At 39.9% G+C, this 60,948-nt stretch overlaps 2 protein-coding genes across 3 annotated transcripts; both read right to left on the minus strand.

Moving 5' to 3' along the window:
• Positions 1-37,508: 37,508 nt before the first annotated feature.
• OTOR (otoraplin) lies at positions 37,509-41,536 on the minus strand. Its single transcript, XM_007960670.3, has 4 exons — positions 41,166-41,536; positions 40,677-40,816; positions 39,668-39,775; positions 37,509-38,587 (listed from the first exon to the last, which is right to left on the minus strand). Exons 1-4 carry the CDS (start codon positions 41,278-41,280, stop codon positions 38,564-38,566), a joined length of 387 nt encoding a protein of 128 aa, XP_007958861.1. The 5' UTR covers positions 41,281-41,536; the 3' UTR covers positions 37,509-38,563.
• A 7,391-nt stretch (positions 41,537-48,927) lies between these two features.
• On the minus strand, positions 48,928-60,731 carry SNRPB2 (small nuclear ribonucleoprotein polypeptide B2). 2 transcript variants are annotated; one of them, XM_007960644.3, is made up of 7 exons: positions 60,625-60,731; positions 58,914-59,015; positions 58,346-58,518; positions 52,417-52,557; positions 51,269-51,319; positions 49,731-49,819; positions 48,928-49,297 (listed from the first exon to the last, which is right to left on the minus strand). In XM_007960644.3, exons 2-7 carry the CDS (start codon positions 58,975-58,977, stop codon positions 49,138-49,140), a joined length of 678 nt encoding a protein of 225 aa, XP_007958835.1. In that variant the 5' UTR covers positions 58,978-59,015; positions 60,625-60,731; the 3' UTR covers positions 48,928-49,137. The 2 variants fall into 2 exon arrangements, with proteins under 2 accessions (XP_007958835.1, XP_007958839.1); XM_007960648.3 differs by having other exon boundaries at positions 60,482-60,680.
• Positions 60,732-60,948: the final 217 nt, after the last annotated feature.

Here is a 60,948-nt window from a genome sequence, read left to right on the forward strand (position 1 = left end):
AAGGAGAATAAAATACCTAGGAATCCAACTTACAAGGGATGTGATGGACCTCTTCAAAGAGAACTACAAACCAATGCTCAACAAAATAAAAGAGGACACAAACAAATGGAAGAACATTCCATGCTCATGGATAGGAAGAATCAATATCATGAAAATGGCCACACTGCCCAAGGTAATTTAAAGATTCAATGCCATTCCCATCAAGCTACCAATGACTTTCTTCACAGAATTGGAAAGAACTACTTTAAAGTTCATATGGAACCAATAAAAAGCCTGCATTGCCAAGTCAATCCTAAGCAAAAAGAACAAAGCTGGAGGCATTACACTACCTGACTTCAAACTATACTACAAGGTTACAGTAACCAAAACAGCATAGTACTGGTACCAAAACAGATATATAGACCATATGCATATATATATATATATATATATGGAACAGAGCAGAGGCCTCAGAAATAACACCACACATCTACAACTATCTCATCTTTAACAAACCTGACAAAAACATGAAATGGGGAAAGGTTCCCTATTTAATAAATGGTGCTGGGAAAACTGACTAGCCATATGTAGAAAGCTGAAACTGCATTCCTTCTTTACACCTTATATAAAAATTATACAAAAATTATTTCAAGATAGAATAAAGACTTAAATGTTAGACCTACAACCATAAAAATCCTAAAAGAAAACCTAGGCAATTCCATTCAGGACATAGGTATGGGCAAGGACTTCATAACTAAAACACCAAAAACAATGGCAACAAAAGCCAAAATAGACAAATAGGATCTAATTAAACTAAAGAGCGTCTGCACGGGAAAATAAACTACCATCAGAGTGAACAGGCAGCCTACAGAACGGAAGAAAATTTTTGCAATCTACCCATCGGACAAAGGGCTGATATCCAGAATCTACAAAGAACTAGAACAAATTTACAAGAAAAAAACAACCGCATCAAAAAGTGGGCAAAGGATATGAACAGACACTTCTCCAAAGAAGACATCTATGTAGCCAACAGACACATGAAAAAATGCTCATCACCACTGGTCATCAGAGAAATGCAAATCGAAACTACAGTGAGATACCATCTCATGCCAGTTAGAATGGCGATAATTAAAAAGTCAGGAAACAACAGATCCTGGAGAGGATGTGGAGAAATAGGAACACTTTTACACTGTTGGTGGGGGTGTAAACTAGTTCCACACTGTGGAAGACAGTGTGGCAATTCCTCAAGGATCTAGAAATAGAAATACCATTTGACCCAGCAATCCCATTACTGAGTATATGTACCCAAAGGATGATAAATCATGCTATTATAAAGACACATGCACACATATATTTATTGTGGCACTCTTCACAACAGCAAAGACTTGGAACCAACCCATATATCCATTAATGGTAGACTGGATTAAGAAAATGTGGCACATATACACCATGGAATACTATATAGCCACAAAAAAGGATGGGTTCATATCCTTTGCAGGGACATGGATGAAGCTGGAAACCATCATTCTCAGCAAACTATCACAAAGACAGAAAACCATACACCACATTTTCTCACCCATAGGTGGGAATTGAACAATGAGAACACTTGGACACAGGGTGGGAAACGTTGCACATGGGGCCTGTCATGGGGTGGGGGGCTGGGGGAGAGATAGCATTAGGAGAAACACCTAATGCAAATGATGAGTTAATGGGTGAAGCAAAGCAACATGGCACATGTGTACCTATGTATCAAACCTGCACATTGTGCACATGTACCCTAGAACTTCAAGTATAATAATAAAAAAAAGGGAAAAAAAAGAGAAGAAAAACAATGTAGAGATTCCTTAAAGAACTAAAAGTAGATCTATCATTTGATCCAGAATCCTACTACTAGGTATCTACCCAGAGGAAAAGAAGTCATTATATGAAAAAGGTATTTGCACATGCATGTTTATAGCAGCACAATTCGTAATTACAAAAATATGGAACCAGTCCAAATGCCCATCAGTCAACAAGTGGGTAAAGAAAATGTGGTAGTTATATACCATTGAACACTACTCAGGCATAAAAAGGAATGAAATAATGGTATTCACAGCAACCTGGATGGAATTTGAGACTATTATTATAAGCAAAGTAACTCAGGAATGGAAAACCATCATATGTTCTCCCTCATAATTGGGAGCTATGCTATGAGGACGCAAAGGCATAAGAATGATACAACGGACCTTAGGGACTCTGAAGAAAGGTGGGAAGGTGGTGAGAGATAAAAGACTACACACTGGGTACAGTGTACACTGCTTGGGTGATGCATGCACCAAAATCTCGGAAATCACCACTAAAGAACTTATTCATGTAACCAAACAACACCTGTTCTCCAAAAACCTATTGAAATAAAAAATAAATTTAAAAATAAATGAATAAAATAAAATAAATCTTCTCTGCCTGTATCAAAACATCTCATGTACCCCATAAATATATACACCTACTATGTACCCACAAAAATTAAGAATTAAAAAATTGTTAATAAAAAATAAATTGGCTGGGTGCAGTGGCTCACTCCTGTAATCCCAGCACTTTGTGAGGCAGAGGGAGGTAGATTGCTTGAAGTCAGGAGTTCAAGACCAGTGTAGCCAACTTCATGAACCCCCATCTCTACTAAAATACAAAAACTAGCCGGACAAGGTGGCAGACACCTGTAATCCCAGCTACTCGGGATGTTGAGGCTGGAAAATCGCTTGAACCCAGGAAGCGGAGGATGCAGTGAGCCAAGATGGTACCACTGCACTCCAGCCTGGGCGACAGAGTGGAACTCCATTTCAAATATAAATAAATAAATATAATTAATTAATTAGATCAACTTACTGTTGTTATAAATAATTTCTATTTACATAAAAAATTGGGTTTTTGTTTCACTGATATGAAGATTATAAAAAATGTGTTTAAGTAATAAGTTATTTCAAACAAAAGAAAATTTAAGTAAATAAAATACAGACTGTGTAAGATATAGTAAAACTCATGTGAGTAAAATTTGGCAAACATATTTGTATTTTAAAAGACATTTTCTTGTTTTATAAACTTTCAAAAGTTCTTAGTTCTTGTTAGAAGATGAAGATATTAGGCCCACTTTAATTCATTCCATCTTACTTTCTTCTACCTTCCCAATCCCCCTAGCTATAGATTTGCACTACCAAGATTGGTAATATTAACATTTTGGTATTACCCTATTTTTATTCTTTTTGCATATTTTATTCTAAGAGTGTAAAACTGTAAGCATCTGTATAATTGAAACTGTTTTTCTTTCATCACAGGCCATGTAGTATACCATCTCTATTTTTTCCTATTTCATGACTCTTGTAAGTAGAGAACACAACTATCAATGCTTAATGGAGTCTCTTATTACATTCTACTATTTCTTAAAAATCATGCCAAATTTCAGCTTCCTCCATACTTGGACCTCAACTTTCTGATCTGGTTATTTATATTATTTTCCAAAAGTTTTTTTAATGCTGTTCTGATTTTAAATTATGTATACATTTATTTAATAAGTATTTATTGAGTATATACCAAGTATCAGGTGAGAAACAAATAGTCAAATATTCCTGCCTTTATGGGTATTATATTTTAAAAAGGAAGAAGAAAATTACCAATAAACATAATAAATAGATAAATATTTGCTACCCTCTGCCTGCACACACATGCAGGACCCCCCTGCAGAGATTCCTCCTGCCTCGCTATCACCCACTGACGTGATATTGCTGTCACCACTTATCAGAGTGTTGTTGTCAACAAACTGGAAACACCTTAGCCCCTCCAGCACAGAAGGTGCTTAACCTTGAGAAGCCAGAGAAACAAACCAAGGGTCTGGTCTCAGCCACCCAGGGTTAGCACACACAGCTCAGGAGTGCTATGGCTCCCTGAGGTCATGCAGAAATGAAGCCAGTCAACTAAATCCAACTTATATAACAGTCAAACCCTAAAGGGTATCATAGAATGTAAGAGCAAAAAGCTGCATCCAACGGATAGCAACTTCAAACATTAAAGGAATATCAGCCCACACAATTGATAAAGAACCAGCACAAGAACTCTGGCAACTCTGAAATCCAGAGTGACTTCTGACCTTCAAATAACTGCACTAGCTCCCCAGCAATGGTTCTTAGCCAGACTAAAATGGTTGCAACGACACACATAGAATTCAGAATCTGGATGGCAACAAAGATTATTGAGATTCAGGGGAAAGTTGAAACCAATCCAAGGAATCTAAGAAATCCAATAAAACAACACAAGAGCTGAAAGGCAAAATAGCCATTTTAAGAAAGAACAAAACATCCTCTAGAGTTTAAAAAATTCATTACAAGAATTTTATAATACAATTAGAGGTATTAACAGCAAAATAGACCAAGCTGAGGAAAAAAGTCTCTGAGCTAGAAGACCAGTTCTTAAAAAAATTTAAAAAAAAAAAAAAAACTCAGTCAAAAAAACATAAAGAAAACAGAATGTAAAACATAGACAAAAGCTCCAAGAAATATGAGACTATGTAAAGAGACCAAACGTACAACGCACTGCATCCCAGAAAGAGAGGAAAAGAGGGCAAGCATTTTGAAAATCATATTTGAGGATATTATCCATGAAAAATGTCCCAATCTTACTAGGGAGGTTGATATGCAAATTTGGAAAATTCGGAGAATCCCTGCAAGATACTATACAAAATGTCTATCCCCAAGACATACAGTCATCGGATTCTCTAAGGCCAACATGAAAGAAAAATATTAAAGGCAGCTAAAGTGAAGGGGAAGATCACGTAAAAAAGGAATTCCATCAGATGAACAGCAGATCTTTCAGCAGAAAGTTTACAAGCCAGGAGAGATTAGAAGCCTACATTTACCATACTTAAAAAAATTCCAACCAAGAGTTTCCTATCCAGCCAAACTAAGCTTCATATGCAAAGAAGAAATAAAATCCTTTCTAGACAAGTAAATTTAGGGAATTTCTTACCACCAGACCTGGTTTACAAGAGGTAAGGGAACTTAAGGAGTAATCTGGGTGTGTTGGGTGTGTATATACTTACAATAGTTAGGTCTTCGTGTTGAATCAAATCCTTTATCATTATGTAATGCCCTTATTTGTCCTTTATGATCATTGTTGGCTTAAAGTCTGTTTGTCTGAAATAAAAATACCAACCCCTGCACTCCTTAAGGAGCTGCTAAATATGGAAATGAAACACTATTACCTGCCATTACAAAAACACACTTAGGTACATAGCCCACTGACACTAAAAGGCAACTATACAATCAAGCCTACGTAACAACCAGTTGACAACAAAATGATAAGATCTGCCTCACATATCAATATTAACCTTGAATGTAAATGGACTGAATGCCCCCACTTAAAAGGTACAAAGTGGCAAGTTGGATATAAAAGCAAGAACTGCGTAACAATAGTAGGAGACTTAAACATCCCACTGACAATGTTAGATCATCAGGCACAAAACAAAGACGTTTGGGACCTAAACTCAACACTTGACCAAATGGACCTAACAAACATTTACAATACACTCCACCCAACAACAGAACATAATTCTTCTCATCTTCACATGGCACATACTCTAACATAGACCACATGCTCAGCCATAGAGCAAATCTCAACAAATTAAAAAAGAAATTATCATACCAGTCACACTCTCAGGCCACAACACAACAAAAATAGAAATGTATACCAAAAAGACCTCTCAAAACCATACAATTTCATGAAAATTAAACAACTTGTTTCTGAGTGACTTTTGGGTAAAGGATGAAATTAAGGCAGAAATCAAGAAATTATTTGAAACTAATTAAAACAAAGATACAATATACCAGAATCTCTAAGACAAAGTTAACATGGTGTTAAGAGGAAAGTTCATAGCACTAAATGCCTACACTGAAAAGTTAGAAAGATCTTGAATTAACAACCTAACATCACACCTGGAGGAACTGGAAAAAACAAGAGCAAATGAACCCTGAAGCTAGTAGAAGAAAAGAAATAACCAAAATCAGAGCTGAACTGAACAAAACTGAGACGTGAAAATTCACACAAAAGATCAATGAAACCAAAAGTTGGTTCATTAAAAGAATAGATAAGACTGTTAGACCACTAATAAAGAAAAACGAGAAAATTCAAGTAAACACAATCAAAATTGATGAAGATTACATTACCACCGACCCCACAGAAATATATAAAAACTCTCAGAGACTAACTCAAACACTTCTATGCACAAACTAGAAAACCTAGAAGAAATGAATCAATTCCTAGAAACATACAACCTCCCAAGATTGAGCTAAGAAGAAATTGAAACCCTGAGAAGACCAATAACTGGTTCTAAAACCAAATCAGTAATAAAAATCCTACCAACCAGAAAGAGCCCTGGAACAGACCAATTCACAGCCAACTTCAACCACACATACATAAAACAGCTGATATCAATTCTCCTGAAACAATTACAAAAAATTGAGGAGGGACTCCTCCCTAATTCATTCTATGAGGCCAGCATCATTCTGATATCAAAACCTGGTAGAGACCACAAATAAATAAAACTTCAAGCTAATACCCCTGAAGAACATAGATGCAGTGAAACACTAGCAAATTGAATCCAGCAGCACATCAAAAAGCTAATCCAGTGCAATCAAGTAGGCTTTATTCCTGGCATGCAAGGTCGGTTCAACATTTGCAACTCAATAAACTCAATAAGTGTGATTCATCCTATAAACAGAACTTAAAACAAAACCACATCTCAATAGACACAGAAGGGTTTTCAACATCTGTTCATGTTAAAAACCCTCAACAAACTAGGCATTGAAGAAACGTACCTCAAAATAATAAGAGCTATCTATGACAAACCCACAGCCAACATCATACTGAATGGGCAAAAGCTGGAAGCATTTCCCTTGTGAAACAGAACAGAATGAGGATGCCCACTCTCACCACTCCTATTAACATAGTACTAGTAGTCCTAACCAGAGCAATCAAGCAAGAGAAAGAAAAGGCATCCAAATATAAAGAGAGAAAGTCAGACTATCTCTCTTCACAGACAATATGATTCTATACCTAGAAAACACCACAGTCTCTGCCCCGTGGCTTCTAGATCTGATAAACAACTTCAGTAAAGTTTCAGGTTACAAAATCAGTGTACAAAAGCCAGAACATTTCTATACACCAATAACATTCAAGCCCAGAGTCAAATCAATAACACAATCCCATTTACAATAGCCAGAAAAGAATAAAATATTCAGGAATACAGCTAACCAGGGAGGTGAAAGATCTCTTCAACGAACTCTGCTGAAAAAAATCAAATAATACATACAAATGGAAAAAGCTTCTATGCTCATGGATAGTAAGAATCAATATTGTTAAAATGGCCACACTGCCCAAAGCAATTTACAAATTCAATGCTATTCCTATCAAACTACCAGCATCATTTTTCACAGAAAAAAGACTATTTTAAAATTAATATGGAACTAAAAACGACCTTAAATAACCGAGACAACACTAAACAAAAATAACAAAGCCAGAGGCATCCCACTGTCGAACTTCAAACTATACTAATCAAAACAGCTTGGTACTGGTACAAAAACAGTCACATAGACCAATGAAACAGGTTAGAGAACCCAGAAATAAAGCACCACACCTCCAACCATCTGATCTTCGACAAAGCAACAATAACAAGCAATGGGGAAAGAAATCCCTATTCAATAAATGGCACTGGGATAACTGACTAGCCATAGGCAGAAGACTGAAACTGGATCCCTTTCTTTTACCACATACAAAAATAAACTCAAGATGGATTAAAGACTTAAATGTAAAACCCAAAACTATAAAACCCAAAAAGAAAACCTAGGAAATACCATTCTGGGCATATGCCTTGGCAAAGGTTTCATGAAAAAGACCCCAAAAGCAATTGCAACAAGAATGAGAATTGACAAGTGGGACCTAATGAAACAAAACAGCTTTTGCACAGCAAAGGAAACTATCAGCAGAGTAAAGAGACAACCTCCAGAATGGGAGAAAATATTTGTAAACTATACATCCAAGAAAGGTGTAATATCCAGCATCTGTAAGAAACTTAAATCAACAAACAAAAACCAAACAACTTCATTAAAAAATAAGCAAAAGACATGAACAGATACTTCTCAAAAGAAGTCACAAATGCAGCCAACAGCATATGTAAAAATGCTTAATGTCATCAGAAATACAAATCAAAACTACAATGAGATATTGTCTCACACCAGTCAGAATGGGTATTTACTTATTTATTTTTTATTTATTTTAGATGGAGTCTTGCTCTGTCACAGAGGCTGGAGTGCAGTAGCATGACCTCAGCTCACTGCAACCTCCACCTCCCAGGTTCAAGCAATTCTCCTGCCTCAGCCTCCCAAGTAAATGGGACTATATGTGTGCACCACCATGCCCAGCCACTTTTTGTATTTTGGTAGAAACAGGGTTTCACCATGTTGACCAGGCTGGTCTCGAACTCCTGACCTCAGGCAATTCACCTGTCTCAGCTTCCCAAAGTGCTGGGATCACAAGCATGAGCCACTGTGCCAGGTCAGAATGGGCATTTTTAAAAAGTCAAGAAAGAACATATGTCAGTGAGGTCCCTCCAGAGCAAAGGGGGCACTTACACACTACTGGTGGGAGTATAAAGTAGTTCGACCACTATGGAAATCAGCTTGGCAATTTCTCGAAGAACTTAAAATGGAGTTATCATTCAACCCAGCAATCCCATTACCAGGTGTATACCCAAAGGAATATAAATTGTTCTACCATAAAGACACACACATGCATATATTCATCATAGCACTTTTCACAATAGCAAAGACATGGAATCAACCTAGAGGCCCATCGATGGTGGACTGCATTAAAAAAAATGTGGTACATACATACCATGGAATACTACACAGCCATAAAAAAGAATGACATCATGAGATGATGCTCAAATTAGTTTTTTGTGTAAGATAAATGACAATAAATATAAGGAATAAGAAAAAGCTTTAAAATTTAATTTTTTAGAATGTGTTTACGTGTTTACTCATGTAATGAAAAGAAATTACAAGCTGAAAGAGAATCAACACATACCAATACATCTATGAAGTTTGCACTAATCCATATTTGAGGGGTGGTTGGAAGAGAAGGACTCTGCAGTGTAGTCTTACTGCTATTTCCTTGTTCTCTCACCACCTACCATCTCTCTAGCTTCTTTTTCTGCTCAGATCAGCCCAGGACAGGGAAACATATCTAAACCATGCCTAAATATACAGTCGGGGGGAAATTGATGCAGCAGAGTAGGGGAAAATGATAGCACTTTACACATAGATGGGGGACCGCCTACTATAGCAATTCTCCACCAATGCTTCTAGACCATAGAAAACAAGCATAATCATATATTATTCTCATGCCAAAGTTGAGTAGACAATGTCTCATCCATATTCATCAAGTTGCCATTTTCCCACTTTTTATTTCAAAATGCTAATGAAATCCAAATGTAAATAGACATTGAAAGAAAACCTGTGCCATGAAAGAAGAACTGACATTGTTAGAGAAGCTATTAACAGGAGATTAATCTTCTGTTCTTTCCAACAGAACTTCATGGGATGCTGAAAATAATGCTATGTTTGTACTGTCCAGTGCAATAGCACTAACATCATATGGCTATTGAGCACTTCAAATATAGTTAGAATGACTGAGGAACTAAAAATTTCAGTTGTATTTAATTTTAATTAATTTGTATTTAAATAGCTGTATCTGGCTGGTAGCTACCATATCACACAGCACAGTCCCCAAGTAGGGGTGAGATGACAGCCACCATGTAGAGCTGCTTTAGCCACTTTTTAGTAAATTCTGTGGGGTATGTCTGGTGGCTCTTCATAAATTACCTTCAGGTTTAGATTTGTTGTTATTGTTTGTTGTTTTTTTAATTCAGAGAGAAGTAGAGAATTCCCAGTGAACAGATGAATTTTCCATTCTTTGACCTCAGGTAATTCTCCACGTGAGCTGCACATGCTTCCCTCTCACCTATTCGTGATCTTCCCTCTCACCTATTCATGATCTTCCCTCTCACAGTCATTCCCTCCCTACTGTTGCTATTCTATCAATTTATCTCTAGCATACTAAATGCTGAATTATCTTTCATCTTTTAAAATGTTTTCCCTTGACTTCATGTTTTCCACTAGCTAAATCCTCATTTCTCTGTTCCCTTTTCTAGTAAAGCTACTCCCAAACAATGGCCTAGTTCTCTGTGCTTCCTCAGTTTCCATTTGCCCTTGAGCCCACTCTAATTGAGCTTTTGCCCCCAGAATTCCACTAAAGCCTCCATGTTTCCAAATCGGTGATCAATTCTTAATTCTCATCGTTCCTGCCCTCTCCGCAGAATTTGACACAGTTGATCACACTTTTCTTCTTGAAATATGCTCTTCCTTTGTTTCTGGTTTACTATTTATTCATTGACCAAATATTCACCGAGTGTTACTTGAGAAAACCATGTCATGCTTTGAAATAGGAGAAATACAGATTCCTGAGTGTCCTTTCAGAGCCTGCTTCTGGAATTTTCTGCCTTTCATTGACTTTGAAGTAGTTTATAACTCTGTAAGTTGTAGAAAACTGATAACAAAACAAATGATTTTTGTCCATAGAAATGCAAATGATTTATGTTCTGTGGAATGCAATTAGCTGTTCTCTATAGACAGATCAATTTTGCATCCATCTGAAAATTCTTTTCAGTATTCCTTACTACTTATATACATGAGGTTCTTGTAATTCTCTTTTGAATCAGTTGTAGTATCTTATTGGTTCTCTCATTAATAAATCAGTTAAATAAAATCTTGGACCCAGTCTTATTTTATATTTCTTAGAGAGTCATAATTTTACCTTCAATAAGTTTGCCCTTTAACAATTTGAACTGTTTTCTACCATCATATTTTTAAGGCCTAGAAGAGTACGTGGCACACAGTGTATGTACTCATTCAATATTTGTTGAATAAACATTTGTTGGAAAAAACGTTGGAGCCACTGTGGGTGCACCCACTACCATTTTCTATGCATAGCCTTCTCTGATCTCAAATAGAGTTGAATAAATTCTACCCAGTTCCTAATAGTAAAATAGTAAAATAAAAGAAGAAAGAAGCATATTTTAAAAAGAACTATAAATTTAGTCTTTGTTCTGCTTCTAGGGATAAAAATTATAACATCAAAAACTGTCATCCCCTCCTTTCTCTTTATCTCCTCTTCCATTTTTTCAGGAGGATCATCAGTCGGTTTCCTAACCAGCTATTTGCTATCTGGAGACCCGGGGCAGCACCTTTACCACTTGCTGGCTGATGCCTGTGGCAGTGCCATCCTAAAGGGCTGCCTATCTCTTTTATGTCTCACCTGCTTTCTCTTCTACCTGGGAAGCCAATTTACCAAAATAGTAGGACTTCATTATATTATTTTGAAGGTTTTCCATGTACTCTGAGATCCGAAATAAAAGCTTTCCTTAGTTCTTCTGGCATCCATTCATCAAAACAGAAAAAGAAAAAAGAAAAAGAATCGTGCACTTTTGAAGACGTTTCTAACTCACAAAAACAAATGGAGAAGGTGATTTGACAGTTGCTTGACACAAACACTTGACCTTTACAAGAGTTCCTGTACAACTAATACTGCCACAATAACAATGATACTCAGAGTATTTCACTGGCCTGGAAATTGAAAGTATTTTAAAACTATTTTTTGTATAAATAAATGCTTCTCCCATTAGGAAAATTTCTCATCTGTGGTATACAGCTGAAAACTTGGGGGCTCATAAGAAGAGAGAAAACATTTTAAAAGAGGCAAAAAGTGAACTGGAAAAATAAAGACATTTCAGGATCCCCATTATCTCTTTCCTAAATAAATTTTCTAAAATGGAATGACAGATGTCCTTCCTATGTCTATGCAGCATTCCCAATTATTGGGACACATTTTCCTGCAGAGCCTGGGCCAAGTTTCAGTATCCTTTTCAACAATGTGTCCGTACAGACTCTGCCAGTTGATCAGAGTTTTCACATGAGATAAATTCCATATGTTGTCCTTGGCACAGGACCAGTGTTGTGCCGGGAAAGCCAGCTGTGTTCACATCTTCCTAACTCTTCACTCAGTAACATCTAGTTGGTAGCTTGAAATCAGCAAGGGTGGGAGTATTTGCACCATGAAAATTGACAAATGCTACAAATCAGGGTTTCTTTTTTCTTTAGAAGAGCTTGTCGTTAAACATTTGCCAACACACTATTGCCTAGAACATTGACCCAAAAAATGAGAAGAACGTCTCAGACCTTCTTCTAAGTATTAAGGTTACATACAGTGAGCAAAACAGATAGAAATCCCTGCCCTGGTGGAACTTAAATTCTACTGGAGGAAATAGAGAGTGGACAATATGCATAATAAACAAATAAATTGTGCAGCACATAGAAGATAGCAATTATTAATAAAGCTGGATAGAATATGAGGGTTTAAGAATGTTGTGAAGATGATCAAACTTACATTGAGGGGTCAGGGAAGACCTCAATGAGGTGGTGAAAATTGGGCAAAGAGTTCAGGAAGGAGAGGGACTTAGCCAACAGGGTATCTGGGGATGAAGGTTTCAAGCAAAAATAATGCAGCATAGGGAAAGACACTTTCCCAGAATGTTTGAAAAACAATGAGAAGACCACTGTAAATGGAAAGGAGAGAGCATGGACAAGAGAAAAATGAGAAGATATCAGAGGGGTAAGAAGACCAAACTTTTAGTTCTTCGTAAACAATGGTGAGGACATTGGTTTTAATCTAAGAAAGACTGGATATCACTACACAAGAGTAGCGTGGTCTGCTTTATATTTTAACAGGAGCACTTGACCAGTGTGTTAAAAAAGATACAGAAAAAGTACAATACCCTTTAACTATATAATACCCTTTTACTATAAAAATACATAACAAACTCAACAAGCTAGGAATAGAAGGAGCCTTCTTCAATTTAATAAAGGACATCAATGAAAAACCCACAGCTAATGTCATACTTCATGATGACAAAATTGAATGCTTTCCTCCTAAGATCAGGAAAAAGATAAAATCTACTCCCCTTACTTCTATTCAACATTGTCTTTGAAGCTCTAGCCAGGGCCATTAGGCAAGAAAAAGAAATGAAAGACACACAGAGATTGGGAAGAAAGAAGTAAAACAATGTATTTTCTACATATAGGATGACATCACCTTGTATAGAAATAATACTTTTATAAAAATTCATGAAAAGATGATTAGAGCTAATAAGTAAGTGCATTAGTCCACTTGTATTACTATAAAGGAACACCTGAGACTGGGTAATTTATAAAGAAAAGAAGTGTAATGAGCTCTCAAGTCTGCAGGTTGTTCAGGAAGCATGGTGGCAGCATCTACTTCTGCTGGGGCCTGAGGAAGTTTACAATCATGGTGGAAGGTGAAGGGGGAGCAGGCACATCACATGGCAAGAGCAGAGGCAAGAGAGAGTGAGGGGGGGAGGTTTCACACACTTTTAAACAACTAGATCTCACATGAGTAAGAACTAACATATCATCAAGGGAATGGTGCCAAACCATTCATGAGGGACCCACTCCATGATCCAATTACCTCCCACAAGGCCCCACCTCCATCACTGGGGATTACATTTCAATATGAAATTTGGAGGGGACAAATAACTAAACCATATCATTCTGCCCCCAGTCCCCAAAATCTCATGTCCTTCTCATATTGGAAAATACAATCACCTCTTCCAAACAGACCCCCAAAGTCTTAACTCTTTCCAGCATCAAATCCAAAGTCCTAAGTTTCATCTGAGACTCATCTCCTTCCACCTATGAACCGGTAAAATCAAAACAAGTTATTTACTTCCAAGTTACAATAATGATACAGGCATTAGTAAACATTCCTGTTCCAAAAGGGGAGACATTGTCCAAAAGAAAGGAATAATAGACCCCACAGAAGTCTGAAACCCAGCAGAGCAGGCATTAAATTCTAAAGTTCCAACATAATCCTTGACTCCATATCCCACATCCTGGTGTGAAGAGTGGGCTCCCAAGGCCTTGGGCAGCCCCACCCCTGTGGCTTTGCAGGGTGCAGCCCATGTAGCTACTCTTACAAGTTGGAATCGAGTCCTTGAAGCCTTTCCAGGCTTCAGATGAAAGCTACCAATGGCTCTACTGTTCTGGGGTCTGCAGGGCAGTGGCCTTCTTCCCATTGCTCCACTAGGTAGTGCCCCAATGGGGACTCCGTGTGGGAGATCCAGCCCACATTTTCCATTAGCGTTGCTCTAGCTGAGTTTCTCTGTGGGACCTCTACCCCTGTGGTAGTCTTCTGCTTAGGCAACAGGCTTTTTCTTTCTTTTCTTTTTCTTTCTTTCTTTCTTTCTTTCTTTCTTTCTTTCTTTCTTTCTTTCTTTCTTTCTTTCTTTCTTTCTTTCTTTTTCTTTCTCTTTCTTTCTCTCTTTCTCTCTCTCTCTCTCTCTTTCTCTCTCTCTCTTTCCTTTCCTTCCTTCCTTCCCTCCCTCCCTCCCTCCTTCCCTCTCTCTCTCTTTCTTTCTTTCTTTGGTTCTTTCTTTCTGACAGAGTTTTGCTCTGTCACCTAGGCTGGAGTTGCAATGCTGCAATCTTGGCTCACTGCAACCTCCGCCTCCCGGGTCCAAGCCACTCTTCTGCCTCAGCCTCCAAAGTATCTGGGACTACAGACAAGCACCATCACATCCCGCTAAATTTTGTGTGTGTGTGTGTGTTTTTAGTAGAGACAGGGTTTCACCGTGTTGGTCAGGCTGGTATCAAACTCCTGATCACAAATAATCCACCCACCTCAGCCTCCCAGAGTACTGGGATTACAGGCATGAGCCTCTGTGCCCAGCCCAGGCTTTCTGATACATTCTCTGAAATCTAGGTGGAAGCCACCAAGCCTTCATCACTCCTAAATTATGTGGGCCCACAGGCTTACAACCATATGTAAGCCACTAAGGCTTATAACTTGTGCCCTCTGAAGCAATATCCCAAGCTGTATCTGGGGACCTTTGATCTGAGGCTGGGGCTGGGGCAGCCTGAATACAGGGAGCACTGTCCTGAGGCTGCAGAGGGTGGCAGAACCCTAGGAAACCAGGGTTCCTAAGAGATTATTCTTTCCTCTTAGGCCTATTGGCCTCTGATGAAAAAAGCTACCTCATTGATCTCTGAAAAGTCTTCCAGGCTTTTTTCCAATTGTCTTGGCTATCAGCATCTGGCTCCCTTTTAGTCATGCTAATCTCTCTAGCAGGTGAATACTCCACAACTCACTTGGATTGTTCCCCAGAAAATGGGCTTTTCTTTTCTATCACATAACTAGGCTTCAAATTTTCCAAACTTTTATGCTCTGCTTCCCTTTTAAATGTAAGTTCCAATTTTAAGTCATTTCTTTGCTCCCACATATGAATATAGCATTTTAGAAGCAGCCAGTCCAAACCTTGAATGCCTTTGAATGCTTTGCTGCTTAGAAATTTCTTCAACCATATATCCTAAGTTATCACTGTTAAGTTCAAACTTCTAAAGATCCCTAGGACATAAACACAATGCAGCCAAGTTCTTTGCTAAGGCCTAACACAGGTGATCTTTACTATAGTTCCCAGTAAGTTTCTAATTTTTATCTGAGATCTCATCAGCCTGGCCTTCACTGTTCACATCCCTATCAGCATGTTGGTCACAACTACTTAACAAGTCTCTAAAAAGTTCCAAACTTTCTCTCATCCTCCTGTCTTCTTCTGAGCCCTCCAAACTCTATGAACCTCTGTCCATTACCCAGTTCCACAGCTGCTTCCACATTTTCAGGTATCTGTATAGCAATGTCGCACTCCTCAATACTAGTTTTCTGTATTAGGCCATTGACTTTACTATAAAGGAATACCTGAGACTGGGTAATTTATAAAGAAGAGAAGTGTAGTTAGCTCACAGTTTTGCAGGGTGTACAGTAAGCATGGTGCCAGCATCTGTTTCTACTGAGGGCCTGAGGAAGCTTACAATCGTGTCAGAAGGCAAAGGAAGAAGAGGTGCATCACATGGTAAGACCTGGAGAAAGAGAGAGGGAGGGAGGAGGTGCCACACACTTTTTAATCAGATCTCACATGAACTAACTGAGCAAGAACTAGCTTATCACCAAGGGATGGGAATTCATTAGGGATCTGCCTCAATGATCCAATTACCTCCCACCAGGCTCCATTTCTAACACTGAGAATTACATTTTAACCTGAGAATTAGAGGGGACAAATATCCAAACCATATCAGTGAGTTTGGCAAAGTTGCAAGATACAACATCAATATACAAATATTTATTTCTATACATTTGCAGTGAACAAACAAAATAAAATTAAACTCTATTTGCAATATCATCAAAAGAAGTAGAGTACTTGTGAATAAATGTAACAAAGTAATTGCAAAACTTTAGATCGAAACAACAATATATTGTCTGAAGAAATTAAAGAGGACCTAAATAACTTGGGGAAAAACCTCATAATCATGGATTGAAAGACTTAACATTCTTAAAATGGCAATACTTCCCGAGCTTATCTATATATTCAATTCAATTCCTATCAAAATTCCAGGTTTCTTTTGTACAGAAATGGATGAGCTAATCCTAAATACTGTATGAAATCATAGGGTAATACAAATAGCTAAAATAATCTTTAAAAATAAGAATACAGTTGGAGGGGCTGGGCGTGGTTGCTCACACCTGTAATCCCAGAACTTTGGGAGGCCGAGGCGGGTGGATCACAAGGTCGGGAGATTGAGACTATCCTGACTAACACGACGAAACCCCATCTCTACTAATATTGTAAAAAATTAGCCGGGTGTGGTGATATGCGTCTGTAGTCCCAGCTACTTGGGAGGCTGAGGCAGGAGAGTCACTTGAACCCAGGAGGTGGAAGTTGCAGTGAGCCAAGATCATGCCACTGCACTCCAGCCTAGGCGACAGAGCGAGAATCCATCTCAAAAAAAACCAAAAAAGAATAAAGTTGGAGGACTCATACTTCCTGGCTTCAAAACTTACTACAAAGATACAGTAAACGAAAATGTGTTACTGGCATAAAGATAAATATATGTATCAATGGGATAAAATTCAGAATCCAGAAATAAACCCATACATCATTTGATTTTCCAACAAGGATACAAAAGTCATTTCATGAGGAAAGGCTACTGTTTTCAACAATGGTTCTAGGACAACTAAATATCCACATGCAAAAGAATGAATTTGAGCCCCTACCTCAACATCATATAAAAAAATTAACTAAAATGAATCAAAGACCTCAATGTAAGTGATAAAACTCTTGGAAGGAAAAATAGATGCAAATCTTTATGACCTTGGATTAGGCCATGGTTTCTTAACTACAAAACCAAAGCATAAACAATAACAAAGAAAAGAGATAAATTTGACTCATTAAAACTAAAATGTCTTGTGCATCAAAGAACACTACTAAGAGGTCTAAAGACAATCCACATAATGGGAGAAAATATTTGCAAACCATGTATCTCATAAGGGTCTAGTAACCAGAATATATAAAGAACTCTTACAAAAAGACAAACAACTTCATTAAGACATGAGCATGGGACTTGAATAAACATTTGTCCAAAGAAAATATACAAATGAGCAACAAGCACATGAAAAGATGCTGAACATTGTTAGTCAGTAGGGAAATGCAAATCAAAGTCATGATGAAATGCCTCTTACATCCACTAGAATGGCTATAAGACAAAATAATAAGTATTGGAAAGGATCTGGGGAAACTGGAACCCTTGTACATTGCTGATGAGGGTGTAAAATAGTACATTCACTAGAAAACATTCTGGCAGCTTCTCAAAAAGTTAAACATAGTATTATCATATAACTCAGCAATTTCACTCCTATGTATATATCCAAAAGAAGTGAAAACATGTCTACATAAAAATTGTACATAAATGTTTACATAGGTATTACTCATAATAGCCAAAAAGTAGAAACAGCCAATGCCCAATAACTTATCAATGGATAAACAAAATGTGTCATATCCATACAATGGAATATTATAAAGCCATAAGAAGAAATGAAGTACTAATATATACTAAAACATAAACTTTAAAATATGATGCAAAGTTAAAAAAAAGTCAGGCTAAGAAGGTCACATGTTATATAATTCCATTATCAGAAAATGTACAGAATACGCAAATCCATAGAGACATAAAGTATACTAAGTTTACCAGAGGCTAAGGGAAAGGTAGAATGGGGAGTTACTATTTAATGGGCACAGCGTTTTCTTTTGGGTGATATTCTTTGGAATTAGATGTTAGCAATGATTGAAAAATATTACAAATTTTAAGAGTATAACCATTGAGTTATACTCTTAAAATGGTTAAAATGGTGAATTTTCAGTTATAAGAATTTTATTTCTAATTTCAATGAGAAAAAGAGAGAGTAAAAATGAATATAACATAGAGGAGAAACAGTTAGAAGACCATCAGTGTCTGTTAGGAATAAAAGTTTTTTAAGTCCCAAATTCCAAATTTCAGATTTTTCAGGAAATAACATAAAAGAATTTAAACTTTGAGCCACAGTTGTCTCAAAATATGATTGTTATGATAGTGAGCTTCCAGCCAGATTATCCAAAGTCAAATCCTAGTTTGACGTTGTTGTTAAGTTACTTAACCTCTCTATGCCTCAATACTCTCATCTGTAAAATGGAAATAATAAAATTGCTCATCTCATCAGATCAATCTGAGATTCAATGAAGCAAGGCAGTACTGACACTTAGCAAGTATGCTGTGTTTTTAATTATCATTTAAAAAGGATTAAAAATGAATCCATTATTTTCACATGACAAAAACAATAGAACCCCATTCAACTAATTAGCTTTTTCCAACTCCTTATTGAAAAGGAACCACTCTTGGGCCAGACATGGTGTCTCACGCCTCTAATTCCAGGACTTTGGGAGGCCGAGATGGGCAGATCACAAGGTCAGGAGATCGAGACCATCCTGGCTAACATGGTGAAACCCCGTCTCTAGTAAAAATATAAAAAATTAGCTGGGCGTGGTGGTGGGCGCCTGTAGTCCCAGCTACTCGGGAGGCTGAGGCAGGAGAAAGGTATGAACCCAGGAGGTGGAGCTTGCAGTGAATGGAGATCACGCCACTGCACTCCAGCCTGGGTGATAGAGCGAGACTCCATCTCAAAAAAATAAAAAAAAAAAAGAAAGAAAGAAAGGAAAGGAACCACTTTTGAGATGGAAATTTCTGAGCAATCCAAACTAGGAACACAGAGTGAATATCATCTTTTGATATTTAAGTCTTGGTTCATGTCTTGTGGCCCTGTCTGCAACATTTTCCAAACATATTCCACCTTTAAAAAAAAAGCTTTTCTTTCCCCAAACTTGTTTCCAAGATTAAAAGATCTATCCAATGACAGTTTCATTTTCAGTGTAGGGATCCTAAGCTGAGATTCTTGATGGATTTAATACAGACACAAAATAAGCCTTCTTGAAATTAAGCTGAATGAGTGTGTCTCTGTGCCTATGGACAAGGTAAGCATTTCATGAAAAGCAAGAAACCATCTTTATTTTCTGTTTGGCTTGTCTCTTCTCACATTACGCAGACATTACAAACCACACAAACATTAGAGCAAGCAGAGTCAAGCAAGAGGCTCCTAATTACATGACCGATTAGCAAGTCCCTGAGGTGCCACATGGCCCTATCATCACGTGCTCCTCATCCCTAACCTTGGGCCCTCCACCTGTGTCTGTTTCTGGAGGAACTGCAAGAAGTTCAAGTCTTCAGAAAGTTACTTCACCAACAGTGAGTTGTCAAACTGTCTTCTCAACAATAGCAGCACAGTTGCAATTAAGGCATTCTTCTGATTTGATTCCAGAGCCCGAGTTCTTGCCTTGGTCTCCAAATCGTTCACACTTTGGTGCACCTAGGCTCAAGTGTGGGAATTAACTATTTTTATTTATCACGAAGTGCTTAGATATTTTATTAAGAGTATATATAACATTATTTTTATGATTTAACATTATGCTATGGTTTAGATGTGGCTTGTCCCCAACAAAACTCATGTTGAAATTTGATTCCAATGTGGCAGTGTTGGAAGGTGGGACCTAGTGGGAGGTGGATCCCTCATGAATACAGTAATGCCCTCCTGCAAGGGTAAGTGAGTTCTGGTTCTCATAAGAACGAATTAGATCCTGAAAGAGCAGATTGTTAAAAAGGGTCTGGCTTCCTTGGTTTGTCTCTCTTGCTTCCTGTCTCACTGTGTGATCTCTTTGCACATGCCCACTCCCCTTCCACTTTCTTCCATGAGTGGAAGCAGCCTGAGGCCCTCAGCAGATGCAGCTGCCCAATCTTGAACTTCCCAGTCTACAGAATCATAAACTAAATAAATATCTTATCTTTATAAATTACCCAAGCTTAAGTATTCTATTGCAGTAACACAAAGCAGACTATTACAATCTATCAGGCACTTTTCCCATTACTTTACATATGTTTCCTTACTTAGCATCCACAACAAGATTACTATTATCATCATTATGTGCGTGTGTGTGTGTGTGTGTGTGTGTATATATATATATATAAAACAAATGAAGAAACTGAGACACAGCAAGATTAAGCTGCCATCCAAAGATCGTACAGCTGACAAGTGGCTGAGCCAGGATTTGAACCCTAGAAGTCTGGCTCTAGGGTTCTGAAGTTCAAAATCTTAACTGCTACACTAAGCAAGTTGAGACAACAGGCCATATTCTAGCACTGCTGACTAAGAGGAACAAAAGATTCAACACAATTTATAGAGTAACAGCACAGGGAAGCAGAAGAGCGTTTCATGGTGACATCTGGCTGCAAGAAAAGCTGGGAAACATAATTGTGTTAGTTGGGGTTTCCTCAAAAGTAGACCCTGAAATAAGAACTCGGGCACAAGTACTTTACTTAGGAGGTGCTTCCAGAATATAGAAGTGGCTGAGTAATAAAAGTGAGTCAAGGGAAGAAGAAAAGTCAGTAGACGGAGTGTCATTGAGCTTCTTGCTGCTCTGGGTATCTGGGGTTCAATCCCACAGGAAGCCTTTGGGGAACCTTGTAGAGCACAGCTCAGAATTAGTCCATCCAAGGAAGGGGAGGTGGCAGCCTCCATCACCCACTTCCATCCCTCATTGACTGAGGGCAGTTGTCCCTGCAGGTCCAGATCGTGCCCATACTTGTCCTTTCACAGCTTCAGAGAAGAAAGAATAGAAAGACTCCATGTGTACTTGATGCCTGAACCTGTCGTCCAGGGCTGCCATGAGGTTACCCGGACTGCAGGGCAGCAGCATGAAGCATCACAAGCACCTGAAATAGGAATCTTGATTCTGAGTGGTCTGTGCACTGCTAAAATTCAGGAACTTACTACTACTAAAGGAAGAAGGAGAAAATGAATTTGGGAATTCAATTGGTGGTCTCTGTCAAATACCCTTTGACTTTTATCTTTAATTTTTTTCTCAAAAAAAGTCATGCCCAGGGACCTTAAAACCAGTACCATTTAAGGATTGGGGCCAGAACTGCATTTATATTTCTGTCAATTATCTCCACAAGGAAAGATCTCATGCCACATCTAAAAAAAGGCTTTATTAAGCCAGAGCTTTGCCTTTAATATTTGTTGGAGCAGCTAATGTTCCTGATACACTGTATGTCTCTCCAGTTTCTTTCTCTGTCTTAAGCGATATCTGAGCAACTCTCATAAGCATTACACTCAGATATAGGGAAGAGGAGTTAGCTGTTGCTGCATGAAAAACCACTCCTAAACTAAGTTTAAGTGGTTTAAAGCATGTATTTTCCCTATGAATCTGAAAAAGGAGTTTCTCATTGGGGACAGCTCATCCCAGCTCCATGTGGCATGCTCAAAGAATGGGGCAGGAATCTTCTGAAGTCTCACTTACAGGGCTGCTGCAGATGATACAGATGATGAGTGGCCAATGTGGGCTGTCATCTAGGATCTCAGATAAGGCCTATGGCCAGAACAGCCTACAGTGGCCTTTCCACGTGGTTGGGGGCAGGATCCAAGGTCAAGAGTTCCAAGAGGGCCACTAAAAGGTGTATGACTCCTGGGACTTATCTTTAGAAGTCACACAGCATCCTGTTCACCTAGTCACAGGTCCACCCAGTGCCAAGAAAAGGAACATGGGGGATGGGGCATGCTGATGGGGCCATATCTGGAAAATTCAATGTGTCACAGAAGGCATGAGATTTCGACAGGCTATTCCTACCAACTACTTGTGTGTGTGCGCGTGCATGAGCATTTTAACTGTGTGTCTCCTTTAATCCACTTATACCCATGCCTAACATCTGACCTTGGAAAAAGCCCTTTCTCTCTCCATATCGCAGGCTGTGGGACACCTTGGGAGGTGTCAGGTTTTATTTAATACTTTTTAATAAAATCTGCAGAGCTCTGAGTGTTATAAATCATGTGCCAAGAAGTTTCAGCTTTGTGCTTAATGGCAAAGCTAAAACAAAATGACTTCCTCTTGAGTTTCAGTAATTTATTAACCTAGAAATATTACCATTCAGCAGTTTCCAAACCTTTCTCTCTAATAACCGTTTTATCCTGTTAGTATACTTTATGAATCTCTTCGCCTTTTGTTTCTGAATGAAGAAATCCAAATTATCTTTCTCTGATTACCCTAAGTATTTACTTTGTTCTGGAGTCTGCTTGTTATAGTTCTCTTCTCTGATCAAGGCAGCTTGCCCAGTCTCCTTCCTTTAGACCACACACCCAAGTATAGCAGAGATCCATATCAACATAGCATAGATCCACACCTAGCACAGTCCTGGCCATAACAAGCTTATCAGTTAAGAATTCATTTGGCTGCAAGTAATCAAACTCTTAACCCAAGGGACACATCTGTTTCACATAATACGCTGATGGTTCCTGCTGCTAGTGGTGATAGACTGGCTTATGACTTACCAACTCTCTCACTAAGAGAAAACAGAGAAGCTGCACAAAATATATGAATATGTTTGTGCTTTCAGAGAGCTACCAAACCAGTGAGGTCTAAAAGAACCAGATCCCAGAGAGAAGGAAGTACAGTCTCATTGAATGAGTACAATAGAGAGAGAGCAGGCACCAGCCCATCAGAATGGAGCAGAGTCCTGGAGGACAGATGGTCTTCCGGACATTCACCCTGTAACTGTTTGAGGTCCTGGTGATACCAGGGGAGGGGCTTATGAGGCAGGTGTGGCAGTGAAGGAACACTCTTGGGGGCTTCAGGGAATTAACTGTGTACCAACTAGTAAAGAAGTGTTTCCAAATATATGGGTACAACTGGAACCCATGTATCTAGACGAATTGATCTACCCTCCATACATCTCACAGAGGCAACAACACCTATCAAATCCAGGTATTCAAAGTGCCGCTTCTACACAATATAACAAGTCCAAAGAAGTTTCTGAGAGGGTTTGATTAAGTCAGATTTGGATGAGAAAATTCGCTGGAATTTAGAGAGCATGGTTAAGAGCTTGGGGAAAAAAAAGAGCATCCCCAAGTCTTCATCTGGCCATGAAACAAGTATGTATTGCCTGGTGCTTGCTCGAATTCTTGGTGGCCTCCTACATGTGTGGCTCCCAGAAAATTGAGAAGCTTCCCAGACCTGGGTGTTGTACCCAGCTCCCTGCCAGCCCCACAATTCCTCCCTGTGGCAGAAAGGCACTGGGCTAGCTGCACCTGTGAAGTGTAATGTTTCTGACCCCAGAACAAGTTCAAGAGTTGCTGCTGTATTTCCCAACCCAGATGTGCCCTTGGGAAATGGGATCTGATGGAAAGGGTGAAATGGCAGCAAGCAGGACACAGTCTGGCAATCTGGAACATGGAGCTGCCTGGAGAAGTCAGGTGCTGCGAAGGAGCTGGTTAGGTCTGGCTGGGAAAGAGGGTGGCTGGCACCTCCAAATGCTTGAGAACTTGCCTCCTGTTTAAATTGGAGGCTGTGCTGAGGGCCAATTTAGAGGCACTGCTTCAATTATACATTTGTTTTTGAGAATAATTGTGTTTCAAAACTGACATATGAATTTTTGAAACTTTGAAAGAAGAAGCAGCAAATCTCCTCTTAGAACCACCAGTCTCCCTTTAAAAAAAAAAAAAAAACAAAAACAAAAACTATTTTAAACTATTTTTCTTTCCCCTTATATTTTGGCTTGACCTTTAAGTAAAGACCTTTCTCAACCTAGCAGCCATTTTATTCAGCTGCCTGACTTGAGAAAATGTTCCCTCTTTGTCGAGTTCTAAGGCATTAAGCAAATGTTTGCCTAACCTTTGCTTCTAGCATAATCTTACCTTTTAATAAAATGTACCCAAAAGGCTGTACGACAAGGTTTTCGTAGCTCTGAGTCATGTTCCTACCAGAAAGTGGAGGAATTAAAGAACTGTCTTGTTTGAATAGTCAGTCCTAGCTTGATGAATTTGAAAGCGACAGGTGGCTGGGAATGGTAAAAAGCTTTGAATATGAAGTAGAGACAAATAGTATTTCTTCTTCCTGCAGGGATGTGAGCTTTCAGAGAGTTCTGACCGAGGGCGGTTTGAAACGTCTGCTACTCTGAAGTCGAAGTAGCCTGGGATAAACCTGAACTATAGTGAGGAGAAATATTTGTTTCAGCTTTGTTCTTTTATTTGGAGGGTGGAGTGTGAAATGGGAACCTGAAAATAAATTTTTCAATTATTTTGCTACTGTGTTTTCCACTGTCACTTCCCCAGTGAAGAAAGAACTGGAAACCGTGTTGGTCAGAATCTGAGAAACTCATGGGCCACGTTCTACTAGTGGGTAGTGTCTCACTCTGTTTAGTGTTCCTATAAAGGAATACTTGAGGCTAGGTTATAAAGAAAAAGGGTTTGTTTGGCTCACGATTCTGATGACTAGAAAGTTCAAGGTTGGGCATCTGCATCTGGTGAGAGCCTCAGGCTGCTTCCACTTATGGGAGAAGGTGAAGGGGAGTCACTACGTGCAGAGAAATCACATGGTGAGAGAGAAAGAAAGAGGAAGAGGGGAGGTGCCAGGCTCTTTTCATCAACCAACTCTTTCAGAAACTAATAGAATAAAACCTCAGTTTCTCCCCCAGCCAAAGGAGGGGATTAGTCTATTCATGTACGACCTGCCCCCATGACCAAAACACCTCCCTTTAAGCCCCACCTCCAACACTGGGGATCAAATTTCAACTTGAGGTTTTGTGAGAACATCTAAATCATAGCAGGTGGACACTACAGGGCCAAGAGGGCATGCAGCTATGTCGACACCTTTTCTTTCACCTCCTGTGCTTTTGAGTGCGAGGTGTTCTTCCCAGGTCCTTCCCATGCTCCATGCTTTCACCAGCTTTGGACAGGATCTGCCTATTAAGGACAGAATCAGTCATACATTTGGTCTTCGTGCTGGCTTCCCCAAGAAGCAGACACTGAACTAAGGATCTGAGTACAAATAATTTATTTGGGAGATGACTCCAAGAAACATCAGTAAGAGAGTGGCAAAGTGAGGCAGGGAAGAGATAAAAGCCACAAAGGGTGGGTGTGTTATCAGCAAAGCCATTTCTGTGGGTCCCCGAAGCTCATTCACTCCAGACCTCTGGGAGACAGTGGAGACTGCACACCTAAGAGGTATGCCCTCACAGGGTGGAGCGTACTGATATATTATTATCCATCAACCCCTATCAGTCATTGCTTAACGGCCCTCCCAGCTGGGTGTTCATTGCCTGCACTTCCAAACTGCCATGAAAGTATAGAGCAAACTCTGGTGACCATAAATGCCATCCGACAAAGAGAGGTGGGAAGTGTGGACCAGGTGTCAGTAGCACCTAATCTTCTTCCTCTCTATTGCTTTAGTTTCTCCATCTGTAGTTGACAGCATCAGCCATTGGTCTAAATGGCTAAGTGAATCCTGTTTCACAGACCAGGTGACGTAGATTCAAGGAAGCAGGAAGCAGAAAATCTCATGTTATTTCCCAGGCTCAGCCCCATCATCGAGTCCACCCTGTGCCACAGAAGCCCTTTTTTGGGAGATGCTGGCATCTTTGGATGCTTATCTAATGGTTAATTAAGGTGACAGTTTGCAGCCCACTGGATTCTTTCACCTTGTGGGTGCCCCTCCCTGGGCAGGTCTCAGGAGCAGAGAAGGCACAGAGTGCAGGGTTTGGGGTGATCAAACCGACTTCCAATCCCCAGTATGTATTTTAGCCATCTTTTACTTTCTTAGTTCCGATCGTCTATTTTGAAAAATGCAGGGCAGGAGGTTTTGGGGAGAAGAGTGTGGAATGTTTTATTTATTGTAAACTTAAATTTGATAGCAACATCAAAAAAGGTCATGCAAGCCCTATTCAAACTCAGAACCAATAACGGGCTGGCCTAGAACAGGGATTAAGTTTAGGATTCATTCAAAAGCTATGTTCACAGATGCTTGGAATATGAGATAAAGTAACACGTTTCAAATGAGGCTTTGGGTCTCCAATTACACATATATTTCAAACAAACTCACAATTCTAATAGATGAGAACTGCATGATCTCTTTCTCCCTGTCTTAAAATTGATGCACTGAAAAGTACTTCGCACATCTAGTTATTAATGTTCAAATAATTTTTTCTCTACAAAATGAAGAATGTCAACATTAGACTAAATGTGCAGTGTTTAAATTTTAATTGTATCCACAGATGCATAGAGACTCTGCAAATATAATTGTGTGCCGAGGAAGCTCTTCTGAGAAAGGTTAAACAGGATGACAATAGCAAAGGAGGGAAAATAAAGGAAAAAGGAGATCCATGTTGGGAAGAGACAGCTGATGCTATTGAAACCGACACTGCACACATTACAGAGGGGTAAGGAAGCACCATTTTTACTTGAAAAATGATAAGATGCTGTAATCATCTTTGGGAAGAAGCTGTAAAGCTAGGAGGACATGATAGCTGTTTGAAAAGCAATTAAGCAATCTCCTAGAGGAGACGGAAAACAGACCCAAGAAGAAATGCCAATAAGCCTTCAGACCCCATCATGTGTCAACCCTTCACACCGGGAGGCTTGCTGGAGCACATGAAGGGCATTTGGTGAAATACTAAATCAGGAGCCAGGATGTGCACAACTCGAGCATGAAGCAAGAGGAACGTGCTTAAAATCATGGAGAAGGGGAATCGCCAGTGCTCATTTGCAACAAGCAGAATGAAGGTTCTGTCTTGACAGCTCTGGCCAATGTGATGAGATGTGTGCCAGGATAAGCCTGCACAAATCTATTTTTCAGGTACCCAATGGCTTGTTACTGAGCAAATATGCCCCGGAATGAACTTAGAAAACAAATGCACACCCAGATAATTGCTTAGGCCTTTCAGCATTTATCATTCTTTCAAAATTCACTGATTGATTAATATCATCTCTTAGAGTAGGGTTTCTTAACCTTGGCACATTGTCATTTGGGTCCTGCTTATTCTTTGTGAGGACCTGTATTGTGCTTGTAGGATGTTTAGCAGCATCCCTCGCCTTTACCCACTAGATACTCCCTTCAGTTGGAACAAGCAAAAATGTCTTTGGACATCACCAAATGTCCCTGGGGGAAGGGGAAGAGGGGAGGAATGAGAGGTCAAAATAGCCCTGAGTTGAGAACCACCCTGTTAGAGGAAGTAGAAATCCAGATTTACGTTTGTTTAATCATATTCTGGCAGGGTGTTGTGGACAGCTTGTGGGTCTTGAAGCCAGGTTATCTGGCTTCAAATCCCTGCTTCCAGAGTGAATGACTTGAGACACCAGGTTCTGTGCCTTCCAACCACCCCATGGTGCCCCTGGAGGGAACTACAGGTTGTGTTAATTGTTTTCTAGGAAGTTTCTACTCTCTGAGCTCAAGGTGCTATTGCTGCTTTTCTATAAATGGAATAAATCAACTAAAACTATCTAAGAACTCTGCAGGGCTCCATATCAAAACAAACATACAAATAGGTTTGAAAGTGAAATGTCAGCTTTCCCCTAATATGTGAATTTTCAAAATCAATCAAATTTACTATAAGGTTAGCAAGAAAGGCATGTTAATACCCATATCTATGCCATGTGTCAAGCAGATTTTAAATTCATGTGTGCTAAGAGTGAGGGGAAGTCTGGAGAGTACCTGAGAAGGCAGCCCTGACAGTGAGAATTCCAAATGCTGTTGAGAACTGCTCACACCCTGGGTTGTTGATTCTGATCCAGAAATGTCTCTCTAGATGCCAGATCTCAAACTAACCACTGGAGGTCATCCTTGTCCCAACAAAGCTTCTCACTTAAGGCTAATGTGCACAGCAGAAAGTTTCAGCAGAAGCAAATCAAGGAGGAAATGTGAGGCTGTATTAGCGACTCGACCCACAGAGGATGTGGCAGGGACTAGACTGTGAAAGGATGAAATGGAATGAAATGGAATGAAAAGCCACCTTGGATGGAGCCAATAAAGTCAATGCAACACCCAAATGTCCTTGAATGTCATTGTAGTGTGTTTTCACACACCTCCTGGCTTCGGTGGTTTTTATTGCCAATGCCAGAACTTCCAGCTGCCTTGAGACCTCTTTATCTATATGCAAAACTGCCTACAAATTTTGCTTTCTCGCCAAAACCCTGAATCCATAACTGACAGGCCACAAGAAAGCTCAGCTTCCTCTCCTTAGGTCCAGGCAACTCTGAGATGTAACTTTCCAGCTCCCAGAGGTCCCTGTGGGATAAGGGACAAACCAGCCACTATAGGACCTTGCCTGAGATTGCAGCTTTTCTGAGATTCCTCCCCTTCTGTGCCCTGCAGTCCCTCTCTGCCTTACCTATTTTCCCTGGGAGTCATTATTTGATAAATCATTGTATGTAAATCCTCAATCCAGGGTCTGCTTCTGGGGAATCTGACCCAAGACCCTGGTTTAAAACTTGATGCTCAAAACTTTTGATTTCTTCCCCCATGATTGTCTACCTGGCTGCTTCAGGTAACCGTGGGATTTGGGAACACATATTACCTAGAGTAAGCTCTGTGCCCCTTGGCCTTTTCCTGCAGGACAGACCAGCATTGCAAGTCTACTCCCGGGCCTCAGCAGGCTCAGTTGACCTCTCTGTGTCTACTGTCCATCACCGCATTGGCTAAAGTGGTTCCCAGAAACCAATGTGTCTGCTTGCGGTTCCTGGGAACCCAGGCTTGAACTTTGTCTGCTAATCCATTTGTGGCAGCACTAAGAGTAGTAATTTGAAGCCCAGGGAAAGATCTAAGAGCAGATAAAAAAGATCCTTAAGTTAGTTCAGAGTCATGAGGGGCAAGGCAGGTGAAGGAGCTGGAAGAGATCTGACAAGCCATGAATGGATCCAGTGAAAGGGGAGAGTGCACACCTGGGTGGGTGTTTCAACTGCGTAAAAACCTGGCTGTGACTCGGGATTTCTGCCTTTGGTTTGTAGAAACCTAAACACCAGCATTGCCTTTTTTTTTTTTTTTTCCCCCCAGTTCAACATAGCATTGCTCAAACAAATCAGTGTTCTCGTCTCAACTGATTCATTTGGCCAGAATAAATTCACAAGCTGAAGTGAATAGAGAAAAGGGAGGGAGAGCTGGAAGAGATGGAAGGAGGCAGAAGTGGTGACATATCAGCAGCACCACCTATTTTATTACCCCGACAACATGCTGACTTTAGCATAGCGTGCACTTGAGAAAAATGATTAAAACAATTGCTCATGTGTGACAGAAAAGTAATTTCCATTTAGAAAAATATTTAAATCAAAAGATGGGGAGCATTCTCTTTGTTAATGATGGGCTAGTTTACACAAAGGGTAGATTATACAAAGTATGTGGATCAATATATCATTCATCTGATTAAGTTACTGATATACTATGATATTTGCAGGGGATGCAGCCGAGAAGATCTTTACGTGGTGAAATTGTGTTTCAATGGTATAACAAGGAATATTATTAGCTTTTTTCTTATTGTTTTCACCATTTTCAGATAGATGAGGGTGAGTGTTGAAGAAATGAGATTTTTTTTTCCTAGTGCATTTGATGTTATTTCTTCTCTTCACTCATAGCAAAAATACCCACCTCCTCCAGAGATTAGTTTAAATACTACATGAATAAGCTGAATATTTCCCTGTACTAAACCTGATCCCTGAGGATATTCACATCCCCTCAGCCAATAAACATGAGAAGCAGTGATGGGCCCCATTTATCTGAGGTCAGAAGTGGGTGATGCTAGAGAGAATGACACTCTCATCTTCTAAGCTTAGGAAATATACTATGGTTTTCTAAAACTTTACTGCACAAAAACTGCTGCTGAATTTAGTCACAATGTTCATTGTGAACAAAGAACTAAGTCATCTGTGACTCAGATATTTTTCACACAGACTATGTCTTCACAAAAGCAGTTCAGGAGTGGGAAGGAGGGATTGTAGGGCGGTGGTGACTACAATAACCCACATGTTTCTTCTGGTAAAACTCTACTGACAATTCCGACAATTACTTCAGTTATTCCATTTCACTTTGCCATTTCACACAGCAATTCTAAAAAAAAGCCCTTGCTAGGCCTGCTTCAGAAAGGGTCTTATGAATTCCTGGCCAGGCATTTAAAGGACTGATTTCTAATCTGAACATCTGATGGGAATTCTGATTCCCGACTTACCTCTTACAGTTTTGCAGAAAGCAAAAGTAGCAGTTTCAACCACATGCTCCTTGAAAAAGAGGCATAACTTTTAACAAAAGGAGTCTATTACAACAGCAATATGCCACCCAGTCTTCAGGGAGGAGCTTATGGTGCTTTCAGCAGATAATTGAAGCCCTGCCTTAAATTGCTCTTTCTTGCTATTTCCTGAATGTTTGTTCCCATGAAGTAGCCAAGAAAGGGAACTCAAAAGCCCATCCACTGAAAATGAGGTGTCCTGCAGATGTAAAAACCCATTAACTAGGTCATTATTAACAGTTTCTACAGCACTATAAATGTTTTATTCAAAAGGATCACTAGCCACTTATGTATTAGTCATCCCAAAGACAAGTGCTCACAGAATTGGCTACAGTTGAGTGAAGTCACCATTGGCTGAGTGTCGGACAGCAGGGAGAGTAGAATGGCCTCCTGCCATTTACAACGTTATTCATTCCAGGATCCAAGAGACTGAGGGAGAGAAGGACTGAAGGTAGGAACATGGGAACGTATAAGAGAACAAGACCTTCCTGGTTTGTTCTCTTTTCCTAGTACCCATCCAGACATTAAGAATAACGTTTCTCAAGAGACAGAGAGAGAGAGAAAGACAGTTTTCATCATTATGTAAAGTATTAATAACATGCCTTGCAGACCGTTTGAGAAAAAAGTGTGGAGAAAAACAAGAGTGTTCTAGAAAGAAAAGATGCTGAAGATATACTTTTAATTCACTAGAAAGTCTAGTTCTTCAAACGTTTCAAAATGTTTTAAAACCCTCTCATTTTAAAATTTAATTTTACTACTATTTATTACATAAAACCGTGTACTGTGTACACGGTTATTTTACATGCAGTATCTAACTTAATCCTCACAATTATCCCAAAGTTGGTTACCCCCAAAGGCATTGCCCACTTTTTAGATAAGTGAATTGGGAAGTAAGTGGTTAGATGAACACGGTCCCACAAACAAAAGAAGCCTGAGCCATCATTCCTCACAATGTGGAATAATTCCTGAGGTTCTGAGACCTATGATGAACCCCACTTCATGTCTTCCACTGACATTTGCATAATATGAGGAAACCAGTCAAACATAGCCTATTCAAATCACTCGTATTTATTATAGGATTACTTTAAAAAGTTATATTCAAAATAAAATCATGCAATCCCATAATCTATCCAGAATAAACTTCTCATTGGCATGCATCCCACACCCATTCATACATTTTTGGAGGATGATATGGTTCGGCTGTGTCCCCACCCAAAATCTCACCTTGAATTGTAATAATCCCCATGTATCAAGGGCGGGACTAGGTGGAGATAATTGAATCACGGAGGCAGTTTCCCCCATACTGTTCTTGTGATAGTGAGTGAGTTCTCACTATCTCACTAGATCTGATGGTTTTAAAATAAGGCTTTTATAAGGGACTTCCCCCTTTGTTTGGCTCTCATTCTCTCTCCTGCTGCCATGTGAAAAAGGACGTGTTCGCTTCCCCTTCCATCATGATTGTAGATTTCCTGAGGCCTCCCCAGTCACGTGAAACTGTGAGTCAATTAAACTTATTTTCTTTATATATTACCGAGCCTCAGGTATGCCTTTATTAACAGCATGAGAACAGACTAATACAAAGGAGTAAAAGCCACAGTACCTCAGTCTCCAGATGGGCACCTGTTGTGGCCTATGGAGGCATTCTGTCTTCATTTTGCTTTGGATCTTGCACAAGACTCTTTTCAGAGTGAGGTTCAAAATTTCTAACCAGAGACTTGGACTTGTAGCATCAAGAAAACAGAGGGACAGAATACACTTCTATCCTCATAGCAAGTGTCATCAAGCTATGGAAACTCAAGGTGCTTACACTGTGGTGAGAAACTCTCTTTTTGAGATTGGTTCCCCCAGAAGTATTGTTACATGAGCTGTGGAGAAGACAAACATCCAAACCATATCACCATCCTTGCTAAGATGGTGATCCTTGCTAAGATGGTGATCCTTGCTAAGATGGTGATCCTTGCTAAGATGGTGATATGGTTTGGCTGTTTGCCCCCTCCAAATCTCATATTTAAATGTAATCCACAATGTTGGAGGTGGGGCCTGGTGGGAGGTGTTTGGGTCATGGGGGTGGATTATTCACGAATGGTTTGGTGCCCTCCCCAAGGTAATGAGTGAGTTCTGGCTGTATTCGTTTGTGTGAGAGCTGGTTGTTTTAGAAAGCCTGGCACCTCCTCCCCTCTCTTGCTCCCTCTCTGGCTGTATGACATGCTTGCCCTCCTTCACTTTCCACCTGAGTACCAGCTTCTTGAGGCCTCACCAGAAGCCAAGCAGATGCCAATGCTCTGCTTCCTATACAGCGTGCAGAGCCAGGAGCCAAATCAACCTCTTGTCTTTATACATTATCCAGTCCCAGATATTTCTTTACAACAATGCAAAATGGACTAACACAGAAAATTGGTACCAAGGAGTCTGGCATTGCTATAAAGATACCTGAAAATGTGGAAGTGGCTTTGGAACTGGGTAACAGGCAGAGGTTGGTAGAGTTTGGAGGGCTCAGATAAAGACAAGAAGATGAGAGAAAGTTTAGAACTTCTTAGCTACTGTTTAAATAGTTGTGACCAAAATGCAGATAGAAATATGGACAGAGAATGCCAAACTGACAAGGTCTTAGATGGAAATTAGGAACTTAGTGGGAACTGGAGCAAAGGTCATCTCTGTTACATCCCAGCAAAGAGGTTGGCTGCATTGTCTCCATGTCCTAGGGATTTGTGGAAGACTAAACTTAAAAATGATGACCTAGGGTATACCTGGCAGAAGATATTTCTAAGCAGCAAAGCATTCAAGATATGGTATGGCTGCCATAACTACCAACCTACAATCAGGGATGGAAGCAAAATAATTACTTAAAATTGGAGCTTATAACTAAAAGGAAAGTAGAACATAGAAATTTGGAAAAATTTGCAGCCTGGCCATGTCTTAAAGAAGGAACAAGCATTTTCAGGAAAGGAATACAAGCAGGCTGGGAAGCAACACTTGCTAGAGTGAATTGCATGACTAAAACGGAGTCAGATGCTAATAGTCAAGACAATGGGCAAAAAGACTTGAAGGCATTTCAGGAACCTTTGAGGTAGCCCTTCCCATCACAGGCCCAGAGGCCTAGGAGGAAAAAAGAATGGTTTCAGAGGCCAGGCCCAGGGCACTGCTGCCTTGTGCCACCTCAGGATGCTACTGCCTGCACCTTGGCAATTCCAGTTCCAGCTGCAGCTCAGAAGGCTCCAGACACAGCTTGGGCTGTTGCTCCAGAAGGCAAAAGCTGTAAGCCATGGTGGCTTCTATGTGGTGTTAAGCTTACAGGTTCACAGAGCAAAAGAGTGAAGGAAGCTTGGCAGCTTCTACCTGGATTTTAAAGGATTTACTAGAAAGCCTGGGTGGTCAGGTAGAAGCCTGCTGCAGGAGTACCAGAGCCCCACAGAGAAACTCTACTAGGGCAGTGCTGATGGGAAATATGGGGTTGGAGCTCCCATACAGAGTCCTTACTGGACCACTGCCTAGTGGAGCTGTGGGAATAGAGCCACCACCCTCCAGACCCCAGAGTGATACAGCCAACAGCAGCTTGCACCCTGAGCCTGAAAAACCACAGGCACTCACCTTCATCCATGAAAGCACCCATGGGGGCTCACCTGCAAAACCACAGGGGTGGAGCTGCCAAGGCCCTGAGAGCCCACCCCTTGCACCAGTGTGCCTTGGATACAGGACGTGGAGTCAAGGATTATTTTGGAGCTTTAAGGTTTAATGCCTGCCCTACTGAGTTTTAAAGTTATGTAAGGTCTGCTGCCCTCTTCTTTTGGCCTATTTCTCCCTCTTAGAATGGAAATTTTTACCAAATGGCTGTACCACCATTGTATCTTGGGAGTAAATAATTTTTTTTATGTTACAGGCTCATAGATGGGAGGTATGTGGCCTGAGTCTCAGACGAGAGTTTAGGCTTTGGACTTTGAGTTAATATTGGGATGAGTTAAAATTTGGGGAGACTATTGAGAAGGGATTATCGTATTTTGCAATGTGAGAAGAACATGAGATTCTGGGGGCCAGTGGGTATATTAGTCAGGGTTCTCTAAAACGACAGAACTAATAGGGTATATGTGTATATGAAGGGAAGTTTACTAGGAGAATTGGCACACGTGATCACAAAGCAAAGTCCCACAATAGGCCATCTACAAGCTGAGAAGCGAGAAAGTCAGTTTGAGTCCCAAAACCTCAAAAGTAGAGAAGCCAACAGTGCAGTCTTCAGTCTGTGGCCAAAGGCCCGAGAGCCCCTGGCAAACCATTGGTGTAAGTCCAAGAGTTCAAAAGCTGACAATCTTGGAGCCCAACATTCGAGGGCAGGAAGCATCCAGCACAGGAGAAAGATGAAAGCCGGAAGATTCAGCCAGTCTAGTCCTTCCATGTTCCTCTGCCTGCTTTTATCCTAGCCACACTGGCAGCTGATTAGATGGTGCCCACCCCTATTGAAGGTGAGTCTGCCTCTCCCAGTCCACTGACTCAAGTGTTAATCTCCTTTGGCAACACCCTCACAGACACACCCAGGAACAATACTTTGCACTCTTCAATCCGATCGAGTTGACACTCAATATTAACCATCACCGTGGGCAAGAGAAAGGATTTGGGAATGTTGGCTTGGCAGGGTCTGATTGGAGGGCTTTAAATTTGACCATTTACAGAAAGGTATGTTAAGGAGGATTTTAGCCCCAGATCTTTAGGGCCAACAGACCCCTCACTTCTGAAAGTGTTCTTGCATTCAGGTTCCAGTCCTGTCCTGGTCTTCTCGGTTCCAAAGGGAGGATTTGTTGGTTTTGGGTATCTTTAGGGGTCAAAGCTTTTTGTATTGTGCATGCCTGGGCAATAGGACTTGCAGGTTTGGGCTCTGTTATACTTAAAAGGCAACTCAACATTATGTTATCGACAGAGTAGGTCTGGTTTGGGCTGGCCCTGCAGTTACAGTCAGAACCTTATCTAAGTATGCACAGCTAGAAAATGGCAGCCCAGTTATTTCAAAGCTCCAAGGTACCCTGGGATCTTTTATCACCACCTAACTTTTCGGAGCAACGAGTGCCACCCAACGCACTTCCTTTCAACATGATTTCATTTTGTTGCCAACTATCATGTGCCATGCCCTGACTCCTCTCACCTCTGATCAGTTTCTTTACTTGCCTCATCCTGCCCTGGTAATTCCTTGCAAGGGCTCTGCTCTAGGCAAAGTCTACCACTTGCCCTAAGCTGACTCATGAAACCTACCTGCCTTCCCTCCCCACATCCACTGCCCTGCATTGGTTCTTTATTCTTCCGTAGGTAGGAGTCTTACTTCTCGTACTCTGTGAGGTCAGAGATGGAGGATTAAACATCTTCTTTTTCTCTCACAAGGAGGCAGTACAAGCTGCATAGTAAAACTTAAAGCCCTTCCTAAATGAAATTAACTATCTTCAGACTAAAAGACAAACAGTAGCAGCGCCCTTGTTCTGTTTAATCTTGGCTAAAACAGAATGCGTCTGGGTAGCCGGGGACTCTCTAGAATGGAGCTGGGTCACAGGTACTCAAGCTGCCAGGCCTAACTACCTGGTACATGATTAATAAACTAGAGCAAAGACTTGGGCTGCCTAAAATATATATGTATTTAATATAGATATGTAGAGAGATATATAGATATACATCGTTTAGCTTGGGTATCAAGGAAGCCTACAAGTTAGGGTTCCCTCAAGGATCGTTAGACTAAAATTCTTATGTTAACAGTTGACAACCTTTTAGAGGTGCTAAGATGCCCTTTCTCTTAGTGGGAAGGGGAGAGAAACAATTCATCAACTGGAAAGGGGTCCCAAAAGGCCTCATTGCCCACAAACTCTCACCCTGGTACCATTCTGCCTCCTTTTCTCTGGGTAGACATCAGTGGAGAATCAAGACAGTGCTGTGGTAGGGTTGGGAAAGTACTGATAAGAATGTTCAATCCTGTTGTTTAACTTGGAGAGAGTTGCTCTATCTCCTATGTACTCTAGCCTTTTGTTTATTTATTTTTCTGTAAGATGAGTAGAGGGAACTAAAATCAGTGTTTCTCAATCTTTAATGTGCACAGGAATCCCCTGAGTTATTGTTAAAAATGCATATTTTGACACAGAAGGCATGCAGTGGGCAGAGATTCTGCCTCCTAACCAGCTCCCAGGTGAGGCCCAGCTGCTGCTGCTGCTGGTCCACGGTTGGCCATTTGCATTTTTAGAGGACAGATGTGTGTTTAAAGTCCTGCAAGTGCTTGCTTTCATTTAATGCAGATAGGCCCCAGGAGATATAAATCAGTCAATGGCCTTCCAACTCCTGGAAGAGCTCAGTTTTCATGGGTTGGAGCTGACTGGGTTAAGCAGGGAGTTCTGCCTTGGAAGCCCCATGCATGGGGAGTGAAGCTGCATAGCTAAGGCCCGGTAGGAGCAATGGGGTGCTGGGCATCTCAGGGGTTCTTGGTGTTTCCAGAATGGAAAGGCCAAGAAGCGAGAGGCAAATAGAAGCAGAAATAGGATAAATACCTCTTACTCTAAAATTGTATCGAGAGCCCTAGATGCTACTTGAAACCTCTTTGGAATAAAGTAAAATAGAAATAAATAAACATTGGTATTTTGTTTTATTGTGTTTTGTATTTTGGTACCACTTTATTTGACTGACCTACATAAGAATTTGGTAAAAAGATATTCACCCAAAATCACAGTTGACAGAGCTAAAAGATGACCCTGGGCCAAGTCTGTGGCTAACCCTAAACGCCCTCTTCTGCTCTCTTCTTCATGCTTAGGGGATGTCCAGATCACAGAGAACTGAAAAACAAGCTTCATTCCCAAGTCCCCCACACTTTTATTCTCTAAGGTGAAAAATGTTTAAGAAAAAACTCAGAAATTTTGACATTAAGTAGAGTACAGGCATTTTAATTATATGCAAACAAAGAAAAAAATCATGACTACATCAAAAGAATTATATTAATAACACAAAATCAAAGCATATTTCCAGTTAAATATAGAAAAACTTGTGGGCCCATCAGGACCACAAAACCTGCATCCTCCTCAGATTTCTTGATATATCACACTTGACTAGAGGAATTTGCACAGGAAGAGGAAATTCAAAGTTGGAATAGAAGTAGAGAAAATAACCTACAGACTTTTTTTTTTTTGCTGGGTCTTTTGATGACTTGAAGCTTGAATAATATCCAGCAAGGATACATATTAAGGGAAAACTATTCCATTAAAAATATTTCGATAAACTACCTTCCCCTGTTAAATATACACATACTTCTTTAAAATTGGGGGAGAAGTAAATTGATCATTTAGAAGGCAAGTTATTAAACTGAAATGACTTTTGAGATTTTTCTAAATGACAAATTAGAGACATCATCCAAACATCTATGGGTCCAAAAACTCTTCTTCCCCCCAAACAGCTTTACCTCCAAAAGGCATCAAATATTAAAGGTAACAAAAATACTAGAATACTCCTTGATAAAACAGCCCCTTTATTAATAATCCAATTGGCCAGAAAGACAAATGAGTAGAAAACGTCATGTCTAAAGGGAACATGACCCACCTATTTTATATATGGGAAATCAAAGAGCTGGGGAAGAATCACTACTTAGAAATAACTACACATACATGATCTTTTATATGCATCCCCCTGTAAGAGGAGATTCTCTAGGTTGAAAAAAATATTTTTCTGGTCTCAATTTACCCATTTGAGCTCAACATTTCCCCACTCTAGCTCGTGGGAAGACCAGGCCAGCAGGAAACAAGTTTTGAGTTGAAAATCCTCTTTTATCTGCCACCTCCAACCCCTAAGCCCTCGCTCTTCTGTAAGGTAACAGATCCTTAAAATGTCAGTCAGAAATTACAGACATGCATTTTTTGGTCACTTTTGCTCTTTTCTTTATTTTTGGTGTTTTCTTTCTATTTGCAGTTTTAACCAGTGTATTACTCGCAGAAGAAGTCAATATCCTGGAAAAAAACAAAAACAAAAAAGATTGAACTGAATAGGCTAGGCTAAAAAACGGATGTAGACTCTGTATTTAAAATCATATCCAATCAGAGAAATTTGAATTTCAATTAAGTAAAGGTTGACTCCCAAAAAATATGAAATAATTACCACTTTAAGTCAAAAACTACTTACAATGAAGGTCCTCAAATGAACCTTTAATTTATGGTTATCTGACAGATTTCAGCTTAACGCTAAGAAGTGATGACAACTGAGTCCCATTTGTGTAGGATGGGCAGTGTTTGAAGCACAGCAATTAGCTCCAGGAGAATCACTTCAAAACAAGCATCTTGCAAAGTAGCTCAGAAAGCATATTTTATTTCTGTCCTGAGTTTAGAGGACCCCAGGGCATTAGGAAGAGTATAATTTTATTTCATACATAAATAGAATCTATTTACCACAAAAATAAGACATTCAAAGATTGTTTTAGAATAATTTGATTTGATCAAAAACATGTGATAATTTTTTTCTCAGCCTATCTTTAGTGAAAACCGTCAGTAAGAGTCAGTTAGTACTGACTTTAGTTTGTTTCTTTGTTACATAGACTGCTTTGCAAGATAACGTGCATCTAAAACAAAAGAGGTACTGTATTGTATACTTGAAATTTGCTAAAAGGGTAGATCTTAATGTTTTCACACACACACACACAAAGGTAACTATGTGAAGTGATGTATCTGTTAACTAGCTTGATTGTGATGATCATTTCACAAGGTATATCAAAACATAATGTATGCATTAAATGTATGCAATTTTTATCTGTCAGTTAAAACCCAATGAAGCTGAAAAAATAAAGAAAAAAGATGAGACAAAAAAATAGTAAACAGAAATAAAACAAAAGGGGGTGGTATACAGAAAGTTCACTCATCTTTCAACGTTGACAATAGTTGTAAATAGTCCCCCAAACCTCACTATCTCAGAAAAGTCGCCATTGAAAGTTGAGGGCTTTGTTCTATACATCTTGTAGGTTGCATGATGCATTTTTGACACCAGCCTACGTTGCCCCAAGATCTGAGTCCTTGTCTAGTCACTTTTGAGATGCTTACCGTGGTGGGAACTTCCTTGGTAGCTTCCTGGTACACACGCTGCTCCTTGACCAAGTTGCTGGGGAAATAACCCACGACTCCCATCTCGTCCTGGCCATCGCCATAAACCTAAGTGCCCAGAAGAATAGCAATCAGGAAAAAGCTGACGCTGAGTGTCTTCTGAGAAACCCGCAGGCATCCTCTTTGCTGATGGTGAAAATCATAGCTGCCAATACCTCCCTTTCACTCTGGGGTCCAGGGGGCTCTGCGGAAAATCCGAAGTTTACTTGGAGCACTAAGTTAACCCGCAGGAGTTGTGCATCTACTCTTTAGTGGCCCAGCCTTATTTCACTACTTTAGCATGACTTTATTTTATGCAGTCTTGTGAGTTGCCTGAAATCTTTTTTGAACCCATAAATATATAAAGACAGTACATGTTTTAAAGTACTGTAGACACTTATTTTAAATGATGCAAATTTCTCAGTTTTCAACAATTCAAATGAACAGACTTAAAAGGATTTAAATGTAATCCTTCATCAATTTAGAACTCACCTTTAGGGTTGCAGATGAGGACAGAAAATCAACCCTGCTTCATCCCTCCCCAGAGATCACCCCTGTATATTTTAACTGAAAAACGCTGATTCTTTGGAATTAATGAGGGTGCAACGTTTCCCGAAAGAATATTGATACTTAGACTCACTGCCAACACGCATGCCTTCTACTTGGCAAATCTCAGACGTTTTCGGATAAGATTCAAATTCTTTGGGATGTTCAAGCCCCCATGTATTTGACTCTTTTTTTGCCAAAATATCACATTAACCTACATTTGGTTTTGTTATGAAATTGATCTTTCTTTCTTTAAAGTGCAATAATAGCAACTATACCTGAATGTTTGCATTTCCATCTACAATCGCTACATGGTTCTTAACAACTAGTATTAAGCATTAAAATAGATTGAACGTAGGTAATCAAGGAAAAGTTAAGAGCAATATGTGTCAACAGGTGTTCATTTTAAATTATCTCATCTTACACTGCCAGCCCAAAATTCTCCAGCTTCGTTTTCTTTTACCAGCTTTGAGTACACATAGATCTGCTGTCCTTTTTTAACATTAATGAATCTACAGTCCGGGGCATTATAATCTTCTTGAGCTCTAGCCAGAGAAATAGTATCTGGAAGAAAAAATAAATAAATGATTACATTTTAGACTCCTGAATTTTATAACAGTAAAAGGCAGTGTATATTAGAAAAACTAGGAAATCAGAGTGACTGATAATTTCCAGTTTACAGCTGGTGTCTATCCAAGAAAAAGAAGACAGCCAAGATATTAAAGCTGCAACAAAACTCAGCCAAGTGAATTCTCCATAGTAAGACACCAAAATGCAGACCAGAAGAAACAAAGTTGATAATATACACATTGGAGAAGACTCACTTCAAAGTACAATTCAATTTTATGCTATTAGTGGATATATTTTCCATTATGTAATAGAAAGATAATGAAAAGCATAAAAAAATCCTTACAGACACACTCATCATCTGCACAGAGCTTCTTGGAAGCTAGACGGTCCATAAATATTCCATGCACAGCACATACAGCCACAAGACCCGGGAGGAAAAGTAACAATATTCTTGCCATCTTCCTTTTTTCTGTTTTAACTTGAGCTCTTACTGGAAGCGGGGACTGACTCCAGTGGTTCCTCCTGCCTTTTATGTGAAAGCCAGACCTCTGGGTAAATACTCGGGCCAATTAGAAGGGCCTACCATCCCTCTGTTTTCATAACGAGCTACCCGGTTTCAGGAGCTATTTAGCATCTGATTTTCCAAACAGAGTCAAACTCTGTGTCTTTCTACACACAGATAATATCCAAAATGGTCCACTATTGTTAATGCTGCTTTAGCAGTGGTTTATTGTATCAATCAGCAGGGCTTTGCTGAGAGGAGTATGAGAATTTCAAACCATTTTTAGTTTTAACTCACTCCTAATTCTCTTTCAGCTTATGAGCAAAAACATACCAGCTGTAGGATCTGTTGACAATGTGAGATCTATAGCACAAATAATTTTGATTTAAACAAATTCAGTTAATAAATCTGGATTTACATAACAGATAAATTAAGGATTCTTATGTTTATAAATCTTTCATGGTAGGATTCTTAGAAGGCATGCCTGTCCCAGGCCAAAGATGAATTCTATCATACTAGTTGATGCCACATTCAGACCCTACCAGTGGGGAAAGAGATAGGTGGGTTGGGAAAAATGGGCTAATCTTTCCCCTACCTGTTCTCTCTAAGACTTTCGCAATTCAGTCTCAAATGCTCAAGGGTGACAAGTCAAAGAGAAGAGAGTGAAGTTACAAGTTTATGTTACTCTGAACTTCCTACTTCTGAGCATGTTTCCTATGGCAAGAGGAGCACTCCTAGAGGCACCAAAGTGGACCAGTACCTAGCTCCATCTATTCAGCAAATACTTACTGAACACTTACTGTGCCAGGTATTGCTCTGGGCACTCAAGGTATAGCAGTACATTTTTTAAAAGATTTTGGCCCCAAGGGTTGCTTTCTATTAGAAGAGAGAGACAGTAAGTTACTCCTTTTTATAGGGTGTTTGAGGCTGGCATCTCTCCCATAATGTGGCCCTTCCCCTGTTGTTATCCATTGCTTCTACAATAGAGATCCCTGTCAGGATGCCCTCTCCACCTTGGTTGATGATATGACTTCAGAGCAGTGGCTTCTCCCCCAACCCCAAACTCATAACTTCATAAAATGAGGGACAAGAACTTAACTTACTACATAACTTGGTGCAAAACAATTTTCCAAGGGATAAATTGGTAAAGCAAAATATAATAAAAACTTTTTTTTGTCTTGGGTATATGTGTGTGTATGTAATAGAGTTTTATTGCTTTGTTTGAGTGTGTCTGTGTGTGTATGTAGAAGAGTTTTGGTGTGGGTATGGGTGTGGGTATGTGTGCCTGTGTGTGTATGTGTGTGTGACTTTCAGGGGAGGATCTTTTATATAGCTGGCCCTGATTGGAAGGTTTGCTTTATTCAATACCTTCATTATAGACAAGGAAACAGGCACAGCAAATGCCAGAGTGGTCTTTTTGGTTTTTGTTGCCTTTTTTTTTTTTTTTTTTTTTTTTTTTTTTGAGATAGAGTCTTGCTCTGTCTCCCAGGCTGGAGTGCACTGGCATGATCTCAGCTCACTGCACCCTCCGCCTCCAGGGGTCAAGCAATTCTCCTGCCTCAGCCTCCTGAATAGCTGGGATGGCAGGTGTGCACCATCATGCCCAGCTAATTTTTGTATTCTTAGTAGAGGCTGGGTTTCACCATGCTGGTCAGCCTGGTCTCAAACTCCTGACCTCAAGTGATCCGCCCTCCTCAGCCTCCCAAAATGCTGGGATTATAGGCATGAGCCACAGCGCCTGTCCTAGAGTGGTCTTTTTGAACCATCCTATCTAAAGGTTACCAGAGGGATCATGGTTCGGTGCTGTTTCAGTTCACCACTGTCAACTTAGAATTGACAGATTAGAATAAATCATTTATTTCCTGTTTCACATCAAGGAAAGATTGAATTCGAAATTATTTTTGAAAGCAGAATGCCTCTGCGATTTTTCTGCTATAGTCAAGCTAAAGGTCTAAATTTCTGGGAAAACTAAAGCATTGATTAAATCTTCTTAATCCTGATTGTGCAGCTGTTTTATGGACTGTTCCAGTCTCAAACCAGCCCTCAGCATAGGACAGTTAAAAGACAATTGTCATTTAAGAGGCACTTGAAGAAATGGGGACTGCAAAAACTCCCCATTGGGGAGCATATAGAGACCCTCCAAAGCAAAATAAAAGGATTAAAAACAAAAAGCAAAATGTGACATTCAAACTATCACGACTTAGAAAATCAGGCTAATGCTAATGTGAAGCCATTATTGGATATTTGAAGGTGAAGAAATAAAGCAATTATTTAACCAAGGCTTCTGAGTGCAGCCTGCGAAAGCTTGTGATGTTCTGGCATTCTAAAGTGGCAGAGACAGGACAGAAATTAGAGGCTTCTTGGTAAAATTGCATGCAAATAGGAATTTGAACTTGCAATAATTCAGCAAGTAGCTGTGTCTGGCAGTTATGCCGAAGACACTGGGGCCAATGGGGGTTCAGTAAGGGTTCTGGCTGCAGTTTGCATACTTGTTCTTCTAGATTTTCAGATGTATTCTCCAAACATTTAATCCCTAAATGACATTTTTCCCCTTCAGTTCCTAAATTAGATTCTCTGTCTGGAGTTCTTAAATGGAGGCCATGGTTCCTTTAGGATCTAAGCATGGACTCGGTGAAGTGCAGGCAACCTCCTCGTCATGGCCTACAAGCTCCTGTAGGATCAGGCGCCTCTACCTCTGGGATTTTGAAAGGAATAAAAATTAGAAACTTAATAAAAATTAGAAACTTAAGTTAGGCCATTTTGAAACCTAGAAAAACCACCCACTCAGACCCACCCAACACCAGATGGCCCCTTAATAAACACCCAATATCCCCGGAACGCAAACAGAAAAATAATTCCAGGAAAAACCCCTCATACGAGCCCACCCCAACCAATCAGAGAACTAGCCTACCCCAACCAATCAGAAAAGACACACCCTGCTCGCACCATAGCTGGCTCCAATCATTTTGAACCTTAAGCCTTGTTTGAATCTCAGGCCTCAAGCTTTGTTTGAATTTCGCGCCTTGTTTGAACCGGTGGTGTTTGCCTATATAAACTACCTGTAACAAGCAATCGGGGTCCTTTGCCACCTTTGTGCAGAGGACCCTAGCGCGCTAGTAATAAATCTCTCTGCTGTGACTCCCGTGTTGAGTGGTCTCTCGAGACGACCCCCTATCCCAGGAAGGAATCTAAACCTAGGTTCCAACAATTTCACCTCTTGCTCTCTCCTCTACTCGCTCTGTTCCTCCCATACCAGTTCTCTCTGTCTTTTGAAAACACTAAACACATTTCTGCTTCAGGCACTCTGAACTTACTGCCTAGGATGCTTTTCCCCAGATACTAGCATTCAGGTCCCTGGCCAAGATGCCTCCATAGACACAACAATTTAAAAGAGCCACTTCAAACCTTCCTCCACCCAATCCCTGTATCACGTGGCTGCAGTACACTGTCCTAAGGCATGTATCATAGCTGACATGCCTGCTTTATTTACTTGGTGGTGGTTTGTCTTCCAACACGATAATGAAAGCTCCACAAGGCAGGGATCTTTGCTATCTTGTTCCTCACTCTGTCATTAGCACCCAGAAAAGATACTTGGTGTGCATTAAATAGGTATTCACTGAATGAATGCACAATTGCTCTAAAATTGTATGCATAGGGGTGTGTGTGTGTGTATGTATGTATGTATTTTTCCCCTGGGCAAAGTCCCTGGCTTTAAAAAGAGATTGATAACACCTCTAAGAGTCATTTAATAAATCATCAGGGTAGAAATTCTGGAGTCTTGCAACTTGCCACCAAAACATGGTCCCCAGAGCAGTAACTCTGACATCACTTTATAGAAATGAAGTTTCTCAGACTTCACCCCCGAGACACAATCTTAAATCTACATTTTAACGAGATACTCAAGTCACTTGTATGCACATTAACATTTGAGAAGTACTGTTCCCAGGCAAGTAAAATACTGTAATTTTAGCTCACATTCTTCATAAGGTCTTGGCTGGATATATTTTCAAGGGAAAACAAATGCCTGTTAAATACTCAAACAGAAGACACTATAAGGCTTAAAGTTTAAAATGGAGTTTTGAATCTCCTGCAACTGAGGTAGGAGACCAGCAGAACTTGTTTTCTGGTCACAACCCTGCTGACCAGAACAGGATCTGGTCCAGGCAGTATAAAGTGAAGAAACCAGCAGGGACAAGGAGATGTCAAGGGAAGCAATCCTCAGCTGTCTTCATCGTTCATTAGCATAACCCACTCCCATAGTGCCATGACAGTTACAAATGCCATGGCAACAACCTGGAAGTTACTGTCACTTTCCATGGCAATGACCCAGAAGTTACCACCCCTTTCCTAGAAAGTTCTAAATAATCTGCCCCTCAATCTGTATTGAGCCTCCCCTTAATTTGCATGTAACTAAAAGTGAGTTTAACTGGGTGTAAATGCAGTTGCCAAGAGCCAATACTTTGCCAACTCTGGGCACATTGTGTATGAATTAGCCCTGCTCTGCAAGAGGCAGTACTATTTACCCAAAGACTGTTGTTTAACACCACCAGCTCACCCTTGAATTCTTCCCTGGGTGAAGCCAAGAACCCTCCTGGGCTAAGCCCCAAGCTTGAGGCCTGCCTGCCCTGCATCACAACCATTTCCAGATCTAACATTATCCTCTATTTATCAATATACTGCTTTTGAAAAACACCATTTGAGCCAATGATCTATTATACCCTACTTCATGAAAGTAGAAACCTGCTTTGTAAGTTCTTAACCTTGGGTGACAATGGAATCACCCTGGGGGGTTGGGTTATAAAAATATTGATGACTAGGCTTCATCCCTGGAGACTAATTGATCTGGGGTGTAGATTGAGAAAAGGTATTTGAAAATGGCTACCAGATGATTCTAATATGCAGCCAAAGTTAAGAACCACCATATTAAATAATAACATCTACTCCCTTTAATCATTCCTCAAAACTCACATTCCCAAAGATGGGTGAGATAGGGAAGGTCAAAAGATCTTAGTTTGATCAAATCTTCTTTAAAGCATTGCTAACTCCTTTTTCCTTTCCCTTGCTCCCTATTGAGGGATTACTTCATAGAGTTTGATTGCACAGGAAAGATTTGGGAAAATAAGTGAATAGAATATATTGAAGTTAATGGGACTGGTGGAGAAGTGAGTTACACACAGGGGAAGGGGGAAAGCCAGGATGAACTCAACACTGTTAAGACTGCAGAGACATTCTTATACATTCATAGTTTTTAACATAACTGTGTAGATATATCCAAAGGTAGACAGACTATATAAAATTCACATGATGAAAGATGAGAAGCTGAGGAATCAGCAGGAGGCTAAAGAAACATGACAACTACATGCAACACAATCCTGGATTGGATTATTGAGCCATTATTGGAATACAAACAAAACTTGGATTGGATGATAACATGGGATTATTTCCTGTTTTGTTTGAGACAGGGTTTCACTCTGTTGCCCAGACTGGAGTATAGTGGCATGATCACACATAATTGTAACCTCAACCTCCTGGACTCAAGCAATCCTCCTGCCTCAGCCTCCCCAGTAGTTGGGACTTTAGGAACACACAACCACATCGAGCTTATTTTACTTTTTGTAGAGACAAGGTCTCACTGTTGCCCCAGCTGGTCTTACATGACCCTCGCACCTCAGCCTCCCAAACTGCTGTGATTACAGGCATGAGCCATCGCGCCCAGCCACAGTTCCTGGTTTTGATGGTCATATTGTGGTTATGTGGGAGGGTGGTCTTGTACTTAAGACACACATTGAATAATGGGGAATCAGGTCAACATAATCACAACCTCAAATAGCCCAGAAGCTTAGAAACATTGATGATTAATTTGAAGTGTTTACGAGAGTTCTGTGTACTATTTCTGCAACTTTTATATAAATCAGAAATTGTATCAAACTAACTTATCACTCTTCTGCTTGAAATCTAGCAGAACATATGCCCAGACTTGTATGTAAATGTTCATAGCCACTTTCTTAATAGCCTCAAATTGGAGAACCCAAATGCCCATTCATTGGTGGAACTGCTGGTATAGGCCACAATAGATACATTTCCAAAGCATTCCAGACAGGGCAAAACTGTTGGGACAGAAAGCAGATCAGTAGTTGACTAGCGCCAGGAGTAGGGGGAAATAGACTGACTGCAAAGGGGTACAAGGGAACTTTTGGGGGCGATGGAATGCTCTGTACTTACGATTATGACATGACTATATACAATAGCCCAAACTCATCAAAGGGAACACTAACATAGGTGAACTTTATTGTATGTAAATTCTAAACCACATTAAAAAATTCTCTAAAATTGTTCCCCATTTCACTCGGATTATAAGCAAATCCTTAAGACCTACACGACCCCTCTTACTATTCACCCCCCTCATTCTCACCCCAGGTGAGCCACCCTGACCTTTCTGCTCCAATACAGCCACTCAAAGCATGGCCAGGCCTGGGCACGGGATCAGTCTGTGAATTATATTCAGTTCTTAGAAAAGTACAGTATCCGAGAGTAAGCAGTTAGAAAATTTATCCGCAATTGACATCACTGTAATATACAAGAGCATGGCCCATTTTCTAGTAATTCACTATTAATATATTTTACAAAAGTACAGGAGCTTGACAACTGGGTTAAAAAAGTTATTCAGGAGAGTCAGACTAAATGTGGCAAAGTTATAGGAAAAATTTTTTCCCCTCTTTATGTATGCATAAGAGTGATGTGATAATCTGTCTACATAAGTCTAAAAATGGTCTTTCCATAAGTAGACAATAAAAATTCCAAGTGATAAAAGTTTTGTTCAAGGAATAGTAAAACACGAACACCAAAAAAAAAGTACAGTTTTCTTGTTGTTGTTACTATCAAAATATACTATACTTGTAAAAACAAATTGTCCACTTCTGGAGATACCCATGGTTTATTCAGCAGAGGACTGAATCGATAGGCTTAAATATAAATCAAAAGCTAAAGAAAATGGGCTTTGGAAATATTTGAACATTGGTGTCTAAGAATTACGAAGAAGTAGCAAGCTTAGCACTGGCAACTCTTTATTAATCAGCCTATTTGTCTTAAGGGGAAAAAAAAAGACTATAGATAGTAACATTTTTACCCTGGAGGTCTTTCACTAAAGAGGTTGGGCATTAACTTCAAAACAGTCCTGCCTCACGAAGGAAAGAGCATTAAATGCAGTTTGAAGACAGTATTCCCTTTCCGTTTTCTCAGTAAACAGTAAGCACAGCCTTTATTTAATACTGAATGAAGAAAACCTGTGGAATCCCTACTACCAGCAAAATATATTCATTTCTTAAAAGGATACAAAGATCAAATTTAGATCCCGCCTGGATCTCATTTTCTTCTAATACCCAGAACAATCATTGTTACCATTAATACAACAGTCACCTACTAACTTCTGTGATCTAATTCTACTTAACTTTTATTAAAATGGTTCAATGATGTTGTATCATTAGCTCCATCAAAATAACACTAGAAAAGCATCCTATTACACAATTTTGTAAACCTTAAGTGTGTTCTAGACCAGAACAGTCATTTGATGATAGGGCAATGAGTCAATAAAGAAAGCATTATATACACAGAATACAAAGTTTATTGTACAAAATTAAGGTCTTCGTATTTCATAGTTCACCAAGGCTAAAGAAACACTGGATAATTTAAGTCCTTCACAAAAATTTCACTTTTACTCCCCCTAATCTCTAACTATTAAAATGACCCAGCCAAATGTTATCAAAACAAACACTATAAATAACACCAAGTCCTTTAAAGACGACTGTCCCAAATGTTATTTCTTGGCATAGGTGATCTTCATAGCATGGGATGGTGTGATCTTAAATCCCTGTAAAGCATCCCTGGCAGCTCCAGCCTGCCCATCATTTTCAAATTCAACAAAAGCAATGTCATGCCTCCCTGGTACCAGACGCACTTCCTTGAAGCCAGGGAACCTATAAAGAAGGAAAACAATTCATGTATACAGCAAGTACATAAATCTTGGCTTTGTGTTAAAATTTGTTAAGCAACTTCCTATTACTAGTCCAAGAAAAATAACCATACCCTAACCAAGAATACTGAGTAGATGGAAGAGCCTAAAATATAATTAACACCATGGAGGAACTGCAAGAATAAATTAATTCTATTTTATATTATATCAAAGCTTTGTTATTATATCAATCAGAGTTAAGAATTCAAACATTAGAGGAAATTTAGCTCTTTATTTGCTAAATTGGCAAATTGGCTCCAATTGATGATTCATCCCAGACCAAATCAATGAACCTGTAAGGAATTACTGCTGTGTGATCAATGGATTCAACCCATGGAAGTGCTACTTGTCCTGTGAGGAAGCTCTCAGAAAACAGACTTATTTATGAAAAAACTTACTGATTAAACAGCATGGATAACATCATCTCATTAGTCTCTTCTGGTAAGTTATTAAGGAATAAAATATAGTTTGGAGGGTAATCAGGGACCTATTAAAAAGTAAAAAGGCAAAGTTAGCTTGTAAGTTTAAACAGCATCGTAAGCTAGGCACGTGAAATCTTACTATATCAAACAATAAAGCTGAAAAACAATGACACTGGAGAAATAAATCAAAACCTTACAGTAACTAAGCAAGGCAGACATTCAAGTCAAGACATTAAAGGTTTGGAAAATTACAAATCTCTTAAGTGTTTAACAGTATATGAAACAATTATATTTTACATATCTGGAAGTGAGTCGTGATTGGAGAATTTTGTCACCTGGATAACATAATCAAAGATCTTAACAAAATTACAGATGGCCAGCAATGTCACCCCTCCATAGCTGGTCACCAAACTCAGTATCAGATACTTGATTCCTCTTTACTATTACTACTTCCCAGCATATTAAACCCAAAAAAAGAAAAAAAAACCCACAAAAACGGAACTAGAACGATTACCACTGAGAACCACTGCCTAGGGACTTTTAATGTACTTATTTTTGGCAAGTAAATGAGATATGCACAGCATCTAGTTACATACAAACAAGCAGTACCAAACACTTAGTTTATTAGATATTACTCATTTGATATCCCATCCAGAGGTTATGAGGCACCAGAGAAAGGGTCTTGTATATAAGAAAAGAGCTCTGTCTTCAGGCTGCTTTCATTAAAGAGAAAAGAGCAAGTGTAAAAAACAATTAGTGAACAACTCAAGGCTTAGAGGATTAAGTGCTGGCATTTGTGAACTAGACTATAAATGCTGAGGAGATGAAAAATCCAAGTAACTTAAAACAAGAGGAGAAAAACCTCAGTGGTACAGAGAATTCTATGGATTTAAGGATCTTGCCAGACTCCAGCATCTGAAAACAAAAGTATGAAACCATCAGCACATTACTGAGGCTTTCTCTTTGAGGTACATCGTGGGGAGATTTAATACGGAGTTTCCAAAACATTTGTACAAGGAGGTTTAAAAAAAAAAAAAAAAAAAAAAGGCTGAAATTTTTGTGTTCAGGAAGTGCAAAGGTAACTATAAAACTATATGCCCAAAGAGTGTGTGAGTCTCCAGAAAACACTAGCGTTTCAACCAACTGGAATGGAAGAGAGCCCCTGACCCTTCCAGTTAACCCTCACCCATGCAACTGTGGAAAGCTTTAGGTACTGCAGGGAAAACAAAAATGTTTGTTCCCAGCCCTCACAGAGTTTAAAGTCTATCATTTTGATTCTGTCACTGATTCATTACGGAAAACAAGAAATAAAGTCAAGTGTTGTTTTCTCCCTCTAAAAAGGAAATAAAATGTTCTTCAGGAGTGAGTTTTTACATTACAGTGGAGACAATTTAACGCACTATGTCTTGTAGATGAAATCATTTTGTTTTTGGAGACATGCAAATTGTTGTATACTACTGTTGTAATTTTTACAATCTTATTTTAAGGTAAGCACGACATGGGAAAAAAATTACCTGAGGATTTGGTGTTGTATTTCCTTGGGTATTAGCTGCATTTGGAGTTCCCTAAGCAAAAGAAATAGGGAGAGTTTAAATATCCAATCCCTCCAAAAAGGCAGCAGGTATTTATATTTATAAATACTGCATTAAAAATAACATTAATTCCAACAGACATCCTTCTTATTCCATCTAATTTTACTTTAAGAATTTATATCTCAACATTGACTCAAACATTCATGTTCTTAATTTGTCAGTTATTTTTGTTAAGGCTAGCCCTAAACTTTAAATAGTATATTATAAAATTTAACCTCTTAGCTTTAAAATTATAAAGAAATATATAACAGAAAACCAAGGTCTAGTCTTACTTTTAAAAACAGCTGGACATAAGTCATTTAGTAAAACTGACTTTTAATCACTTTCAATCCAGAAGTAATTACTTTTTGGTAAATTTCACTTTTTTTTTTTTTGAGATGGAGTCTTGCTCTTGTCGCCCAAGCTGGAGTGGAACGGCGTAATCTCGCCTCACCGCCACCTCTGCCTCCTGGGTTCAAGCGATTCTCCTGCTTTAGCCTCCTGAGTAGCTGGGATTACAGGCATCCACCACCACAGTCGGCTAATTTTTTGTATTTTTAGTACAGACGGGGTTTCACCATGTTGGCCAGGCTGGTCTCGAACTCCTGACCTCAGGTGATCCACCCACCTCAGCTTCCCAAAGTGCTGGGATTATAGGCACGAGCCACCATGGCGCCCAGCAGTTAATTTCACTTTTATCTGGTATTTCAAATTATATTTTGTATTACTGAATTGTTCAAAGACACTTTGAGTGAAGTTCTCATGATTAAAGATAATAACTACAGTATTATTTATAGGCAGCAAAACTTGAGAAATAAACCAAAAGGTATTAACATATTTTAGAGAATGATGGAATTAAATGTCATGCAAATTTAAAATTGCTTAATATAAATCTGCATATGTTAAGGTTTATATTTTGTTTCTTAATACTCAATTTTAGAAGTCAACCATTCTAGCTTCTTAAAACCACCTTTTAAACACACATTTACGCACATATACAGACAAGCCTAAGATCATTCCTCACCTGTAAGACAAGCATCTATCAAGTTTTTAACACCAAGACAAACAGGAACTTTTTTGGTCTATCTTACCTGACCAGGCTTTTTGTTTGTGGTTGTTGCAGTCTGTTCCACAGCTTTGGCTTTTTTCTTTTCTTTCTTCTTTTCTTTGTCAGCAAAAGTTCCACGCATTTTAGATATTATATCCGAATCTGTTTTTGCATACTGTATTCGCTGTTTTAATTATTTGAAAACAGGTTACTTCTCACGCTGAAGGATGTTTACACTAGTCATTAATATTTCAAATTTCATTACGCAAATACACTACAAGCTAATTTTAAACACATCCTTAAGGAAATCTGTCAAAATATACTGAGTGCCAAATGGAAATAAACTGTGGGATATAATTCATAATTTAGACAAAGCAAGATTCAAGTGTGTTTATTAGATTAAAAAACCCATACATTTTCGTGTGAGAAACATAGGACTTTGAAATATCTGTGCCACGGCTTCTATCCATTTAATCGAAGAACACAGAAAAGTGCATTGAAGTGTTAAAGGGACAAATGAGTGGGCTCCACCAGCGGGCTTTGGAATCCAGAACTGTTCAAATCTCCTCGGTGCCTGGGAATCCGGCTCAAGACCAGCTACTCTAATCCAGAGGTTTTCAACAAACAACATATAAAACAAACAAAAGCAAAACTGCTCAGCTTGACACAGAACTGGGCTCCAGAGCCCAGTGGAGGCCAAATGCCCTTTTCTCTCCAAACCTACCCGCACCCCACAGTCACAGAGGGAGCACCTGGGGATGCGATTTGAGGGAGCTTGGGAAAAAGAAAGAAAATCACTGTTCTAGACTAATGCTGTTTTACAGATAGAATAGGCCCACAGAACACTAGGGCTAGTGTGGCAGAGCCCCCACAGAACAACTTTTCTGGCAGAAAATCAGATGGAAAATTTCTTTTAAACCATTTTTAATAAGTTTATTTGAATCTTTTTTTCATTTTTCAGAATTCTAAACATCATAAATTTGGGGCCTTAAATATAACTTTTTTGCATGGTAAATTTTTGGATGTACTGCTCTGAGTTGTAACACTTGTATAGATTAATGTATCTACCACCACAAACAGGACACAGGGCAGTTCTATCACCTAAAAATCCCCTCATGCTTCCCCTTTGTTACCCCATCCCTCCTCTTCCAAACACTCATCTGTTCTCTGTCCCTGCTGCCCTTTCCAGAACGTCACACAGATAGGATCATACCTCACGTAACCCAGAGGCTGCCTTCCTTCACTTGGCATAATGCCTTTGAGATTCATCTATGCCGCTGCATTTAACAGCAAGTAGTATTTCATCGTATTGATGTACCAATTTGTTTTACATCATCCAATGAAGGATATTTGGTTTACAGTTTTTGGCGATTATGAATAAAGCTGCTATAAGCACGTATGTTTAAAAAAACAGATGCACAAAGAACAAAAACAACAACAAAAAATGCATTGGAGAGTTGCCTTCCCCTTACCAGTGACTCTCAACAGAAGCAACGACGTGTCAATCAGTTGTGGGATGTGTCATATGGAATGTTACTTCCAACAGTTAAAGGACAGAAGACTGGGAATGACTTTCCTTTGAATCTATCACCTTTACATGAAGTGACTTTAACAGCGGCAACAACTTACCAAATTTTAAAATGTTTTAAAAGAAAACAAAAGAATGGAATCACAGATAGGGTGACTGGACCACTTGCATATTCCTTCCATGCTGGCACCAAGAGGCACCTGTTACAACAGGGAAAAGTTCGAAAACTTGTCCAGGATAGCATTTCATCAATTATAGTTTGCATTCCAAATGCCTGGAAAGCAGGTAAAAGCTCTGATGTAGTAGGTCTGGGCGAACCTGGGATTCTGCACTTTTAACAAGCACAAAGGTGGTAATGTTATTGGCTTGGGGACCACACTTTGAGTAGCCCTGGCCTAAAGCATTATCACATAACTACACTCAGCGCCAATGAACTGTCTGAGTATTTCTGCCATGGGTTAAACTGTTATCTAGATATGACTATCTGTAATCTCCAACCTCCATTTCAAGCAAACTCTTCCTCCCTGGAGCTGAAAGAATTACTGCCTCTCTGATCAAAATGCAATAATCCTACAAATTACTGCTCTGTAGTAATCCGTACAAATTACTTTGTATAAAATAGGTATGCAAAATTTTATTGCCTTTTATTGTATAACAAGAATTTGATCTTGATCTGAAGAGAACAAGAAACAATTTAAAGTAGTGTGGATTGGCCGGGCGCGGTGGCTCAAGCCTGTAATCCCAGCACTTTGGGAGGCGGAGACGGGTGGATCACGAGGTCAGGAGATCGAGACCATCCTGGCTAACACGGTGAAACCCCGTCTCTACTAAATATTACAAAAAAACTAGCCGGGCGAGGTGGCGGGTGCCTGTAGTCCCAGCTACTTGGGAGGCTGAGGCAGGAGAATGGCGTGAACCCGGGAGGCGGAGCTTGCAGTGAGCCGAGATCTGGCCACTGCACTCCAGCCTGGGCGACAGAGCAAGACTCCGTCTCAAAAAAATAAAAAATAAAAAAAAATAAAGTAGTGTGGATTAACAAAGCAGAGAATTTGTCAAAACCAAGATCAATTCTTCCTCTTCTTTTACTTCAGCTAGAGATGACTACACTGGGGAAACAAGAGGGGAAGGAGGAAGCCTGAACCCACATCTGAGAATCCCAGGCGCTTTCTGGCTGGTCTGGGCTGCTGTACCACAGTGGCTCTAAGTGTGCTTATCCCTGCAGGCAACTCTGCTAGTCTTGCCATCATCATCTAACCAAAAGGAGACAGGTTGAAGGGTTAGACTAACTTCTGACTTCATCCTAAGGGTTCCCTCACAACTCCCTTGGATCTGCAACCTTGTGCCTGACCTGAATAGATCTTGGGTGACCTGATTTGTCTGTCCTTATGACCGAGTCACCTGTGAAAATATCTGATCTCAGCAATAGCTCTTAGCTGGTTCATTTAAACCAGTGGTTCTCAACCAGAGGTGATTTTGTCTGCCAGGGCACAACTGGCATTAGCTGGAGACATTACTCGTTGTTATGCTACTGGCACCCTGTGGGTAGAGGCCAGGGATGCTGTTAAACACCCTGTAATGAACAAGACAGCCCCTGCAACAAAGAATCATTCATTTCAAAACGTCCAAAGTGACAGGGTTGAGAAACCCTAGTCTAGACTAAATACCTGTTAGAGATAAAAGTCTAACCACAACTTAGAGAAGGGCAAGATTTACTTATGCCAAAGTTTTCACAACGAAGCCCTTAGGAAGACGGTTCTACTTTACTAAGGTACTTTTGGCATTAACTAAATGCCCTTGAATCAGAGATAGTAATTCTGTTCTGAGTTCCAAGTTACAGCAAATTTTGTTCATTTCTGATCTGGTATGTTGGAGTTAAAACAGAAGAGCAACTAAAACCACAATAAGACATAAACAAGACAGCCCAAAAAACTCTATTTCCCCTCTTCTAAGACGCTAGAGATTTGGCAGTATCTGTTACCTTTCTGTAGGAAAAGAATGGACCTCCCAAAATGCTTCAATACAATAATCAATCTAATACACTTTTCCCACTAATTTTAAAAAATAATTAGTTGGCAAGGTGAAGCTGGTGCCCAACACAGCAAACCATTTCCTTTCCTGTATCTGAGTAACAGACACATGCAAACTTGTCATCTCCACTTAGCAAAATAGCTCTAAATCCTCTATGGGAAGAAACTGTACTTTCAAGTTAAGGTAATTTTAGATGTAAGCTAAAACCCAGACCCCGTGCCGCTGCCAACTGAGATCTCAATTATGGTGTTTCTTCATACTACTACGCGAGACTGGCTGGTTTCAGGCAACACCAACTTACTAAAAATTAGATTACACAGATACTATCCCACAGTTTCCTGGGATAGGCCTTTCCACAAAAATGGTGTCTAGTCAGCTGGGAAGTGATGGGAAAAGATGAGCTGGATAGAGGATGAGAAGAACTTGCTCTAGTAACAGAAAAAAAGGTGCTCAGTCCTGAATTAAACACCGTGGTATAAAACAGCAGTCCTCAATCCTGACTAACATGGTGAAACCCCATCTCTACTAAAAATACAAAAAATTAGCCAGGCATGGTGGTGGGCGCCTGTAGTCCCAGCTACTTGGAAGGCTGAGGTAGGAGATTGGCGTGAACCCGAGACAGGGAGCTTGCAGTGAGCTGAGATCGCGCCACTGCACTCCAGCCTGGGCGGCAGAGCAAGACTGTCTCAAAAAATAATAATAATAATAAATAAATAAATAAACAAACCAACCAACCAAACAGGGGTCCTCAAACTACTGTCTGTAGCGAACACTGCCTGTTCTTATCTGTGACTGCTCTTCCTGCTATAAAAGCAGAGTTGAGTAGTAGTTGCAACACAGATTATCTGGCTTGCAAAGCGTCACATATTTACTATCTGGTCCTTTATGGAAAGTTTCCTGACCTGTAATACAGGAAAAAAAAAAAATCACAATACTAGCTGTTAGATTAGTTGTCAACTCCTGATGCTGCCGCTGGTTATATTAGTATACCCTAGATGAACAATTAAACTTTCTGTGCCTGGTTCTTCATCTGTAAAATGAAGGGATTAGATCAGTGGTCTGTACCACAGTCTGAAACAAACCCTGCCCATGGCCTGCATGGCCTACATGAACTTTTTTTGATAATGTTAAAGGGTTGTTAAAAAACATAAGCACGGCCGGGCGCGGTGGCTCAAGCCTGTAATCCCAGCACTTTGGGAGGCCGAGACGGGCGGATCACGAGGTCAGGAGATGGAGACCATCCTGGCTAACACGGTGAAACCCCGTCTCTACTAAAAATACAAAAAACTAGCTGGGCGAGGTGGCGGGCGCCTGTAGTCCCAGCTACTCTGGAGGCTGAGGCAGGAGAATGGCGTAAACCTGGGAGGCAGAGCTTGCAGTGAGCTGAGATCCGGCCACTGCAGTCCAGCCCGGGCTACAGAGCAAGACTCCGTCTCAAAAAAAAAAAAAAAAAAAAAAAGCACATAAAAGAATAGGTAACAGAAACCACATATGGCCTACAAAGCCTAAAGTATTAGGTACTTCTTTACAGGTTTTGCTGATGCCTGCATTAGACCAAAGAACCAATTTGTTTACACTTCAGAGGTGGTAAAACTGACCCATGCACAGAGCCAGTTAACAGCACAATCAGAATGAAGACCCAGCTCCTCTAAACTCTGGCCTTTGGTTTTTTGTCCAACACTCCTTCACATCACATTCTAATCACAGAAAAAAAGCAGTTTGGAATCCACACCCAAGGTACAGTATATTCCCTCAGACATACAGAACCCCTTGCTTCACACTCTGTGGTCACCCTTATCTGATCCTCTACATCTCTGATTTACATCAAGGGCCTCCTGAGTTTCCCACTTCCTTTCTGTCCCTCCCACAATGCGACCTTCATCCAGCAGCTAGATGTGAATCTCATTACGTCATTCCTGAGTTTAAAACTCTCCATGCATAACCATTTCATTTCCATTGTTATTCCTAAAACCTATGAGTTTAAACCTGTCATTTTTCTTTAGATCACTGTTGTGTAGCTTCTGACATATAGTATTTCACTATAGCATTTTCTAAAACTTCAGACTGAATTTCCCCTTTAGCTTCTGACTTTTGTAATGTTTTACAAGTTTACAAACAGGTTTCTTTTCAAGTCTTCCAGGTTATTATTAATTTCTAACTTTTTGAGATAAGACTATTGCTTAGACTGCCATTATTTTTTTAAATATTCTACATCTCAATGTATTTTGTTTTCAGCCATCTTAACCGTCATAAATTAAACTCTACTGCTATTGTTTTTCTATAAAAACACATAAACCCAAACACACGTAATTAAAAGCAGAAAGCAACAGCCACAGTTTCAAGTATATTTACAAATCCACTGTACCATCAATATCATTAATTTCTTGATTTAAGTGAAATAATGGAATTGGCTTACCATTGGTTTACCATAAAATGGAAATCCTTGTAACTGTCTCAAAGCATTGGTGGATGAGCCCAGTTCCTTAAATATGACAAAGGCCTGCCCCCTCATCTTCATGGTCTTTAAAGCCACAATGTCCACCACATGACCGAATTGAGAAAACAGGGCATACAGGGATCTCTTCAGTTCTGTCCAAATTAGAAAAGAAACAAGTCATTGGTAATAAGATAATGACAAAAGTCTTCATAAAATGATACTGCATTGAGTTGCCTCCCCACCATTCACTTATTTATAGTTATATATATTTAATGTTTATAAAAACATATACTATTCCCATTGGCTATATGTAATTTTAAAAGTCAGATGAAACCATTATATCTATGAGTAGAAACAGACTGTACACACTGTCAATTCCCACCTATTTTTGTTTTTTAAAAGCCTTCAAATCCCTATAGGAAATGAGATAAACCATTATTTCAGGCACTAAGACGACGAGGTGAGAGGTTTTGAGGCAATACAATTTTTAAGACAGTAGTAAATAAACACATTTTAGTAGTGAACAAGTATTTTAAAAAGCACTTACCTTCCTTTTTAATTTTGTCATTCATATTGTTGATATAAATTGTATGATTTGGTCTGATATCCATGTTTGTGTTAAATTCTTCAGAAGGAGACAGTAAAAAATCTGTTATAAAAAGGAAGGAGTAAATTATACTGAACTGTGGCATAAGGACACAACACAAGAATTATTAACCTTTCACTTCTCTTTCAATCGCGATCGTCAGAAAATGTCAGTTTGGCTGAAGCCTTTAGTGTATCTCCAGCACCTACTAGCCCTCCTTTTCATACAAAAGGAGAAAAGTTTCTCATGCTCAAAACTTGGAGCACCAATACCTAGCCAGATTTTAGTAACATCATTTAATTCAACACATTTATTTTCACACTTACTTTTCACTTATGACAAGTGATATTTTCTTTCCACCTCCTCCATAATTTTAAAATGCAGATTTGAAGAAAAATGACCAAGTAGTAAATGTACATCCAGTGAAAATCATAAGGTTAGACATTAATGGAGTTTGCCAACTACTTGGGTGCACTTACAAAGTCCTTCCATACCTATTACTTAATTTGTATACAGCATCACCAAGCTGTCTGGACTCCAAGGTTACCTCTAACCGACTTGAAAGAAGGGAGCTCAATGACAGCAGTGTGGCATGACCGTTAAACTCAGATTCTAGTACCAGCCAGATGTGAATTCAAATCCTATTTATGCTTCTTATTAGCTGTTTGCCTGAGGGAAGTTCCTTAATCTGTCAGGTCCTCATCAGTAAAATGAGAATGGTAACAGAACCTACCCAATCGAACTCAGAAGACTAAATGAGTTCTAGCACAGTTTTGCATCAGCGGTAAGCACTTAGAGTAGCTACTATTAACAGCTATTACCAGTTAAGGAACGTGCCTAAGGTCACACAGCTAATAAGCATCAGGCCTGGAAATTCAGCCCTTGCTTTTTCCTCTACACTCCTCTTCCTCGTCTACCACACTATTTCATTTTTTTACGTGGTTTTTACTTGCAAATTGTGAACTTGCTTGATTTCCTTGTGTGCCCCACATATTCCTTTATCTCACAAATATTTACAGAGCATCCACTGTACGTGAACAGCACTGGATGATTGACAAGGGAAGAGCCTACAAGCAGGGGCTGCACTTGTGCAGGTAACAGGTAAAACGTAACGCTTCTCCAAGCCTTGGGACCCCCGAAATCGAAATCTGGAGAAGCGGCAAGGGTCACAAAGGAGACGACGAAAGGGAAGTGACTGAGGCAGAGGTCAAACTGAAGGTAGGGGGACAAAGGGGAGGCTCTTGCGGGGTTTCCTGCGAGGTTTGATCGTGGGCTGGATTGTTACAGGGGCACCCTGAATTATCCACCACTACCAAAAGGAAACCGCTGGAAGACACCTGAAAGCGCAGTGAACTGTCAACGCCTCGCACAAGCAGACGGACATTATCCTTTACTTCCTAAGCGCAAGCCTCCCGCCTCTCCAGACACAAGCACCTTCGCCCGAGGCCCCCTAACGAAGTCCAAGGGAGCTGCCACGCGATGCCCGGCCCCTGAGTCAGTCTCCCATCTCTTCCTCGCCCCCGGCCTACCCCGGTACTCCGAGATCCAAATCCGGGCCAAACGCGTCCCCACCCCAGCTTCGCGCTTCGTCCGCTCTCAGCTGCAACAGGGGAGAAAAGGGCCGAGGAGCCAGGAAAACCGAAACAGCCAGGTAAAATGTGCCCGAACCCACCTAAGGCCTACGCCGTCTCCCGTAAGAACCAAAAGCAGGAAACGGAGCCAGGCACCGGAAGTAACGTTGCCACGCTCCTCAATCGAGCGCCCACAAGTCTACAAGCCGAGCGCAGAGCAGATCGATGCTTCCGGGTCTCTGGCGGCCGGGGCTGGTAATCTCTGCGCGTGCGTATGCCCTGCGAGCGGGAGAAGAGTCCGGAAATGGAAATGGAGAAAGGGACGGGGGTTGTGGGGACCATGCTGCGAGGGAATAGGGAAGAAGAGTGAATTATTTCCCTTACCACGACCTTGCGAAGCTTTACCTCGCGCAAGAGTGCCTTCC

Source organism: Chlorocebus sabaeus, chromosome 2 (assembly GCF_047675955.1).
Source record: "Chlorocebus sabaeus isolate Y175 chromosome 2, mChlSab1.0.hap1, whole genome shotgun sequence".
Classification (NCBI taxonomy): Eukaryota; Metazoa; Chordata; class Mammalia; order Primates; family Cercopithecidae; genus Chlorocebus; species Chlorocebus sabaeus.

Excerpts from the sequence above, each read along its gene's own strand:
- OTOR (XM_007960670.3), bottom strand. The coding sequence starts at position 41,280 with ATGGCAAGAATATTGTTACTTTTCCTCCCGGGTCTTGTGGCTGTATGT. Across the intron at positions 40,817-41,165 it reads TGCAGATGATGAGTGTGTCT|ATACTATTTCTCTGGCTAGA; the intron begins GTAAGGATTTTT and ends TTTTTCTTCCAG. Across the intron at positions 38,588-39,667 it reads CCAAGGAAGTTCCCACCACG|GATATTGACTTCTTCTGCGA; the intron begins GTAAGCATCTCA and ends GTTTTTTTCCAG.
- SNRPB2 (XM_007960644.3), bottom strand. The coding sequence starts at position 58,977 with ATGGATATCAGACCAAATCATACAATTTATATCAACAATATGAATGAC. Across the intron at positions 51,320-52,416 it reads CAAACAAAAAGCCTGGTCAG|GGAACTCCAAATGCAGCTAA; the intron begins GTAAGATAGACC and ends TCTTTTGCTTAG. Across the intron at positions 49,298-49,730 it reads TTATCCATGCTGTTTAATCA|GTTCCCTGGCTTCAAGGAAG; the intron begins GTAAGTTTTTTC and ends CCTTCTTTATAG.